The sequence below is a fragment of the Lycium barbarum genome, chromosome 9 (assembly GCF_019175385.1).
Source record: "Lycium barbarum isolate Lr01 chromosome 9, ASM1917538v2, whole genome shotgun sequence".
NCBI lineage: Eukaryota > Viridiplantae > Streptophyta > Magnoliopsida > Solanales > Solanaceae > Lycium > Lycium barbarum.
The window spans coordinates 109,905,744-109,977,832 of record NC_083345.1 but is presented as its reverse complement, the minus strand read 5'-3'; the positions used below and the strand labels follow the sequence as shown (position 1 = coordinate 109,977,832).

The 72,089-nt window shown below is 37.8% G+C and overlaps 3 protein-coding genes across 6 annotated transcripts; 2 read left to right on the top strand and 1 right to left on the bottom strand.

The window, feature by feature from the left end:
* Positions 1-7,269: 7,269 nt before the first annotated feature.
* On the top strand, positions 7,270-20,090 carry LOC132609381 (F-box protein SKIP19-like). The gene is made up of 2 exons (XM_060323353.1): positions 7,270-7,697; positions 19,191-20,090. Exons 1-2 carry the CDS (start codon positions 7,372-7,374, stop codon positions 19,792-19,794), a joined length of 930 nt encoding a protein of 309 aa, XP_060179336.1. The 5' UTR covers positions 7,270-7,371; the 3' UTR covers positions 19,795-20,090.
* Positions 20,091-23,413: 3,323 nt separating this feature from the next.
* Positions 23,414-25,967, top strand: LOC132609380 (photosystem I reaction center subunit psaK, chloroplastic). The gene is made up of 3 exons (XM_060323352.1): positions 23,414-23,580; positions 24,284-24,367; positions 25,665-25,967. Exons 1-3 carry the CDS (start codon positions 23,497-23,499, stop codon positions 25,890-25,892), a joined length of 396 nt encoding a protein of 131 aa, XP_060179335.1. The 5' UTR covers positions 23,414-23,496; the 3' UTR covers positions 25,893-25,967.
* Positions 25,968-32,361: 6,394 nt separating this feature from the next.
* LOC132609378 (uncharacterized) lies at positions 32,362-39,470 on the bottom strand. Of its 4 annotated transcripts, none has more exons than XM_060323350.1 (10): positions 39,256-39,470; positions 38,479-38,622; positions 38,236-38,330; positions 35,853-38,143; positions 35,453-35,776; positions 35,269-35,374; positions 34,913-35,183; positions 34,142-34,197; positions 33,948-34,050; positions 32,362-33,008 (listed from the first exon to the last, which is right to left on the bottom strand). In XM_060323350.1, the coding sequence occupies exons 4-9, from the start codon at positions 37,835-37,837 to the stop codon at positions 34,045-34,047; spliced, it is 2,748 nt and encodes a 915-aa protein (XP_060179333.1). In that variant the 5' UTR covers positions 37,838-38,143; positions 38,236-38,330; positions 38,479-38,622; positions 39,256-39,470; the 3' UTR covers positions 32,362-33,008; positions 33,948-34,044. The 4 variants fall into 4 exon arrangements, with proteins under 4 accessions (XP_060179333.1, XP_060179331.1, XP_060179332.1 ...); XM_060323348.1 differs by having other exon boundaries at positions 32,367-33,008; positions 34,411-35,183; positions 39,256-39,468; XM_060323349.1 differs by lacking the exon at positions 38,479-38,622 and having other exon boundaries at positions 32,367-33,008; positions 34,411-35,183; positions 39,256-39,468.
* Between the last annotated feature and the right edge of the window lie 32,619 nt (positions 39,471-72,089).

Here is a 72,089-nt window from a genome sequence, read left to right as displayed (position 1 = left end):
TAATAAACTATCCTTCAAATATTAATTTGACCAAACATTTTAAAGACTTCAAAATATGGTCTCAAAAACTCCTATATGCGTGTAGGCCTTTTAATAATAGCTATTAGGAGTTAACCAATTAACTAATCATCCTTCATAATTTTAAAAAGTAACATAGTTAAAGAGAAAACATTGAAGCAAGTATTGGCCAATTGAGAGGGTTCACGAACATTAGAATGTGACCACTGGTTATCTTAGGAAAGAAACGGGTGTAAATTTAATAGTAATAAGTATTTGGATTTAACTTTCATTGGTTCTGAAAGGACATAACTCTCAGACTTGTAACATAAATTGAAACGAAGATTTATTTTTCATAAATTATCAATTCATTAGTATCAGAACCTTTCTGCTAAGTTATTCATACATTTAGCTTAAGGCATTTTTCACTACTAAAAAATGATAACTCTTACCACATATGAACATTAAATGGAAATAACATAATAATTTGTATTATTGATAAGTTAAAGTCATTAATTCACAGGATGAAAGGAGAAATTAAGAAGAAAAAGAAAAAGAAAAATTAGAGGGAGATGGAAGCAAATTAAATCACGTAGAACCCTCACTGAGAGCATAGACCCAAAATAAAAAACATAAAAAGACATAAATTTGCAGAATAAAAAGGAGAAAATTAAATAATAACAAATTAAAATCATGTAGTTATTGCCTCAAACCTCTCACTGAGAGTATAGACCTGAAACAAAAAACATAAGAGATCAAAATTCCAAACAGTTAGAAAGTTACAATCTTTTAGATACAAAATAAACATATTTACGAACATAAAAAATTGGAGTAATAATTGAGATTTGAGGGATTCTTCTCCGCGTTGATAAAAAATAGAAAGTTGGAATAGCAAATACTGGCCAATAACGAATATAACGTCAATATGAAAATAGTGTAAAGCATAATTCAAATGTTAAATAAGTATTACGATCCTTTTATAAAGTTAACACTGTAATATGATGTGGTAAATATTCGAATGAAAAAGAAGAAATACCAAGCATGCTATTCATATTTACACTGCATACAACATATCCATTTTGGATACCACAGTACACCAATTACAAATGATGAAAGAATGATACTTACTGGCAAACCCGAAAAACAAATGTTCACTTTCAACCCATGTTCTTATCCTCCTTTTTTTCTTGGAGGAAGGCACCTTCATCCTTGTAACAATGTTTACTGTGAAAATTTATGGACAAAACATTTATAAATATCCATGTTTTTGCCTTTTGAAATTCACAACGCATTCTGGCAAATTTATGTGAATGAATTGTTTGCATCAATTGTAATCATAATTGCTAACCTTATTACTATTGTAACTGTTCATTTGTTAAAGATTTATTAATTGCAACCATTATTACAGCCATCACATTTTAAAAAGAAGGAAAACAAACATTTTTTAAATAAAAAAATAAGAGAAAAAGCTCAAAAAAAAAGAAGATAAATGATATTCTAATCGTGTCACGTCACCTTATTTATGTCTAGCTTTATTTTATACATAGATCGGCCACGAACGCTGCCTAGCTGCTCATGTTGAAATACATCCTATACAATCAAATGATGATCTACTCAGAAGTGATGAATTTGTTAAGGAAGAAGACAACAAGAAGACAAAGGCACCAATGGTATGAAGAACAAAAAGGGAAAGTCATCTGTTATGTCCAACTCTCACATTGGGCCTTCTAAACCAGACTTGGACCACAAATCAACTGGGCCTTTTATTAGAATTGGGCCTCAGATGACTTTCCCATGGAAAGCCTTCATGAACAAATTCTACAAAACCTAAAGCATAGTGCAATATACACATGGCATACGTATAAGAAATAGTACAAGATATTTATTTAGATCATTCTAGAAATGTATATAGGTGTATAAGATTCCAAATTACATTCTGAAAATTTTGTACAGAATTTTTGTACAGCTCATAGGTTTGTTAGGAGCATTTTTTATTATTGTATTTTAGTCCTTTATAGCTAGTATAAGTAGAGGATGTTTATACAAGAAATATACACAGAAAAATTTCCCAATCATTGTCTTCTTTACTTTCTAACATGGTATCAGAGTAGTGACAAAAAATCTGAATTAGTAAAGCTTTCTTGACTCATTTTCTTCAAATCTTTCTCTGTCTCATACTTCACTTTGCTGCATTTGTCTCATTCTTCCTTCAAGCTTGAAACATGACTGAAAACACCTCAGGTTCAGTTTCACAAACAATGATAACACCAAATGTAGCTTCTTTTGATTTTAGCAACCCTCTTTTTCTTCACTCTTCAGATGCACCAGGAATGAGCTTGGTGAATAACATCTTCAATGGAAAAGGATACCAAGGTTGGAAGAGTTCTGTACTCATTGCATTATCTGCAAAAAACAAACTCAGCTTTATCAATGGAACTCTTGCACGACCAGGACTTGAGGACCAGGAATATCAAGCATGGAATAGGTGCAATGATATGGTCACTTCTTGATTGCTTAACTCTTTGTCAAAAGACATTGCAGATTCAGTCATTTATTCAAGAACTGCAAAGGAACTATGGACAGATCTGGAACAAAGATTTGGCCAGTCTAATGGGGCCAAGTTGTACCATTTACAAAAGGAAATTAATGTTTGGCACAAGGTTCTACTGATATGGCTGGTTATTTCACTAAACTGAAAAGGCTTTGGGATGAACTAGATTCCCTCAACTCACACATAAACTGTATGTGTGTGTGCACTTGTGAGGGAAAACAAAAGATAACTAAGTCAATGGAGGATCAGAGACTCATGCAGTACCTCATGGGACTCAATGATGTCTATTCTCAGGCAAGAGGAAATATCCTCATGATGAATCCTTTGCCAGGAATCAATCAGGCCTATTCTCTTCTTCTTCAAGATGAGAATCAGAGGGAAGTGTATATAAACCCTCAAGTTTCTAACTATTCATCCTTTATGGCAGGAAACTACAACTCTAATCCTCAGAAATTCATAAAGCAAAACCCAAGGTTAGGTAATAACACACAAAAGTTCAAGACTAGAAATCAAATGCAAGGAAATAAATATGGATATGGAGTACTAAAGAACTCAAACTAGTCACAGAAATTTGGTTTCAAACCAAGGAAAACAAAGTTCAATCCCAACCTGAGTTGCACACACTGTCTCAAGACAGGGCATGTGGTAGATAATTGCTTTAGGTTGATTGGGTTCCCAGATGACTTTCAGTTCACAAATCAGAGGGAATACAACAATGGAGTGAAAGGAAATGCAACAGTATCAGGGGAAGAAAATGAGACCATTGACAATAATTATAGTGAATTTGATATGAACAGTCTCAGTCAGCAACTAAGCAAGGAACAAATGTCACAAATCTTCAACATTTTCAAACAGAGCCAAGCAGGACCATCAGGAACCAAAAATTCAAAGATCAATGCCAATGCTGTGGCTGGTACTATGATAAAGTATTCTGGTTCTTGTTTTGCTGTTTTAACACTGATGCATGGATAATAGATTCTGGTGCATCTGAGCACATGTGTTTTGATCAAAATTCTTTTCAAAAATTAATTCCTCTTCCTAATCCTATACACATAAATCTTCCTAACTCTAATAGAGTCATTGTTACACATTTAGGTAGTGTTAAGATAAAGCCTACTCTCACATTAAACAATGTGCTTCTTGTTCCTTCTTTTAGGTATAACCTCTTATCTGTTCAGAAATTGTGTGTACAAATTCATTGTACTCTCTCTTTTAACTCAACTAAGTGTATGATGCAGGACCACCTGAGGAGGGTACAAGTTTTTGGCGAATCAAGGGATGGACTTTATCTATTGAAGCCTAGTAATCTTAGGTCTAAGCAAAAATGTCATAGCAATTTATCTGTTTTTCCAGCTAATAATTTCAATTCAATTTCTGTTTTTCCTTTTTCAACAAATGCTACATCTGATGTAACTCTTTGGCATGTAAGATTGGGGCATTTGCCTTTTCCAGCAATGAAATATCTCAATTTAGTCAATTTTCCTCCTTCTTTTAACTGTTCTTGTGACATTTGTCCTCTTGCAAGACAAACTAGAAGTCCTTTGCTTTTAAGTCACATCAAAACGAAAAGAATTTTCGAACAAATTCATGTGGATACTTGGGGACCATACAAAGTTGCAACACATGATGGTTACAAATACTTTTTAACAATAGTTGATGATTTTAGCAGGGGAACCTGGACTTTTTTGCTAACAGTTAAGAGTAATGCATTCCCATTTTTAAAGGATTTTTTTGCCATGGTTGAAAGGCAATTCAATGTCAAAGTTCAAAGGATGAGATCAGATAATGCACTAGAGTTAGGAAAGGGATTACAAGAGGCATCTTTTCTTAAATCACAAGGGATAATTCATGAGACATCCTGTGTTGCTACCCCTCAACAAAATGGAATTGTTGAGAGGAAGCATAGGCATTTGTTGGAAATTGCAAGGGCACTATTGTTTCAATCTAAGTTGCCTACATCCTTTTGGGGTGAATGTGTGTTAACAGCAACATATTTGATTAACAGAATACCATCTAGAGTTCTCAGAGGAAAATCTCCTTTTCAAGTTCTATATGGGAAGCTGCCTGATTACAAGCTATTGAGGAGTTTTGGTTCCTTATGTTATGCTTCTGTTTTTGCACATAATAGAAGTAAATTTGAGCCTAGAGCTAAGCCTTGTGTATTTATAGGCTATCCACAGGGACAAAAAGGATACAAATTACTTGATTTAGAAACCAAAAAGATTATAGTTTCTAGAGATGTTAAATTCCATGAGACTATTTTTCCTTATTCATCTACTACCAACACATCATAACCTATTTTTCCCATTCTTGATATAACCTCTTCCTTTCCTGATCAAACCCCTGAATCTTCTCCTTCTGCCTATCCTTCTCACCCTTCAAATCCTGATTCTGATACTTTTTCTGAACCATCTAACACCACTAACACCAACATATCACCTGAACCATCTAACACCACTAACACCAACATATCACCTGATTTTTCTCCTCTAAATCCTGATTTTTCTCCTCCACATTCATCTACACCAGTTATACCCACTAGAAAGTCAGAAAGAGTGAAAAACAGACCTGGATATTTGGAAGATTTTTATTGCAACAACATTTTCCTATCACAAATCACTGATAATTGTTTATCTCATCCTTTACAACCTTCCACCTTCTCTTTTGCTGCCTTATCTATGCAGAATCAACAATTACTAGGTTCTCTCAGTGCAATTACTGAACTTAGAAGCTACTCTCAAGCTAATTCGCATCCTGGATGGAGAGAAGAAATGGATAAGGAAATTAAGGCACTAAAGGACAATCATACATAGGAGGAAGTTCCATTACCACTTGGTATGAAAGCTTTACCTTGTAAATGGGTATACAAGGTAAAGCAACACTCTGATGGAACAATTGAAAGATTAAAGGCAAGGCTTGTCATTCGAGGTGATATACAGAGAGAAGGCATTGACTACAATGAAACCTTCTCTCCGGTGGTCAAAATGACCACTATCAGGTGTCTTCTAGCCATCGCAGCCAAAAGAGGATGGTCAATATTTCAACTTGATGTAAATAATGCATTTTTACATGGGGATTTACAAGAGGAGGTGTACATGAAGTATCCCTCAGGTTTAACTCCTCCATACCCCAATTTTGTGTGCAAATTGCAGAAATCTATCTATGGATTAAAGCAAGCATCAAGAGCATGGTATGCTAAGTTAGCAGGGGCATCACAATTCAAAGGATACACTACTTCATTGAATGACTACTCATTATTTTTCAAAAAATCAGGTGATTCTATCTCCATTATAGCAGTCTATGTTGACGATATTCTACTCACAGGGAATGATCCTTTTGAATTCATCCAAATTAAATCTTTCTTGGATTCATAATTTTGTATTAAGGATCTAGGTGAACTACATTACTTCCTAGGCATGGAAGTGCTCAGAGAAAAACAAGGAATTATCCTTAATCAAAGAAAGTTTACCTTAGAACTCTTGGATGAGTTCAATTGCTCCAATTTGCCATCTGTTTCTTCTCCCATTAATCCTTCTACAGATATATCTAATCAAGCTGGTGCACTCCTTACTGATCCTACAATTTATCGATGACTTATTGGTAAACTTAATTACCTCACCAACACTCGACCAGATCTCTCTTATGCTGTTCTTTATTTGAGTCAATACATGCAAACACCTCGGATGCATCATTTCACTGCTGGACTACGAGTACTTAGATATTTGAGAACGAATCCTAGTCAAGGTATACTGTTGAATTCTGACCCATCTATGTCACTTATTGCCTTTTGCGATGCCGATTGGGCATCTTGCAAGGAAACTCGAAGATTCGTGAGTGGATTTTTCATAAGTCTTGGAGGATCTCCAATTTCTTGGAAATCCAAGAAACAACCATCAATATCACTTTCCTCCGCTGAATCGGAGTACCGCTCTATGCGAAGAGTCACGGCAGAGCTCACTTGGCTAACTCGACTTCTTAAAGATCTCACTCTAAAGCCCAAATTACCAGTTCCGGTGTTCTCCGATAGCAAAGCGGCAATTTATATAGCTCGCAATCCAGTTTTCCACGAAAGAACCAAGCACGTGGAACTGGATTGCCGGCCATTTTGTCCGGCAACAATTTCTTTCCGGGCTGATTTCTCTCTCATTCGTCCCTTCAAGTGCTCAACTTGCCGATCTATTTACAAAGCCATTATCTGGACCATCGCATCATTTAATTCTCTCCAAGTTGGGAGCCAGTTCCCTCCCCTCCAACTTGAGGGGGTGTTGAAATACATCCTATACAATCAAATGATGATCTACTCAGAAGTGATGAATTTGTTAAGGAAGAAGACAACAAGAAGACAAAGGCATCAATGGTATGAAGAACAAAAAGGGAAAGTCATCTGTTATGTCCAACTCTCACATTGGGCCTTCTAAACCAGACTTGGACCACAAACCAACTGGGCCTTTTATTAGAATTGGGCCTCAGATGACTTTCCCATGGAAAGCCTTCATGAACAAATTCTACAAAACCTACAGCATAGTACAATATACACATGGCATACGTATAAGAAATAGTACAAGATATTTATTTAGATCATTCTAGAAATGTATATAGGTGTATAAGATTCCAAATTACATTGTGGAAATTTTGTACAGCTCATAGGTTTGTTAGGAGCAATTTTGATTATTGCATTTTAGTCCTTTATAGCTAGTATAAGTAGAGGATGTTTATACAAGAAATATACACAGAAAAATTTCCCAATCATTGTCTTCTTTACTTTCTAACAGCTCATTTAGTCTCCACCTAACATTTCATCAACAAAACTAAAACCTCAAAAAATGGAAGAAGAGGATATGGAAAATCCAATTACTCCACCGTGGCTAGAATTACCATCTGAAATTACATCAACGATACTACAAAAGTTAGGGACAATAGAGATGCTGAGAAATGCAGATAAAGTGTGTACAACTTGGAGGCGATTGTGTCAAGAACCAGCCATGTGGCGAGTTATTAAAATAAAAAGTGCTGGTGCTGATTTCTGGGATAGTGAAGATGATTTGGAGAAGATTTGTCGTCAAGCTGTTGATCGTAGTCAGGGCCAATTAATTGATATCAGTCTTGAGTACTTTGGTACTGATGATTTGCTCAATTATATCGCTGAAAGGTTCCATTTTTAAACCCTAATTTCCTTTTTTTTTTTGTGCAATCTTGCTTGTGCTTACTTTGAAGTCAGTTTTTAGGTACCTATCCAGTACAGGTATGTGTAAGCACTCACTCCGTTCCAATTTAAGTGTCTTAGTTTAACTGAGCACGGAGTTTTAAGAAATAAAGGCAAACTTTTGAATCTTGTGCTCTTAAATTAAATATATGTGTAGTCCGTTAAATCTTGTGGTCTTAAACTTGCCACGTAGAATATTGAAATTGGAAAACTTACTAAATATAGAAAGAGCCTTTCTACCTTTCAAGGTAGGAGTAAGGTTTGCGTACATTTTAGCCTCCCTAGACTCCACATTGTGGGATTGAATTGAGTATGTTGTTGTTGTTGTACTAAATATAGAAAGAGATACTCTTTTTTGGACAGACCAAAAAGGAAAGTAAGACACTTATTTGGGACAGAGGAAGTATCTGTTATTTTTGCTAATTTTTAGGATCTTTTGGTGGATCATAGCCAGGGTCAATTAATTGATATTAGTCTTGAGTATTTTGGTAGTGATAATTTGCTCAATTATAGCTGAAAGGTTCCATTTTTTAACCCTAATTTCGTGTTTTTCTGTACACTCTTGCTTGTTTTTGCTTTGGACTCAGTTTTTTGGTACCTATCCAGTAGGGGTGTGTGTAAGTATCTGTTATTTTTGCTAATTTTTAGCCAGGGTCAATTAATTGATATCTGTCTTGAGTACTTTGGCAGTGATAATTTGCTCAATTATATCGCTGAAAGGTTCCGTTTTTAAACCCTAATTTCCTCTTTTTCTGTGCAATCTTTGCTTGCTTTTACTTTGGAGTTAGTTTATAGGTACTTATCCAATATGGGTGTGTATAAGTATCTGTTCTTATTGCTAATTTTTAGGGGTCTTTTGGTACTCTTTAGGTTTTAACAACAATAACCTCAGCATAAAATCCCGTATAAGATATACAACTGTCAGAAAAATTAATAAGCTGAAAATGAAATCGACAAAGGCTTTAGGCTTACCTTAAAGAAGATATTGCCCGTATACTGATTTGGGGAAAAACATAGATAATTTTCTTCAGTCTCGAGTACTTTGGCAGAGACAATTTGCTCAATTATATCGCTGAAAGGTTCAGTTTTTTTAACCCTGATTTCCTGTTTTTCTGTACACTCTGTCTTGTGTTTACTTTGAAGTCAGTTTTAGGAGTCTATTCAATACGGGTGTGTTTAAATATCTGTTATTTTTGCTAATTTTAGGGGTCTTTTGGTGGTATCGTTTAGCAACAATAATCTCAGTGTGAAATACCGCATAAGTTATACTCCCTCCGTTTCAATTTATGTGAACCCATTTGACTGGGCATGATATTTAAGAAAGAGTGAAGACTTTTGAAACTTGTGGTTCAAAATAAGTATTTTATATTTGTGTGGCTGTAAATCATTTCATAAAGTGAATTTGTTTCCAAATTAGGAAAGAGGTCATTCATTTTGGCACGGACTAAAAAGGAAATAGGTTCACATAAATTGAAACAGAGGGAGTATAATGTTTGGTTGGCCAAACAAGAAAAAAATAATTGCTGCATAATTGCTTGACCTCAATAAACTCCGCACTGCTAATACCCGGAAATCTGTGTGTCTGTGAGAATACATGTACTAGCAATAGATGGATTATGGATAAGAGTAAGCAAAGACAAAAGCAATACCAGTAGAGCAATCCTTACATTAATCAATGAAAATCAGAAGGGTTTTTTCAAATCTCAAAGGGGTCTTAGACAATACCTGTTGACTCCTTATCTATTTGTTCTGGTCATGGAAGTGTTTAGTAAGACATTGCAAAAAGCCTTAAGTAGTGGTTGGTTGAAAGATTGAGGGTTTGATGGAAATATTCTGGAAATCAATGACATACTTTATGCAGATGATACTTTGGTACCATGTGAAGCTGATAAAATGCAACTTTTACACCTGAGAGTTATACTGTTAGCTGTTGAAGCAGTCTCTGGACTGAAAATAAACTTGAACAAAGCTCCAACTTGTCTGTAAATGTGGTAGTCTCATTGAGTAGTTTGCTGAAATATTGGGATGTAACACTGAGAAGTTCCCTGCTACTTACTTGGGATTGCCTTTGGGTGCAAAAACACATGACACTGGCGTATGGCCAGGTGTTATAGACAAGTTTGAGAAAAAGTTATCTTGATTCAAGAAGCAATATCTTTCTATTGGCGGAAGATTCATATCGTTTAATAGTGTTTTGAATGGGATCCCAACTTATTTAGTGTCCTTGGCACCAATTCTAACAAAACTGGAGAAGCATATTAATAAGTTGAGAAGGGATTTTATTTGGGATGGCAATGTCGTTAACAGAAAATTTCATTTGGTTAAATGGTATAAGCTTATAAGGAGTATAAAAGTGTTGGGGTTGGCGGGTTCTTGGAGTAGTCGGGGATCTTAAAATGCACAATAAGAGTCCCTTTTTATGTGGTAATGGAGGTGGAATGACAACAGGATGCTGTTTGGAAAACTGTAACACATTTGAAGTATGGTAGAGAGGGTTTTTGGGATCCTAAGCCGGTAATCTGTTCTTATGGGGTGGCCTGGAAACAAATAGTAAACTTATGGGGAGAATTTAGTAATAACATTAAATTATGGTCTGACAGATGGTCTGATGAGGGACTGCTAATGGGTCAATTTCTACTATTTATAGCTTGGTGCTAAATCAAGAGTGCCTGGCAGTGTTGTCAAAGGCGCACTTAAGCCCTGAAGCGAGGCTCAAAACATGTTGAGTGCTTCCTCGCTTTATGTGCTCTTCAATGTCATAATCAATGCCCTAAGACATATTTTTCCTTGCCAATGAGCCTCTCTTGCAGAGGTGACGCTAGATAATTGATATTTCACTTTATCGTAATGTTTTTACAATTTCTTTGTCCATATATTTGTTATTCATGCTTATTATTATTAGTCTTGGACTAAAGATATCTATATATATATATATATATATATATTTACTTTTACACCATTGAGCCTTTTTTCCTTAAAGTCCACGCCAGTGCTGTCAAAGGCGCGCTTAAGCCCTGAAGCGAGGCTCAAAACATGTTGAGCGCTTCGCCTCGCTTTATTTGCGCTTCAGTGTGATCAACAAGGCTCTAAGACATACTTTTCCTTGACAATGAGGCTCTCTTGAAGAGGTGACACTAGATAATTGATATTTCACTTTACTGTAATGTTTTTACAATTTCTTTGTCAATATATTTGTTGTTCATGCTTATTATTATTAGTCTTGGACTAAACATATATATATTTGTGTTTTTTCACCATTGTGCCTTTTTTCATTATAGCCCACACTTTACTTGTGCTTTGCGCTTAAAGCCCCAGCTAACCTTAGAGCTTTTTTGCGCTTTTTGCTTTTAATAACACTGGTCCACGCTTTATTTGCGCTTTGCACTTAAAGCCCCAACTGACCTTAGAGCTTTTTTGCGCTTTTCGCTTTTGATAACACTGGTGGCTGGTGGTTGGGATTTTCAGTTTATGAGAAAATTTAATTACTTGGAGCTGGAAGAAGTTGCTTCATTTTTGTAGAAATGCACACGGTAAGAAGATACGCAGTTCCAGCTTGCAAACAATTCAGGAGTTTTCAAGTGAAGTCTAGCTATGAACTTCTTACGAACACAGACTCAAAATTCAGAGTTAATTTTGCCTGGAAAATTTTGTGAAAAACTAAAGCTCCAACTAAAGTAAGCATGATTTGGGTGGATTGCTGGATATGATGCTTGCTTGACTCAACATAATTACAGAAAAGGGGTTTTAACCTATGCAACAGGTGTTTAGAGTGTGAATGCTTTGCTGAAACTGCCAAACATTTGTTACTGCGTTGTGATCAGACATGGTTGATCTGGTCCTTATTCCTAATCTTTATTTTTTGGACAACTGTGGTGTCTTGATCAGCTTGCGCTAATTCCGACGATACCTGCTACCTCCCACCAACACAGGTACAGGTACAGGGTGTCTCTGACCATCAAGGTTGGACAGATGAAAAGAAATCTTAGAACATTTTCCTTCGCTGGGATTGGAACCTGAGATCTCATGGTTCTCAACCCATTTCATTGACGACTAGGCCACACCCTTGGGTGCAAGTCCTTATTAGTTATTCCTGATCTTTTTTGATGTTCATTGGGTGATGCCACAAAGCTATAAGGATTTATTAAATGCTGCAACTGTGATCATGCATGGTTGACCTGGTCCTTATTTCTGATCTTCTTTGGTGTTCATTGGGTGTTGCCACAAACCTTTAAGGATTTATTAACTACCGCAAGGACAACGAATGGACAGAAGACTGAAGAAGATCTGGAGATTAGTCCCGCTATGCATTATATGGACGCTATGGCATGAGAGAAATGAAGGAATAAAGGAGATGATAGCCTTTGCACAAGTTAGATGTTCTCGGTATTTGTTTTGCTGGCATAGAGAAATAATGTGATTAGTACATCTGTCTTTATGGACTTACTAGATTCTGCTTTTGTTAGCAGCTAATGTGGTACTAAATGTTTTGCAACTATTGCAGTACTCTCCTGGTACTGCTTTATCAATAAAGTACTTTACCAGTTTACCTTATCAAAAATAAATAATGGTCCTTAAATTATTATTCACCGTGTAAACAATCACGGCATTATAATCCCTCATAACTAGTATGTGAACCAAATGACCACATAGTGTATTCTGCAGATTATGAAGTATCTAGACCCATACTGCACTGCACCATTTGAGGCAGGCCTATTTGATGCGGTTTCCCTAAGACAAATGAAGTATCCATGTAACATAGCCCGTGAATTATATAGCAGTACCACTTTCATGTATGTTGAACGGCAATGTTGCTGACGCTATAATGTGGAGAGTGCAATCTGATGTATATATTCTCTGTGTTCCGTCCATAGCCAATGGTTATGGATTTGAATAAAAATGCTGAAAGTTTTCTCTTGTTTGCTTAAAGATTAGAGAGGAGAGGAAGGTACAAAGAGCATGAATTGTAGCATTGCCTTCCAGCCTCCAGGTGCGCTCTCAGGATGCAAGGATATGTATTAGGACAGATTGTGCCTTCGAAATCCTTTGCTAATGGGAATATAGGTTATCATCAAGATACAACAACAACAACAACAACAACAACAACATACCCAGTTGAATCTCACAATGTGGGGTATGGGGAGGGTAAAGTGTACGCAGACCTTACCCCCACCTTGAAAGATAGAGGCTGTTTCCGAAAGACCCTCGGCTCAAAAGAAAACAAGGGAAACAAGGGAAAAGAGTCAGATACGGACAAGCAAATCAAAGCAATGCGAAAATGAGAAATAACAAGAGCAAGGAAGCCATGATAAAATAGCAAAGATAGACAAGACCCCATACATACCCCACACATAGAAGCAGGATAATAATACTCCTAATACGGGAAAGAAAACCTCGCGGCCCTCCACTAGCCCTCTACCCTGATACTCGACCTCCACCCCCTCCTATCACCTGTCATGTCCTCGGTAAGTTGAAGTAGCGCCATGTCCTGCCGAATCACCTCTCCCTAGGCCTTCTTTGGCCTACTCCTCCCTCTCTTCAGGCCCACCACTGCTATCCTCTCACACCTCCTCACTGGCGCATCAACGCGTCTCCGCTGCACATGGCCGAACCATCTCAACCTCCCTTCTCGCAACTTATCCATCATAGGAGCCACACCCACCTTGTCCCGAATCAATTCATTCCAAATCCTATCTCTCCTGGTATGCCCGCACATCCATCTCAGCATCTGCATCTCTGCTATCTTCATCTTCTGGACATGAGCTTTCTTAACTGGCCAGCATTCCGTCCCATATAACATAGTCGGTCTAACCACCGCTTTGTAGAACTTTCTCTTTAGTATAGGCGGCACCTTTTTATCGCACACCACCCCCGATGCGAGCTTCCATTTCATCCATCCCACTCCAATACGATGTGTGACATCGTCGTCAATCTCGCCAGTCCCTTGGATGATCGACCCCAGGTACTTGAAACTTTCTTTCTTCGGGATGACCTGAGTATCCAACTGCACGTCCTCATCCTCTACCTAACTCACATCACTGAACTTGCACTCTAAGTACTTTGTCTTAGTCCTGCTCAACTTGAAATCCTTCAACTCCAGAGTCTGTTGCCAAACCTCCAGTCTCGCGTTAACACCGCTCTGCGACTCGTCAATAAGTACAATGTCATCTGTAAACAACATGCACCACGGCACCTCTCCTTGAATATGGCTTGTCACTGCGTCCATTGCCAAAGCAAACAAAAACGGGCTAAGCGCGGACCCCTGGTGCAGGCCCATCGTGACTGGGAAGTGTTTTGAGTCACCTCCAACCGTTCTCACCCAGGTCTTGGCTCCATCATACATGTCCTTAATCGCTCTAATGTATGCTACAGGAACACCTCTAGCTTCCAGACATCTCCACATCACCTCTCCTGGAACTTTGTCGTAAGCCTTCTCAAGGTCAACAAACACCTTGTGCAAATCAGTACTGCTCCAGCAACCTCCTCACAAGGTGAATGGCTTCTGTAGTCGAACGCCCCGGCATGAATCCGAACTGGTTCGTTGATATAGATACTATCTTCCTCATCCTCGCTTCCACCACTCTCTCCCAAACTTTCATCGTATGACTCAACAGCTTGATACCCCTATAGTTGTTGCAGTTCTGGATATCCCCCTTGTTTTTATACAACGGGATCATGGTGCTCCATCTCCACTCTTCAGGCATCTCCGCCGTCCTAACAATAACATTCAACAACCGCGTAAGCCACTCCAAGCCTCCCCTACCCGCATCCTTCCAAAATTCCACCGGTATTTCATCTGGCCCGGTCGCTCTCCCCCTGCTCATCTTCCGCATAACCCCCTCGACCTCTTCAACCTTGACTCGCCTGCAGTACCCAAAATCGCGGCGGCTCTCTGAGAGCTCCAATTCACCTAATATGATGTTCCGGTCCCCCTCTTCGTTCAAGAGTTTATGAAAGTAGGTCTGCCATCTTCGTCTAATAAGGGCATCCTCCACCATAATTTCCCCTCCCTCGTCTTTGATACACTTCACTTGATCCAGGTCCCGAGCCTTCCTCTCCCTCGCTTTGGTTAGCCTGTACAACTTCTTGTACCCGCCTTTCCCCCCAATTCTTCATACAAGCGTCCAAAAGCAGCAGTTTTAGCCGCCGTAACCGCTAACTTCGCCTCCTTTCTCGCCTTCTTATATTGCTCCCTGTTAGTCCTCTTCTCCTCCTCGTTTGTGCTCTCTACTAGCTTTAGATACGCTGCTTTCTTAGCTTCCACTTTACCTTGTACCTCTCCGTTCCACCACCAGTCCTCTTTGTGTCTGCCAGAGTAACCCTTCAAGACTCCTAGCACCTCTCTTGCTACTTCCCTGATGTTAGCAACCGTCGTAGTCCACATACTACTTGCATCCCTGCTACTCCTCCAGGCTCCGAACGTCCTCAACCGCTCCCCCAACTCCTGGGCATTGTCCTTGTTCAAAGCGTCCCACCTAATCTTTGGCTGACCCGATACATCCCTCTTTCTCCTCTTTCTTTTTATCTCCAGATCTATAACCAAGAGCCTATGTTGGGTTGTGAGGTTCTCGCTTGGGATAACCTTGCAATCCGTGCATAAACGTCTATTGCACTTTCGGGAGAGTAGGTAATCAATTTGTGTCTTGGCCCTCGTAATCCGAAAGGTGACCAAGTGCTCTTCCCTCTTCTGAAAATTAGAGTTTGCTATCACCAAATCGAAAGCTCTCGCGAAATCCAACAGCGCCGTACCTCCTCATTCCTATCCCCAAACCCAAAGCCTCCATGCACATCATTGTATCCCCTAGCCGATGTGCCGATGTGGCCATTGAAATCACCACCAAGAAAAAGCTTCTCTGAGTGCGGAAAACCCCGCACAACCTCGTCCAAATCCTCCTAGAATCGCCTTTTGATCTCCTCATCCTGGCCCGCTTGCGGTGCGTAAGCACTAACCACGTTTAAAGTATGCCCTCCAACTACTATCTTAATAGTCATCAGCCTATTGCTCACCCTCCTGACCCCTACCACTAGATCACAGAGCTTTTTGTCAACCAGAATGCCAACTCCGTTCTTACCCTTCGGGCCTCCTGAGAACCACAACTTAAACCCATCTACATCCCGAGCCCTATCTCCCACCCATCTAGACTCCTGGACACATGTTATGTCGATCTTCCTCTTCTCAAGAATCTTCACCAACTCTATAGACTTTCCCGTCAGGGTGCCAATGTTCCAGGACCCAATTCTCAGCCTAGCGGCTCCCTTTCCGCCCTGAGCCCTCTTCCTACCTCCCACCCCTCGTCCCCCCTGAGGACATGACCTTACTCTACCATCATCCACCGCAACCACTATAATAAAGGTTGAGCTAAGGTGGCACTAACACTATACAAGCAGAAAATAGAACGACAGGGAGTAGACATACAGGAATAACTTCGCTAAAATGACGGAACACCAGAAAAATTAACTAAGTGTAGCCGGAGGTACCAACTCCAGGCTGGACAGAACCTGAATTAGCTGCTAAGTAGTGCTTCTGCTGCTGCCGAAACACTGTCGCTGGTCGCCCGTGCCGGAAAGTACTGTTCACCGGAAAGTGCTGTTCAGCTGAAGTACTTTTCACCGGCGAATGTCTGCTGCTCAGTTTCCACCTGTATTGCGGGACCACAAGAAAACCAAAAAAAAAGGGGAAAAGAAAAGAGAAGGCTAGGGGGGAAGAGAAATACCACACAAACCCTACAGTGGTGGTACGGGTCTGCAGTGGTTGTGGAAAGAAGTAGAGGAAGAGAGAAAGAAGAGGAGAAGTAGTGCAGCGGGAGAAAAGGAGAGGGGGAGAGAGAGAGAGAGAGAGAGAGAGAGAGAGAGAGGAGAGGAGAGGAGAGAGAGGTGCCGCTGACTTACCTGGGGCAACCTCCGGTGGTCGCTGGCCGGAAATACTTTCAGGTCAGGTCAGAATAGTCTTATTACTGTTGTGGGAAGAGAGAGAGAGAGAGAGAGGAGCGAGAGACCTGGACAAATAAAGCAAGCATGGTTATCATCAAGATAAAGAAAAAAAAAAAAGGATCTAATTTGACTTTGTGTAGTAGTTTTAGACAAGTCCAAAAGTGATCATGTTTATTAGTGATTGACTGTTAGCAGTGCATAAATTTCCTTAACTTTATGGTAGTTATAGAGATACTGGTTTCAGCTAAAAAGTAGCTCCCTTATCTTCTTGTTTTACCTAACTGTGAAAAGAATCAAAATAAAGAACAGTAGGTTGAAAGATGAATCTTGATATCTCTTTAGTAACACGGGCAAGAAAACAATGCATGTTTAAGTATAGATCTTCCTAATATCTGATAGACTGGGTTATCTTTCAATGAAGGCCTCAATATTATATTATTTACCAGATTTCTTTTGTGCTTGTGGTTCTGTTACGAGTGATATGCATTTGTATGCTTATGGTGCTTAAACAAGTTTGTGACAAGAGTAACAAATATCTTATTGAAGCGAGGTATTTTCTAAACTAGTTTCTTTTTTCTTAGGTCAAGCGATTTTCTGTCTTGTTTTTTCTTTTGGTAAGTGTTTAAGTTGTCATTGTACATGCTGCAAGTCAACTAAGTAGAAAGAATGTTTTGGTAAAGTCTCTCAGATCGGTTGCCCAGATCACCCTTATCTAGCAACCCTTTTCCTACCCTCTTATCTCCTAGGTGGGAGCTGGATTGATCTTTTCTCTCTAATCAAATATAAGAGGTTTTGTGTTTGCACTCAGAAAGAATCAAATTAATCAAGAAGGCTCCAGATGTGATAGTACCGTTGTATAAGTTTTCCAGATTGCGTAGCTGATTTTGAGAAAAGTGAACAACATTTAGATGTCATTTAATATTGTCTTAAGCTTGAATAAGAGGGAAGTGAACAACCTCACGACCTTTTATGGCTGTAACATGATCCTTCCCGTTTTTTATATACTCATGGTAATTTAATTGGGATATTCAGTTGATAAATCTTTTTTCTCATACCTTATTATTGAGCTTCTTTAAATTGGACGGCACAGGTTCGACTGAGTATTGGAGAATTTTGGTGATCCTTTTCACGGTAGATTTAACAGTAGTGATTGTGTTACACTTGAGAAGAGATCATAATCCCTGGATCCTATTGGTGCATCATGACTGATACTAGGTGACTAACACTCATTTGTTTCAGTGTCGTCCTTCGAAATTCTTCAGTGCTTCGAGGAATCTTTTATACTTCATTTCATGATATTTTAAATGTTAAACAATGGAGATTTGGTCGTAACAAGAACAGTATTATTTAGTAAAGCAAAAGACTGGCAAAGCGCTAAAGCTTGGTTTGTTTAGATTTGAATTGATTGTGAACATTGAAGACAGCTAAGATAACGTGTGGAATTTGGGAATGGACTTTGAATTAAGCTGGATTGTTTTTTAGGAGCTTCATTAAGTATAAGAACTTAATAATGATCAGCAAATTCTATTCAAGTGGGGCATGAGCTGATTGTTCCTGCTTTTGAGAATGGACCACTGGATAACATACGTAAGTGTAAATGTGTATTTCTCTTTCTTTGGGGACTCTTTACTGCTAAATGTGAAATTGAAATCTAGAACTTGAGGAATTTTCATTTAAGGCAACTTCGAGAAAAGCTTGTCTCCCTTTTTCCGTCATGACGGGGCAAAAAGAAAGAGGTTTTGAGGCTCAGTTGAGCAGATTCATTTCGTTCATACTAGATCTGTAGCCAACTCAATATCAACTTTGTTCTACAGGAAGTCACAAGTTTTGCACATTTTGATAACGAGACATTAATTGCAAAATGATGAAAATTAGGGCTATAATTACCCGCCCTTAAGAGCTAGGGTCAGCTGCCTTTTTAAAAAAAAAAGATTGAATAGTAGATGTGCGATCCATTCCTCCACTTGTTTCTACACTTAGGCCCCAAAATTTTGGGGGCCTCATTTTTTTTCATCTGGTGTTCAGTGTTCAGTACCTGTATTGGATTTCCTGATTAATTCTATTTCGAGACCCGCAAGGCCGGTTAAAGAGGGAAGCACTCCCTAGCAAGATTGTATTGTTGTGAGGCTAGAACCCAAGATCTCTAGTTAAGGGAGGATGAGGCCTAATTTTTAGCTACAATAGATTTATAGGTTAATTTTTCTTTTAAAAAATATTGAGCAGAAAAAAATAAGGCCTCCCGTTAAAGTTGGCTTTAGGCCACCGATCTTATTGAGCCGCTCCTGCACAAGCCTGTACTCATAAATGATTACTACATTATGCATCTGAATTATGCACAAAAAACGGTCATGTAAATTTGCTTGACTGATGTAACTGTGCGGCTGTGCGCTACTGCTCAATATAGACTGCTTCTTTCCTTGCAAGATTGACGCTTGTGTATGTTCATATCCCGCTGATCTTTTAAATGTTGCATCCCTCTCTCTTGTGATTAACTCTGAAACCTTTCAACAGGTCAGCTCAGCTCAAGCGTCTTAGACTCGTATGTTCCTATAATGTCTCAGGTGAGGGGTTGAGTGCAGCAGTGAAGAAGTTCCCATTATTGGAGGAGCTGCACCTGTACTACATCTCAATCACCAAAGAAGCCATTGAAACTATAGGCCGTTCTTGTCGTGCTTTAAAGTCTTTTAAGTTGAACAACCAGATCTGTAGACACCCCTACATTGAATACGATGAAGAGGCAATAGCAATTGCAGAGAACATGCCTGAACTGCACCACCTTCAACTCTTTGGAAATAAGATGACAAATGAGGGATTGGAAGCTATTCTTAACGGTTGCCCTCACCTTGAATCACTTGATCTTCGACGATGTCTTAATGTCCATCTAGGAGGGGATGTAGGGAAGCGATGTTCTCGACAGATCAAATATCTAAGACACCCTCAGGACCCCACCGAAGATTATGGGCTTGATACTGAAATGTACGATTATGAATCATTTGATGAAGATTACCCATCTGGATTCTCTGACATCGACCTCATCTCGGATGACAATGATTATTATGAATTTTCTGATGCCAGCAACTATTCTGATGATGAAGAGATGTTCTTTGAATATTAACGGGCCTTCTATTCTGTTGATGGTGTACTGCATTAAATCTCTTAGTTTTCATATCATTTGCACACCTATATTTTTATTCTTGTATCCTCTAGATTTTTTTTTTTTTTTTTTTTTTTTGAAACTGGTGACTTAATTTTCTCCTTATCATATTGTGAAAATATAGGGAATAGGAAGAGTATAACTAGTTGACTGGTTTGTTCAGCCCCAATAATATAAAGGCATCTTTTCTCGGCGCTTACCAGGTTACTGTAGCTGGTTAAGTTGCCCAGTGCAAGTGTAGATTTGTAGTTGTTAAATTATATATCCTTTGAGCCCGTTTGGATTGGCTTATAAGTTGCTTATAAGCTGTTTTCAGTTTTTTTGAGTGTTTGACTGGCCAGCTTAAAGTTATTTTGTGCTTAAAATAAGCTCAAAAAAATAATTGGGCCCATTTGACTTAACTTATCTAAAGCAGCTTATAAGCTGAAAACAGCTTATAAGCAAAAAAAAATAAGTTAGACTACCCAACTTATTTTTTTTAGCTTATAAGCTGTTTGCAGCGTATACGCATAAGTCCATCCAAACAGGCTCTTTACCTCTCTCATTGTTCAACTATGGACACAGTTTGACCATTGACCTTGCATCTTTTTTTTTTTTAATACCAAGAAACCTATCTGGAGACAACCCTTAGGACGGACTTGTTGGTTTTTTTAAAAGATGGTACAGCAAAAAGGCTGAAAGTAATGATTGAAAAATGTCTTCCAATGTTTTTATTAAGCATAGGACGGCTTTAAATAGCCAACTTAAAGAAAGAAAATCTGCATTGATGGGTTTGTGGTTTGTCCCTTTATCCTTCTCCACTTAAATACTAGACTCGGCACAGGCTCAATCCTATGGCCTACGCCACAAAGTACCTCAACCTTTGCTCTTCAGCTTTCTTGTTGATACCACTGATCTCTTAGATGTTTGCCTTTTATTTGTCGAAGTTATCAGCATTCTTCTTCGGAGTTGTTTTTATTTTTCAAGTTTGAGATGAAGCGAAAATGGGAACTTTCTACCTGTTGGAAACTTCATTATATTTTAAGCAGAGTGTCTATATGACATAAGCAAACATGATAGATGATGAATCAAAAGCCTTATTGTGATACACACCCACCTCTTCAACCAAAAACTCAACCATTCTATAAGGAATAAATCTGGCCTGTTGGGTGAAATTTTTGTAGCGGAATTGTGATATACTCCTTGATCCTTTAGAGCGAGAGTTACCTAGCAATATCTAGATTGCAGCATGTTCTTTTTATCGTTAACTTCTGTATTGTTGCCTCGTTTCTAAAACTTATAGATCTGTCACTTGTACAAACACCTGAGTAACTAGAGTATGAACGTTGTATCACCATGCCCTTGCTTAAACGCACTCTTTTGTATAGGATGGTTTTTGAATGATTAAACTTGAGGATCTAATTATAGAAAAATTGACAAAGTGACTATTCTTTCTCTGTCCTTGCTGGAATCTTTTGGTAATACCATGACAAGCTGACCCAATTTAAGATATTTTGTTCTACTTCTGCTGAGATTATTGTTTTACAAAAGGAAAAGAGCTGGCATGTTAGGTGAAACTATTATAGAAAAATTGTGATATACTGCCTGATCCTCTAGAGCGAAAATTGCCTTGCGATATCTAGGTTGCTGCATGTTTAGTCACTAGCCTCTCTGTTGCTGCTTTGTTTCTAGGATCAATAGATGCCTCATGTGCACAAGCATTTGAGCAACTGGTGTATGAACATTATTGTATCACCATGTCCTTGCTTAACCGCGCTCTTTCATATAGGATGGTTTTGGATGGACTAAACTTGAGGATCTCATCATATTTGAGGGGGGGGAATTGTCAAGATGATTTATTTCTTTGCTCCTGCTGGAATATTTTGTAACAGCATGATGACCTGAGCCAACAAAAGATGTTGTGTTCTACTTCTGCCAAGATTGTTGTACGCTAATTAAAAATAAATTGGCTGAGATGTCAAGTGATGAATTCCACAATTACATAAAACAATTGAGGTTCGTCCCATTTGTTTTTGAAGCTCACATATAAGCGAGATATATTTTTTTCGGTGGGCAAATTTTAACTGCAATGTGAACCAATTATCATAAATGTTGTAATTTTAAGATTGAATATATATACTTGAACGAATATCTTGAGAATAATTGAACTGGCAATATCATGTACTAAAAATAGATTTTTCTATTTTACTTGTCCATTTTAACAAATCAAGAGTCATTTATTATTTTCCTTCAATATTGTCCTAGTACTAACTACTAAGTACCCCTACTCCCCAAATTTATTGGAGTTCTAACCATTAACAAGGATAATTTATTTAAAAAAGTGCCTGGTCAATAGAGGGCTAGTAAAAACGAATGGACAGAGTAAAGTATTTATATTCAAGATTTTTTTAAATTCATATTTGATGTCTTACTTGATTTGACAATATCATTTGTTCACAGTCAAAGTAGGGAGGAGGACGAGAAAAATAAAACATCACGGTTACTCCTACGGTTCACTTTACATGTTGTCTTTATTAAAATAGATGATCCAAAATAGTTATCATTTTAGAAAATAAAGACCTAATTAACTATTAGTTTTCACTTTTATCCTTACTCAATAAATGTGAGGAGATATTAATGGGGTGAAAAAATAGAGTAGTATTAATTGAAATTAAAGAATAAATAAAAATAATTTAGTCAAATTATCATTTTAGTTAATATTTTCTTCAAAGACATAGGAAAAAAAACATGGTAATTAAAACGGAAAAGGCTCAAATATGTCATCGAATTATCGGAAATGACTCATTTATGCCATTCGTCAATAGTTCGGCTCATTTATGCCATCGAACTATCGGAAATGACTCATTTATGCCACTCATCAATACTTTGGCTCATTTATGCCATCGCCGCCAAAATGACTCATTCATGCCAATTTTTCATTAACGCCGGTTTTACAATACTAGAAATGACACGTGGCCTCCAATTAGATTATGGTTGTGGGTGGATCGGGTGTATAGCTCGGATTTTTTTATTAATTTGGGGTTTAAAATTTGGCTGGGGCTGGTTTAATATTAGAGGTCTACGTCGTTTATTTAAATCAGCCCAATTTTAAATCACAAATTAATAAAAATCCGAGCCATACACCCGACCCACTCACAACCATAATCGAGTTGGAGGCTACATGTCATATATGGTATTGTAAAACCGGCGTTAATGAAAAATTGGCATGGATGAGTCATTTTGGTAACTGCGATGGCATAAATGAGCCAAACTATTAATAAGTGGCATAAATGAGCTGTTTCCAATAGTTCGATGGCATAACTGAGTCATTTTCGATAGTTCGATGACATAAATGAGCCATTTCCGATAATTTAATGGCATATTTGAGCCTTTTCTGTAATTAAAATAAACCGGAGGGAGTATAACAATCGAATTCCAACAAAATTTTGGAGACAGCCATAAAATCTTATCCATTTTGAGTAAGCCAATATATGAATGACACCTCAGCAAACAAGTATCCAAGTGTATCCGAAATAGCCCTTTCTGTGGCCACAAACTCTTCATGTGGCCATGCCACATAAACTTCTCCACAATAGATGTATAACAATTTAAACAAACAAACGCAAAGAATATTACTCCAAACAAAGAGCTTCCATTCTCTGAAAATCTTGAGCTTGTGCAACAATGGCTGCTACCATGATGACATCTCTCCCACAATTCAATGGACTCAAACCCAAAACTTTCTCAACTTCTCCAGTTCAGGGCTTGGTCAGTTCCCCTTTTTTATTTTTGTAGCTATCATTATTTGTTTGTAAATTTAGCCAGTAATTGTGAACTCATTAACTAAGACGAGTTATGAATTTGATCATCTTGGTTTCTGAGTTCGCAATTACATACTTATATACATTTAATAGATTGTTTAATCCAAATACAGATTGTAGCTAATGATCTAGCTCCGCCTGTGTTACTATGTTTCGTATGTGGTAGAGTAAGCCAGAAATTTATACAAAAAGATTTAGAGAAATACTACAATGTCACACTTACGATGTAAGTTTATGATCCAAAGCAATTTCTGAACCCTTTTTTATCACTATACTATAATTTTTCCTAAGGAGATTCTACGGCTAATATATAACCTAGAATCTCATTTTTTCTCGATTTGCAAAGTACATTTTTTTTAATCAAGGAAGGGGATTTAATTGAACTCAATTACTTCCTATCTAGCTCCGCCCCTAAACAATATTAGGCTTGTTACTCATACTCTATGTTTAACTTAACATGCTCAGTGATGATTGATTTGCTTTAACCACACTGAAAGAGGAAAAAGAAAAAAGAAAAAAAGTAAAAAATGAAAATAAAAAACTTAACATAATAATATAAAAATAATGTACTCAAAACTTAAGCTTTACACAAATTTTTATAAAACTTTATGTTCTACAATTTTTTTTTTCTTCCTTGTATGTCTGCGCAGGTATCAGTTCAACCAATGAGGCGCAACAATGGGCAAGGCGCTTTGGGAGCTCGCTGTGATTTCATTGGCTCGTCCACAAATTTGGTAAATAACCAATTACCTAGTGCCAGCTTATTTTAAAAAGTACTTTTTTTAAAAGTACTTTTCAAAAAAACACTTTTGGCGAAAAACAGTTTGTGTTTGGCCAATTAATTAAAAAAGTACTTTTGAGCAGTTATTAGTGTTTGACCAAGCTTTTAAAAAGTGCTTCTATTTGTATTTTTCTCAAAAGTACTTTTCAAAAAAGTGCTTTTGGGCAAAAGCTATTTTTTTTTAGCTTCTGAAAAACTGCTTCTGCTACTCCCTAGAAACACTTATTTTCTCCCAAAAGCTTGGCCAAACACCTCACTTTTTTTCAAATAAGCACTTATTGAAAAAATAAGTACTTTTGGGGGAAAAATAAGCTTGGCCAAACAGGCTATTAGCATTAAAGAAAATCAGAAAATCTTAATTTTCAAAATATTAAAATGGGCTCCATTATTCAGTAAAACTCTTGTGTGTCAGTGGATTTGTAGTTTCTATTTTTTTTTAAGAAAAAACACAAACGTTATATATGGAATTTAAAACATTCCGAGAATAAGCAAATTTTCAAAATTGAAATAGAATTGTAGAAGAAATTCTACCTTTTCTTTTTTGGTTGAGAAAGCTGAATGCGGAGCTTGGTCAAAAGAAAATAATAACTTGGTCAAAATACTGCCTTCTGTCAATGGTATGATTTCTAATTACTAGTTAGACGTAGTTGGCTCAAATTCTTGACTTAATTAAACTAGTTTTTTTAATGTTAAGTTAACTCAGTCACATGTTCAATTAATAAACTTAATGGAGTTTTAAGTTTTAAGACCTTTACGCTACAAGTGTAATTTTACCTATTATACAAATTATTAAATTTATTTTCATGGTTACCAAATCATGGTAGTTATAATGATATGTAACTTGTATAGACTATGCTCATAGAGTAATAGCGCAAACAATTTTTACACTATCATTGTAATTTAACATGTTATTTGTGTATTTTGTAGATAACTACTTCCATTAATTGTGGACGGTTTTTGTAATTATTTTTTTTGCTTTAAGTTTTATGCGCTGACGGTACAAAAGATATTGATTGCAATCTGGTTACCTATTAGTTAATTACTTTTAAATCGCCTCATAAAATTTAATCGACAATATGGTACAATGGTATAACACATGTTAAAATTTGCTAAGTGTAAAGATCCTTTAATTCCGACTCTTGTTAACTTAACAATGGCATAATAGTATTGTACATTATCAGCTTACAAAACTTAAACTCTGTTCAATTTTTTTAGAGCATTATAACAATTATTATCATGTTTTGGGACAGATAATGGTGACTTCAACAAGCCTAATGCTGTTTGCTGGTAGATTTGGGTTGGCACCATCAGCAAATAGGAAGGCGACAGCTGGACTAAAGCTTGAGGTGAGGGACTCAGGTCTACAAACTGGTGACCCTGCTGGATTTACACTTGCTGATACTTTGGCTTGTGGCACTGTTGGTCACATTATTGGTGTTGGTGTTGTTCTTGGCCTTAAGAACATTGGTGCTATTTAATTTAAAATTGTATCTCTGTTTATAAACCAAATCTTTTGTGGATTATTCATATTTCTATCACCTTTCTAGCTTGAACGCTTCTTTTTTCCTTTTGAAACTTGATATGTTTGCAAAGTAAGTGAAAGAAAGATAAATGGATGGAAGTTTTGAGAGAACATCGATGGAAATAGGGGCGTCAAATTTACCACATGATAATATATTATGCCAACCAGTCAAAATTCATTCGCAGCTTATTTTAGGTATAGTCTTGTCACGCCTCAAATTTGAACATATAGTTAATTAATCACGTGACTAAAAAAAATTTCTTCTCTTTTTTTCATTTATAAATATTGTGCACTCCCTCCTGCTCAATTTATGTGACACAATTTAAATTTTAAGAATCCTTTTTGCTTTTTGAATGTTGGATTTGTTTGCAAGGAAGGAATGTAAGTGAAAGAAAGATAAATAGAAGGAAATCTCGAGGAGAACGTTAATAATTCTAGGTGTGTCAAATTTACGTAAAGAAAATATTTTGGATATAATCTTGTCACGCTACAAATTTGGAGGAACACATGACTAGCACCCAATGTCTTAAACTGTGCATCGAGTGAACCAACTGAACGATAAACATACTGCATACATGTATATTCATTTCACGTTATTGGGGACATCTATCTCTGTTTATAGTTAAATCTTTTGTGAATTATTCCTATTTCTAGAATCTTTCAAGCTAGCTCGATCACTTCTTTTATTTTTGAATCTTGAATTTGTTTCTAAAGGAAAGAAAGAAAGTGAAAGAGAGATAAATGGAAGGAAAATTTTGACAAGAACATCGACAAAATTAGGAGTGACAAATTTCGGATACAACATATAAAGTTCAACCTGAATCCACCAATTTCACCTCTTCTCCAACCCCAACTCCAAGAATTATCCCCAAAATTGAACCAAAACATGAACCCCTAATATACACAAGCCGATCATCAAAACACACCTTTTTTACCAACCCTAGTCCTAATTTCAACTCCAGTTCTAGTTCAACTTTTACCCATACATCACAATTACCCACACAGGAGATTCCACCTGGGTGTGAAGAAACTAATGTTTATTCTGAATATAATTGAATTTCTGAGCTATTTAAAGAAGTTTTTGCTAGAAGAATGCATCATTTTGGAGATGTTGAGGTTGTGGAACACTAGGGTTCTCGTGTTGAGGTTGTGAAACGCCCTGATTCTCGTGCCATTGTAACAGAGAAAATACACCATTAAAAAATGTCTTATGACTAATCTTTATATAAAATGTATTGTCTTATGTACCTTCATATAGAAAATACTTTTCAAAAAGGGGATGTTTTGTTTTGAAATGTTTGTGTTCATTAATTTCTATACTTGATATAAAAAAATTAGAATAATTGACGTAAGATATACATGGGCAACACACGTCTATAATGACTAGCCTTATATAAGAAATTTGGTTCTTTTACATTTTATGTTGTTAATTTTCACTAAGAACTCAGAAGTCAAGTTTCATTCAAATTAGTTAACAATTAATCGTTTTGACTGAATATTTTTACGTAAACGATAAATAGTAAAGTGTTAAGAACTAGAATAAATAGCGCAGTAGCAACAAATGCAGGCATATTTACTTCCATAGCTCCATCGATTTTTTACTTCACAATAACTCGAGAAGTAGCCTCTTCTAGCAAATATTTTGTCACAAAGGGGAGGTTATATTCTTTTGAACTTTTTGTTCTTCAATTTTTGTTCCTAATATATATTTATAATAGCTGACGTGCGAAAAAAATGCAAGGCCCGTGTTTAGTGACTGACTAGTATGTAATGTACTAAAAAAACCTTTGAATCTTGAATTGTAATTACCATAAAAAAAATTAAAATTGGAAGCTGCCACATGGCATTTACATTTAAAAAACCCTCCCATTTAACCCACCCCCTCCAATACCTGGCCCCAGTCAGCCCTTTTTTTGCATTTCCATTAACAAGACCTCTCTCAACATCTCTGCAAACCCCTAAGCTTTAATTTCTTTATCCTTTCATGTCCTAACAACCAAAAACTTCACATTTATCCACAAAATTCTTCTTCTTCTCTACTGTTAAAAAAAAGTGGGTTCTCTTTTCCCATTTCAAGACCTTGATCTTCAACCTGAATCAATCAATTTCACCTCTTCTCCAACCCCAACTCCAAGAATTATCTCCAAAATTGAACAAAAACTTGAACCACTTGATGAATATTCTAGCCGTTTTAGTGCTCTCTCTTGCCACATCAGCGTTTAGGGGGGTAATAGAACCCAAGAAAAGGTAAGGTGTGTTGTAACAACTTCAGGTATAGTTCAAGTGGGTAATGATGTCTTATCCCAATTTTTTAATAAAAATTCAGTTTTTTTTCACATTTTGACAAGAAAAAAAAAATACTTTGTTCCACATTTTTTTTTAAAAAATAATCCAGAATTTATTTGAAAAATAAAGTGCCCTAAAAAAAAATGAAATAATGAAAATCTAGTTTTTTTAAGATGTTTTTTTTTTTTAAAAAATATCTAGTTTTCCATATTTTAAAAAAAATCATTTTTACATATTAAAAAAAAAAATCAGATTTTTTAAATATCCATTTGTCATTTTTTTTAAAAGAAATTCTGTTTTTCAAAATTTTTAAAAATTTGCCATGTAAGCGAAAAGAATTAAAAAGAAATAGAAAACAAATAAATATACATGTGGCAAGGAGAGTGCATGCCACTCTCCCATAAGATAGTAGATATCCAGTTTCAGGGTGGTAACTATTTCGTTTTAAAAAAGTTCAGAGGGGTAATAGGACCCCTGAAAAGGTAAGGTGTTTCTTAGCAACTGCAGCCAAACTTCAGGAGGGTAATAGTAGGTGCCTTATCCCTTTAAAAAAAAAACTAATGGTAATTACAATTCTAGCAAAGCAACTAATGTCCTTGAGGCTATAAATGGGCCAAAAGTTGAACAGCAGGGGCACAGATGAACCAAACTTATAACTGAGGATATATGTAGACATTTTGCAAAGTTCAAGGGTATATTTGGCCCTTTCCCCTAAATAGAATCATAAGGGGAGAGCAACAATCAATCTGCAGAATGTCTTGCAAAGTACTCATGATGAGAAGCTTGGATAGATAATCTCTAAAATATGTCTGTCAAATACAAGAAACACAAACTTACAATAATGTTGTCTAAAAATCGAGAAATGTCTTTGTTCCTTTTCTTTTTGGGAGAAACGTTGCTCTCAAAACACAAGAGCACAAACTTACAATAATGTTGCGGTGAACTAACGGTAAAATATAGATTTGATACGTAAAAGAGAAAATACACGATAAAAATAATGTCTTATGACTAGTCTGTATATAAAATATATTGTCTTCCATACCCCAAATGATAAGATTTGAATGGGGAAAAACACCAATTCAACACTAAAACGCGGAATTAAAGGATAATAAGAAATTGAGATGAGAATTGAAGAAAAAGGGGATAAGAAATAGAGGATAAAAGCAAGACCCAGTGAATAATAAATCTATGAGCAAACCTAAGTATATGAAACCTAGACTCTCTCAATGTGATTTAATTCAAAGAACCTATAATATTTGAAATCAAGGCAAGGGAAATTCAATTGAATCCACAAATGAACAACCCTTCATGAAATCAATAGAAATCGGTTCAAAACCAACAATGGAATCCACCATTAACTAAGTCTAAACCTAAAAGGTATTAAGCCAAACAAACTATCACTCCTTAGAGTATTCAATACATAATTCATCCAATCTTTTATCTATCTTTCCTATCACCACCGATAGCCTCTCAAGGATCAAATTTGCGCCCTCCACGGACAAGCTCTCCTTCTTTTGAATCCGACTTCCTTGATTAGTCGTTACGACCTTTCGACTAGGATAAGACGTCGGACTTGAGTAGTTACCACAAGAACTTCCATAACCAACAAGTTGGTCACCTCCCGTCAACACTTCTCTCCTCCTACCCTCCACACCATAATCATATTGAGAACATGGCACCTCCGGATTAGGATAAGAATCATAGTTCATTGTGTTTCTTGGATTAGGAAATGTATAATCTCTTTTCCTCTTCGGACTAATCCTACTCGGACCAATCCACACACTTATACAATTTTGCTTGGAATAGGAAGTATTACAAGGCGATGTACGTTAATATCTACTAAAAGACCCCTCACAAGAATTATATGCAATCCCATTATCTTCACAAGCATACTCACCATAAAGTGCATAGTCACTAGGCTCATCATCACCGCATTCTTCCCATTCTTGCAAGTTCTCACCAAGTGGTTCATATCGAAATTGTGAGGAAGGAGCATACCTTAATTCAACCCCATGTCCATGGTGTGTAGGATGAGGTTCTTCATGTTCGTATCCAGTATAGGACTCTTCTTCATACTCATCTACACCTTCTTCTTCTTCTTCTTCATAAGTTCCATAAGGTGTTGCCTCGCAATTGCTCTTGGAGTAGTATTCTTCACCCTCGTACGAGTTATGATCATATCGATCATGTTCCTCATACGGCTTATGAGCACCATCACCATCATATTCATTGTAAGAATAGTGATTCTCATATCCCATGTCATCTCCCTCATAGCCCCCATATTCATCATAGTCATACCCTCCATTGCTAGAGGCATAACATTCATAATCGTCTCCACAAGATCCCGAGGCTACGGAAGACATCCTTATATCTTCTTCTACTTATGTCTCCTCTTTGTGTACCTACAAAATGAGCAAATAATGTTAGTAGAAAAAGCTCCTCACGTCACTCGTATTTGCACTCAAGCTTACCTTTCAGCCTAAAGCTTCTTCCACGGTTGGTGAAGAACCCTTTAATCCAACTCAATTCACAAGGTTGCTAACCTTTATGGAGGAATAGATTCTTGTTAATCGAAAGACGGAAGACTCGATAAAGCAAAAGGACTTGAGCCAAGAAAATTCAACGATATCAAAATGAGAAAAGCTTGAAACTATTGTCACGAAATGAAATTCGGACTCAAGAACTAGTTAACAACTAGTAAGATCGATTACGAGTTGTTAATTAGTTAGGAGAATTAAAGAAATGAGATGAAGTTGAAAGGAATCGAATCCAAGTATATGATGGACTTACCTTAACTATACGGATTGTGGGGCAGTTGTACGGTGGCTCTCAAAATTATACGGCCCGTTTATAATTTCACGGTGGAAATCTACGGTGGAAGTTGACATTTTACGGTGGGACTTGCATTTTATACAGTCCGTTAATCATTGACGGACCGTAAAAAAGGACCGTATATTGGTAACACTATCTTGTGAATGGCAGCCCCAATTTACGGTGGAATTGGACTGGCCGTATATTTTATACGGTCCGTATATACCCAACGTATATCAAAAACAGTGAACCAAGTTTTGGTGGTCTAATTTTACCGTGCAAATATATGGGATGTGAAAATTATACGGTCCGTATACAAGGACCGTATATTGCTTCAATTGCACACGTCTTGTACTTGTTTCCTCGAACCTTGAGTTGTATTTTTTTGATTTGCTGACTTGAATGGGCCCACACAACCTAATATTTTTCCTTTTTGGGGTGGAAAAACACTTTTTCTCACTTTGGGAAAATTCTTTTGGATCAAACCCACCTTTTGGTCACCTTTTTCCTTATGAATATGAAGATATGAATATCTTCAAGAACACCAAGAACACTAAGAACAATTCAAGATCCAACGTATGCCCAAATCAACTATGTTTCCTCCCAAATTTGGCTATGAGCTCCCTTTCACTTGTAGAACAAAGCCTACTATCAATTACGCTTTAATTTCCACCCTATCATCAAGACCCACTTTCAAGTTTTTCAAGTCCTTCAAACCTTCAAGACCCAAAAATGGAAGATCCTTCAAATTAGCTCCAAATTAACTCAAATTTCAGATCTAAGTTCTCTATGATGTGGAGAACAAAGCCCAATAGGTTTCAACCTCTAATTTTACTTCCTTCAACAAAACCCAAACTTGAAGCTCCAACAATGGTGAAATTCTCAAAACACCTTCAAACACCACCAAACTTTGTACCCAACTAGATTTGACCCTTGTGAACTCAATTCTACACTCAAATCAACACAAATCCAACAACAAAAGTATTTTTTTTTTTTTTGAAATTTCAGATTTTTGATTTTTTTTGGAATTTTTAGATTTTGAGCCTAGGTTTATAAATTGTAGGAACAAATCTTAGCCTATGCTTTGGTACTAAATGATAACGAATCGATTTCGGGATGAAGCCAAATCAATTCAAATGAAAAAAATTAAAGGATACAAAGAAAAGGGATGAGAAATAGAGGGATAAATATTTGACCTGAATGGGGGAAATCCTATAGACAAATCTAGGTATATTAAACCTAAACCTTTCTACTTTGAATTCAAACATCCAAAAGAACCAAAACAATATGAATCAAGGCAAGAAGTTCACTTAAAATCCACAAACACTACAAAAAATGCGGGATTTAGCCACGCGCAAAACCGTGGCTAAAGGGTACCAAAACCGTGGCTAAAACTACTTTGCCACGGTAAGTTAGCCACGGTTAAGGCCGTGCCCATACGGGGCGTCGCCAGTGAATTTGCCACGGTTTTACCGTCCGTGGAAACCCTAAGTTAGCCACGGTTTAATATAGCTATAGCCACGATCAAACCGTGGTTAAATTTGACTGCAAGAAAAAGGCATTATATTTTGGAATTTCAGATTACCCATGCTACAACCGTGGCTAATCTAAGGCATAGGAAATTTGTTCACATCATATAAATTAGCCACGGTTTAGCCGTGGCAAACATGCATTGTTATCATATTACTTAGCCACGGTTCAACCGTGGCTAATGTTCACAGTTTTTTTTTTTTTTAAATTACAATTATTTTTCTGGTGCCAATACATAACTAATCTGCATTCACTAATACAATGACCATAATATACAGCTCCAAGTCATTCCCATTCAGCCTTGGAAGCAATAAAACGAAATAGATCATCCAAAATTGCCTATCAGATATTTCATGGCAAAGCTTCTGCCTCAAGGACTCAAGTCCAGGCACAAACTGCACAATGGATGCCACATGTTCTTTCTGACTATCAGACATGGAAAAATCTGCAAAAAAAATTGATAACCATCAACCAAAAGCCACAAGAAACATGAACAACTTCCTTTAATATTTCCAAGTATTCAAAAGGTAACCCTTAAGAAGTACTGTGCCAGAAAAAAGAATCATAGGCTGAACAAAAGTGATTTTTTTTAAGTACAACATCATGGCTGGAATTAACTTAAAACTATAAACTAGAATTTGGCTGGTGCATGATTATTTATTCCAAGTCAAGTAAAGCAGTACTGCTGATTACTACTAATATTTCTTTCTTATTAAACAAAAATAAGAAGCATAGGCCCAACGCTTATATGAGTCACAGTTCTAGAAAAAGAAAGATGGGGTTTTTCTAAAGCACATGCAAAAGCAATTAAAGAAATCAATACCAAATTCACAACATAAACGATTTTGGGAAATTCAGATCTGTATGGCCAACTGTGGCCTCAAATCGCAATATTATGTAATACCTTTCATGAACTCCTTTCATAGCATATTCATGGTAGAAGATCACCACAAATGCAGAAGATGACACTACCACTATCAGAATACAAAGACAGAAGAGTATAATGTTGTTCATTTATCGTGTCAGTTTCTTAGAGATGAATTTTGCTCAGGTAAAATTGTAATTCAATGTTGTACAAAAAAAATCACCCTGGCTGAAGAGAATTACATAACAACTCCTGTTATACTCACTATCTTCATCATCATTCTCATTTTACCCGGACCAAAGTTCTTGACGAATTATTTCATGATATATCTGTGTTTCTAAATTCTAAATCCTTAGAAAACCATCAAAACATGACATAGAACAACCAATATCAATCTGGAATAGAAGGAAGTCAGGAAATTTACACATAACTTACATCCGTGCGTAGTCTTTCAGTAATATGCACAAAAGACCACATAAAAGAACCAATGTCCTTATAATAGCTGAATATGGAACTCACCTTCAAAGTTTGCAAATGGTTTGTCAAGTCCACAACTTGCAATCCAGTGCTGTTTGCTACACTTGGTATGAAAAATATATACTGCCCATCTTTGATCTCAGAGCTAATATTCATAAAGTGTATAGCATTAGATACAATATAAATTTGTGAGAGCATATGATTGTTCTCATAGGAAACAAAAATCAGTTGCTCACTTCTTTAGAATAGTAGCAATCATGGCATCTTTCATAGCTAGCAATGCGGGAGAAGTCTGCAATCAGTTGTTAAGGTCATGACATATTGTAAAAATTTGAAGCCACAATAAAAACATCAAAAAGAGGTAGCTAACCATTTTATGTGTCTTTCTAGTTCTTAATATTAGCAAAATTCTAGTCTTGCAGGTTTAATCCTCACCAAAGAATGCTCACAATAAATGTAACTACTAAAACAGAAATTTGAAAACGAACAAGTGTTTGGAGCTTACAGGGATATTAAATGCATCTTAAAAGGTCTTCAATTCCATAACAGGGGTATTAACTAGTCTACCATTCCTTCACCATATCCATCATCACCATCTCCATCACTACCACTTTCATAATCACCATGAGTTGGTTCATCTTGTTCTTGTTCATAGCGATCATCCCGCACTAATTGTAAGTTTTCGATATTTTCCAAATGTTGCTCATGAAAAGGTATGTCTTCCATTGGTGGCTCCTCTAAATCCACATAATCCACATCTCCCATATCATATATGTCTCTAGGCTTCATATGACAAACAAAACACCAACCTTCATCAATTGGATCATCAACATAGTAAACCATTCTAGCATCAGTTGCAAGTATATATAGTTCATCTGTTTCTTTTGTACCGGTGTGTATCAAACGGGAAATATTTACACTTGTTATCCCAAATTGATCTATCTTGATTCCCTTGTTAAGTGTAGTGTCTACCCAAATACATTTGAATAACACAACCTTTAACTTACCGTAATAATTTAACTCTATGATGTCAACCAATTTACCATAGTACATATCATCACTTGACTGTTCAATAGATTCTCTGCCACTTGAAAATCTCTTAGTAACCGCAGACATAACAACACCACTATTTTGTGTTCTCAACCCTTGCTCCTTCCTCACAGTACGAAACTTAAATCCATGAACGTTATACTCCTTGAATCTCCTCACAACATTATTTGGCCCATTTGCAAGCCATTCAATTTCAGGTGTAATATCCGCACCATCCTTTCTTGCAACCTATTATTTTTAAATGTATTAGGACAATTATATATACTTTATGAGATCTTCAGTTTAAAAGAGAATGAAAAAATTGCAATCTTACATATCGCTTAAGCCACTCATGAAAATGTTTGTGCACATATTCCTCCACAACTTTTGCATAGTTTTTTTTGCTACGATGCATCCTAGTGACCTCAATTCTAAACTTCCTGAATAAGAAAATACATTAGAATAAGAAAACACATTAGAATAAGAAAACGAACAATATAAAAGATCATGTAACCTACTCTCGAAATGGATCAACTATTTCACAATTGGTTAGCACATATCGGTGAGCTTGTATGATTTCCAAGGGAGGTATGGGTAGAGTTTTAATAGCACCAACAGGTTTGCCTGATGCAGGAAACAAGTTTGACAAGATAGTTGATTCACTACTAGCATTGATCTCGTTGTCATCATCATTACGCCTTGGTCGATTAAACATTGTTTCAATATCACCCTCCAAATATCTAGAACAAAAAGTGAGACATTCCTCCATAATGTACCCTTCAGCTATACAACCTTCCGGTGCAAAATTGTTACGAACATAAGATTGCAAGTGGCCGAGTTCCCTAACAATATATTAAAACTAATTGTAAGATTAGAAAAAAAATTAAAAATACATCAATTTACACAGCAAAGATATACCTTTCAACAGGGTACATATAATGACCTTGTACTGGACCAGCAAGGATTGCTTCCTCTCCAAGATGAATTACCAGATGAACCATAATAGTGAAAAAGGATGGAGGGAATATCATTTCCATATTGGAATGATTCAACCAAATTCGTTGTTGGAGATTCTCTATATACTTCACATCTAAAACCTTGCTTGATACTTCTCTAAAGTAGTTACATAACTCAATCAACACTGAAGTAACTTCTTTAGGAAGAGATTTTCGAAAAGCAATTGGTAAAAGACGCTCCATCAGAATGTGGGAATCATGGCTTTTTAAATTAGAGATCTTGCGTTTCGTAAGATCAACACATCTAGAAATGTTTGATGCATAATTATCTGGAAAAACCATATTTTTTAAAACTTTTAGGAAGTTATCTTTCTGTTCTTTCTTCATGTTAAAGCATGATGGAGGAAACTTAGAAGAATTAGGATATGGATGAAGCTTTTCTCTAATTCCCATCGCTTGCAAGTCTTTACGAGCTTGCAAATTGTCTTTTGATCTTTTTTTGTCACCAAGTATGGTGAACAATACATTGTCACAAACATTCTTCTCTACGTGCATCAGGTCAAGGCAATGACGAATAAGATTGTTCTTCCAATAAGGTAAATTCCAAAAGATACTCTTTTTCTTCCATTGTTCTGGCCCAACCTCATTTGTAGCATCATCACGAGGCCTCTTCCGGCTCTCTTCAATTTGCCTTAACATGGTTGAACCTGATGGTGGGATAGGGGCAGGTCTATGCTCCTCAAAACCATTAAATGACTGCTTATTGTATCTATACTTGTGATCATGTGGCAAATACCGACGATGTCCCATAAAGCAATTTTTTCTACCAAACTTTAGCCTCATAGATTCTGTATCAAAATTACATGATGGACAAGCAAGTGATGTATGTGTATTCCACCCAGACAAGTTGTCAAGACCTGGAAAATCACTTATGGTCCACATCAATGCAGCACGCAACTGAAACATTTCCTTAGTTGAGGAATCATAAGCACGTACACCACCCCACAACTGTTTTAATTCAGCGATTAAAGGTTGCAAGTAAACATCAATGCTATTTCCAGGCATTTTAGGACTAGGAATTATCATCGACATGACAAGAGAAGTTTGCTTCATAAAACACCATGGAGGATAGTTATAAATATACAACATCACAGGCCAAATGCTAAAATTGGAACTTAAATTTCCAAACGGATTGAAACCATCTGTAGCTAAAGCAAGTCGCACATTACGAGTCTCTGAAGCAAAGTCAGGATAGAAAGAATCAAAATGTTTCCACGCTTTGCCATCTCTAGGATGTCGTAATAATCCATCTGGGTTAGCCTTTGTAGCATGCCATTTCAAAAGTTCTGTAGTTTTCGAGCACATGTATAGCCTTCTCAGCCTAGGTATAAGTGGGAAGTATCGCAATACTTTCGCTGCCTTTGGTTTCTTTTTCTGTTGGTCATCAATCACAACATTTGCACCAACATCATTTTCATTTGATACATACCTGGATGTATTGCACTTCTTGTATTTATCTCTCTTCTTATCCTCGGATAATCCCCAATATAACATGCAATGGTTTGGACATGCATCGATCTTATCATAGCTCAAACCTAACCTCTTAATCATCTTTTTTGACTCATAAAATGATGATGGTACTTTCGCATGAGGAAAAGCATCCTTTAAAAGGTCAAGAATCATTGAAAATGTTTTATCAGTTGCACCACATAAGACCTTAATATGATAAAGGTGAACAATAAATGACAATTTACTATATTTTGCATAACCATCATAAAGTTCTTGATTCCCGTCCTCTAACAACTCCTTAATTTTGTCTCTCTCTTCTTGACTTTTATCTTCAGCAACCCTAGGAAGGTCATTATTTGGTAAATTTGATGAACCAGAATCTTGAAAGTCGTTATTATCAAAGACGTTTCCAAAAGCATCATTCAACATATCATTCATCGGATATTGTCTAACCCACTCATCTTGTACTCGGGATAATTATTCTACATTGGATTGAATATGCTTTTCCCCATGCATGTACCAACATGTGTACTTTTCTGGAAACCCATGTTGAAGGAGATGCCTAAACACATCAGCTCTATTGCACATAACATTAAATCCACATATAGTGCAAGGACATAAGATTTTTCCATTTATGGATGCATTCGAAAAGGCGAAGTCCAAAAATTGGACTACACCATCCAAGAATTCATCTGATCTAATTGACTTTGCAATCCAACTCTTGTCGATCATGTTGGAATAAAGCTGTTTCAGATTTGAACAAACAATATACTTGAGAAATAGGGCTAAGTTCTTAATAAACTAAAGGAAGAAAATTACATCAATAAGATACTAACCAGTTGAGAAGAAGCAGATTAAGAACAAGTTAGCTGGCCTTTACTTGTTTTTTTTCGTTTTTTCTTCCCCAATCAGTTAGCTGGTTTTCCAACACCTACCAAATTAATGTGTACCCTTATAGAAAATTTGCAGATCGAGAAAACAAATGCAAGGGCAATACAGGAAGCCAGACATGAATACTCTAGCTACAAAGCAGAGCCCTATAAATCAGTATATGTAAGTAAATATGTCTATGCACTTACATATCAAAGTAGAATGAAGTTTCATCTTTTCCATGTACGAACAAAATTAAGCTTAATCCAAGATCATGAAAGGAAATGCACAAGCTACATCTATTCTCATCCAATCAGACATAGCTTAGATCTCGTTCAATCTTCTTCCTACTCCTGTTACCAAAGAAAAACTGAATCAATGGATAAGACAAGTTAACAGAGTACAAATCCTCTCTTGCCAATAATCATCACCTATAATTTTAAGCCAAAATAAGAGACAAATAAAGAAGTGCAAAATAGAAATCATATGGTACCTTGATAGGCTAAGAAATCAATAGCTATCTAGTTGCTTTGATGCTAAAAACAGTTGCAAGAAGAATTAGGGATTTTCACTTACATTTAGATGCATTCTAGGATGAAGCCTTTCCCAACTTAAGGATTGAAAAAAAAAAGGAACTTTAGCCTAAAGCTCATACAAGTTCAAATTTTTAATCTTCAAAGCTATAAGAATTGAACTGAACACATTTCAAAATTTCAGGACCCAAAAGAAAAGGAGAAATCACTGACCTATTTAACACAAAATTTCAGATAACCCATTTAACACAAAATTTCTTCATTCATGACTCTTATGAACAATAAGATAATAAAACATCAAATTTCTTCATGCACAGGGAATTTTTTGTTCCAAAATTGTTCCTTTCCCTAAATACTTCCAAGATTTTGCACAAACAGAAACCCTAAAAGGAACCCATTGAAGATTGAACAAAAACATTTACTTAAAAACCTTGAGTAGCAAAAATTTGTTACCTGAAAGAAGTGATTCTACCATTTTTTGCTACTATTTGAAGCTGTCGAATTTTTGGAATTGGGGTGAAGTAGTGGATTTTTGGAATTGGGGTGAAGGAGTGAACTTTTGGACAAATTTTGTGGAAAGAGGAAAACTAAAAACCAAAATAGGAAAATAAATGGGGGGAAAGAAAGAAAATAAAGGGAGGGAGTGAAATTGTATTACCCGCCTCATTTTCCCACAAAATTGTAGCCACGGTTGCTACATTGTAGGCAAGGTTATATTTTTTTGTTAGTTTTGGGCTAAAAAACCGTGGCTAAAGGCCGTGTTTTTGGTAGTGAAATAAACAATCTTCATGAATTCATTGGAAATAAAAAGTTCTACAACCAATAATGGAATCCACCATCATTATAACACTAAAATTAAGCTAATCCTAGCTAAACAATCTATCACTCAAAGAGTATCTCATATCATGATAATTCAAGCTTTTCTAAATGAGATAGATCCTCCTACTTATACTACTAGAAAATTAAAAGACAACTAGCTGTTACATATATGCCTTAATGAGGCAAGGGCCTTGTTTGGCTAGTTGGGATATTGACTTAGAATTTGAAATGTTTCTTCCTTGCACAAATAGCCAACTCCCGATCTTGTCCGAATTTGCAAGTGTAACCAATTTGCAGAAATGCCCCTGTTTGCACGTTTGGCCACTTTGCATTTATACCCTTCTTGCACTTCTAGCCACTTGCGCATGGTCCCCTTTCTAGTAGCTTCTTCTTCAATCAACTACCAATCCACCTTCCACACATCATAAGCCATCTTGTGTGTCTTGTAGGAGCCTCCAAAAGCCTTCAATGCCATCCTTATCATCCATGCCACTTGTAGAGCTTGAAGTTCCATAACTTGGCTTTGAATGTAAGTCTTTAGATTAAGTGTGCCATGTAGGATCATATCATTCACATAGAAAATACTTTCCAAAAAGGGAACGTTTTTTTTTCCAAATTTTTGTGTTCATTAATTTTTCTTCTTGATTAAAAAAATAGAGTCATTGAAGTAAGATATACGTGAAACACACGTGTATACTGACTAGCCTTATATAAGACATATTTTCTTAAACTAAAATCTTTTTCATTTTATTTCATCAATTTTGGCTAAGAAGTCAGAAGTCAATTTTCATTCAAAATAATTAATAATTAATTTGACTGACTATTTTTACGCAAATAATAAGTAGAAAAAAGGTAGGAACTAGAATAAATAGTGTAGTAGCAATAAATGCAAGCATATTTCATCTCATCGGATTTTTACTTCATAATAACTTGGGAAGTAACCTCTTCTAGCAAATATTTTTCACAAAGGGGAGGTTTTATTCTTTTGAACCTTTTATTCTTTGATTTGTGTTCCTAATGAATTAAAGTTGCGGAAATGATGATGTTGCCATGGATGTATGTGATGAAAACAACAATCCAAAATCACAAGTTAGATCTATAGACAATGCTGAACAACACTAACCTCGATCTATTGTGGAGTATCTTTTGTAGAAGTCAATCAACTATCTAAACTTGGATGATGATCTTCTAAGTCTAAGATATGTTCAGTTTGATTTTTCTCAGTGATAGATTAGAGAGGAAAGCAAAGCGTACCTAACTTAAGGACCAAACCGTGTATAAATAAGAATCTCCTCAAAAGGTACCTTTTCAGAAATACCTGTTAAGAAGAGCACCTCTTCAGTTATAGGCCCATCAAAATAACTGAAGGTTTAAATGAGGATCTATACATTTAAATCTCATACATTATTAAATAATATTTCTATATCTTATTTTATTAATACTTTATTAGATCAGAAAAATTGACTCCTTATTGATAGCAAACCTATGTATAATTATCCTAATATATGAGTCCATTAAAATTTTAAATAACTAACAGTGCGGATATACTAGGAGAGGTAGGAATCTCGGACAAGGTGGGAGTAGCCCTGGTGAATGATAAGATGCTAGAAGTGAGGCTGAGATGGTTCAGACAGGTGCAGAGGAGAGACACAGATGGCCCAATGCGGAGGTGAGAGAGGTTGGACATGGACGGTTTCAGGAGAGATAAAGGTAGGACGAAGAAATATCGGGGAGAGCTGATTAGACATTACATGATGAAGGTATAGCTTACCGAGGACATGTCGTCAGATAAGAGGCTTTAAAGGACACATATTAGGTTAGAAAGGTAGTCGGTAGTTTTGTGTTGTCCTACTGATTCGCTCATACTTTGATTGTCGTATTAATTTGTGGTAGCTATTGCCCTTTTTTCATACGGCTTTATCATGATTTTATAGTATTTTCCAAGACTTTTTATACTGCTATGAGTTGCTTGTCCTTGTGCCGAGGTTCTACCAGAACCAGTCTCACTACCTTCCAAGGTAGGGGTAAGGCCTGCGTACACTATACCTCCCTAAACCCCACTTTATTGGATCACACTGGGTATGTTGCTGTTGTTGTAATTTTTGTTCCTGATGTGGATTTGTAATAGTTGACGTGCGGAAACGTGCAAGGCCTGTATTTAGTCACTGGTCTTTATACAGTCAAACCTGTCTATAACAACATCGTTGGGTCTAAAATGTTTCGGCTGTTATAGAGAATGACTGTTATACACCTATAACAACATTAACATTTAAATAATATTTTGCTGTTATGGGCAAAAAAGATACATAAAATCTAATTTTTCATTTTTAGTTGTCAAATTCTAAGCTCAATCACACTTTGTATAGTGAAGGAAAATATCTAAATCATGAAAATTATATATTCATATAATAAACTTAGTCATAAATAGTGTACTAAAGGATCAGTTTCTATTGGTCCCTCTCTCTCTCTCTCTCTCTCTCTCTAAGAAGATAACCCAACAATCTTCTTCCCATCCCCCACCCTCACCCCTACCCTCCAACTCCGGCCAGCAACCTCCCGGAGGCTGCTCTAGGTCAGTTGTCTCTCTCCTAGAGTTTGTGATAGCCCTATACCCACCCCTCTTCTTCTCCTATCTTCTTTCTCTTTTTTTTTTTTTGTGTTCTCCGCTCCTTTTTTCCGCCTCTTGGGGGCCGCGAATTCGGGTCCGGCAGATTCGAGTTTTTCGGCGTGAATAGTGACTCCAGCATGAACAGTGAACCCGACGTAAACAGTGAACCAAACATGAGCAGCTTCTGTCTAACTGGAGTTGGTACCTCCGGTTGCCTCTCCCTTTTTTTTTTTTTTTTAAAAAATTCTTTGTCTTTTATCCTTGTAGCTAATTTACATTCTTGCATTACTTATATCGTTCTTGTCGTAGTATCTAGATAATTCCTAACTTGTGTTTTAGTATTAATTCCTGCTTGTTTGAGTAGTTTATATTTGCTTTACTGGCTTTGGTAGACGATGGTAGACAAGGGTCATATTCTCGGACAAGGGTGAGGGCTGGAGGGGCTAGGTGGGTTAAGGGAGTTTCTAGTCTGCGAGTAGGGTCTTGGAATATGGGGACTTTAATGGGGAAGTCCATCTAACTAGTTAAGATTCTTAAAAAGAGGAGGATTAATATAGCTTGTGTCCAGGAGACTAAATGTGTAGGATTTAGGGCTAAAGATGTGGACAAGTATGTTATGGTTCTCAGGTAGGTCGAAGGATAGGAAGGGGGGAGGCATTTTAGTAAATAGTGACTTAAAAGTCTAGGTGGTTCGGGTTAAAATGGTCAATGATAGGATGATGACGATTAAGCTGGTCGTTGGAGGGTTTATTTTGCACATTATTAGTGCTTACTTAGGCGAGGAGGAGAAGAGACGTTTTTGGGAGGATTTAGACGAGATGGTGGGAGGTATACCACCCACTGAGAAGCTATTCATAGAAGGAGATTTCAATGGACACATCGGGTCAATTTCGGGGGGATATGACGATGTGCATGGAGGTTGTGGTTTTGGGGATAGGAACGGGGGATGAGTTGCACTGTTGGATTTTACAAAAGCCTTTGGGCTGGTGGTAGCCAATTCGAGTTTCCTGAAAAAGGAGGAGCACTTGGTAACTTTTCTTAGTTCGGTGGCTAAGACGCAGATAGACTTTTTACTTCTTAGGAAGGACGATAAAGGTCTCTGTAATGACTGTAAAGTGATTCCGAGTGAGAGCCTAACGACCCAGCATAAGCTCTTGGTGATGGATTTAGAGATCAAGATGAGGAAAAGAAAGAGGGTCGTAGATGACAGGCCTAGGATCAAATGGGGGAATTTGACCATGACGGGTGCCCTGGAGATGAGGGAGAAGTGGAGGGCTATTGAAGTTTGGGAGAGTAGTGGGGAGGCGACCGACATGTGGGATAGGAAGGCTAGTTACATTCGGGAAGCAGCTAGAGAGGTGCTGGGGGTCTCGAAGGGTAGCCGTGGTCGGCATCGAGGGGACTGGTGGTGAAATGGAGAAGTTCAAGAGAAGGTGTAAGCAAAGAAAGTGGCATATGCGAAGCTGGTAGACAGTAAGGATGATGAGGAGAATCGGATAAATAGGGAATTGTATAAGATGGCGAGAAAGAAGGCAAAGTTAGCAGTTACGGCGGCAAAAACAGCAGCTTTTGAACACCTGTATCTAGAACTAGAGGACAAAGGCGGGGATAAAAAGTTGTTCCGACTAGCCAAGGCCATAGAGAGGAGGGCGCATGACTTAGATCAGGTAGAGTGCATCAAGGACAAGGATGGCAGGGTACTGTGGAGGACGCTCTCATTAGATGGAGATGGCAGTCATATTTCCACAAACTCTTGAATGCTGAAGGGGACAGAGACATTGTATTGAGAGATTTGGAGTACTCCGAGAGGTGTCGTGATTTTGGATATTGTAGGAGTATAAAGGTTGAGGAATTTAAGAGTGTTGTTAGTAGGATGAGTAGGGAAGAGCGACTGGGCCCGACAAGATTCCTTGGGAATTTTGGAAGACTGCAGGCAGGACAGGTTTGGAGTGATTGACTCGATTATTTAATGTCATCTTTAAGACGGCTAAGATGCCCGAAGAATGGCGATGCAGTACAATGATTCCATTGTACAAGAACAAGGGCGACATTCAAAGTTGCAACAACTACAGAGGGATCGAGCTGCTAAGCCATACTATGAAAGTGTGGGAAAGGGTGGTGGAGAAGAGTATAAGGAGAGACGTGTCTATTTCAGAGAACCAGTTCAGATTCATATCGGGGCACTCAACTACAGAAGCTATTCATCTTGTATGGAGACTGGCGGAGCAGTTTAGGGAGAGGAAGAGGGACTTATGCATGGTATTCATCGACCTAGAAAAGACATACGACAAAGTGCCGAGAGTGGTTATATGGAGATGCTTGGTGGCTAGAGGTATACCTATGGCGTACATTAGGGTGATCAAGGACATGTGTGATGGGGCCAAGACTAGGGTAAGGACTATGGGGGAAGACTCGGAGCACTTTCCAGATGTGATGGGGTTGCACCAGGGATCAGCTCTTAGCCTATTTTTATTTTCCTTGGTGATGGATGGATTGATGCAAAAAATTCAAGGTGAGGTGCCATGGTGTATGTTATTTGCGGATGACATAGTCCTGATTGACGAGACTCGTAACAGAGTTAATGTTAAGCTGAAGGTTTGGAGACAAACTCTGGAGTCTACAGGGTTCAAGTTGAGTCGGACCAAGACAGAGTACTTGGAGTGCAAGTTTAGTGATATAGTACATGAGGCTGACGTGGAAGTGACGCTTAGCACCCAGGTCATACAGAAGAAAGATAGTTTTAAGTATCTTGGCTCTATTATACAAGAAAATGAGGAGATTGATGATGACGTCACACATCGTATTGGTGCAGGGTGGACGAAATGGAGGCTTGCCTCCGGAGTGTTGTACGACAAGAAGGTGCCACCAAAACCTAAAGACAAGTTCTACAAAGTGGTGGTTAGACCAACTATGTTGTATGGGGTGGAGTGTTGGCCAGTCAAGAAATCTCATGTTCAGAATATGAAAGTGGCGGAAATGAAATTGCTGAGATGGATGTGTGGGCCCACTAGGAGCAATAGGATTTGAAATGAAGTTATTCGAGACAAGGTAGGAGTATCCTCAGTAGAGGACAAGATGCGGGAAGCGAGGCTGAGATGGTTTGGGCATGTAATGTGGAGAGACGCAAATGTCCCAGTGTAGAGGTATGAGAGGCTAGCTATGGACTAATTTAGAAGAGGCATAGGTAGGTCGAAGAAGTATTGGGGAGAGGTGATTATACAGGACATGACGCATTTCCAACTTACCGAGGACATGACCTTAGATAGGAGGGTATGGAGGACTCAGATTAGGATAGAAGGTTCGTAGGTGGTCGCGTTTATCCTTTCTTACGAGTAGTTGCATTACTCTATAGTTTCTTGTCCCTTTATTTCTACGAGTATCTATTTTCACAGAATGGTTTATCATGACTTATTCACTTTCGTTATTTTCATTTTCATAAGTGCTTTGAATTGTTTGCCCGTATCTGACCTTTCCTATGCTTTTTCTTGAGCTGAGGGTCTTCCGGAAACAGCCTCCCTACCTAAGGTAAGGGTAAGGTCTGCGTACACTCTACCCTCTCCAGACCCCACATTGTGGGATTCACTGGGTATGCTGTTGTTGTTGTTGTTGTTGTGTACTAAAGGGTCAAATATTTGGTCAAAATGTCTACATTTATTATTAGTAATCATAGATATTCTATTTTTCTAAAAATGATTAATTATTATGTTACTAAAAAAATGAAGATAGTTATTATATGGGGGGATAATTTTAAAAAGAATGTACTGCTGTAAAGTTGGTTGTTGCTGTTATAGGCAAAATGCTATTATAGAGAAGTAAAATATAACATAAAAAATCTGTTCCACAAAAACTTGATTGTTAAACAGAGGGTGTTGTTATATGCGGGTGATGTTATAGAGAGGTTTGACTATATATAAGATAATATATTTTTCTTTAACATCTTCTAAATATGTTTTTCTTTGGCCTCCAACTTCATTACGATGGTAATGGCTATGTGCTACATAAAAGCTCTTAGATTGATTGCACTATAAACTTTTTTAGTTAGGCTGATAGAGTTCTTTTGAACTTGCTATCAATCAGAAACATATACTATAGTTGCGCAAGAATAGGCGAAGAGGATAAGATTATAAATGTGAAATCATAGTTTAAATTAAAAAGTTTAATGGAGAATGTTTGGTCTTCGATACTTGTCGATGTACATGGAAAGTTCACTAATACTTGTCAAAATCAATCAAAGATAATGTTTATATTTGCGTAATAGAATTTTCATGCTATGTTGGTAGAGTTTTTCTAAACTGGCAGTCAAAAATACACACAACCATTGCCACGTGGTTATAAAATTTATTAAATTGATTGCACAATAGAATTTCTTCTACCGTCGATATCGTTTGTTTGAACTGTCAGTGAAAAATGAATACTCTATCCGTCCTAATTTAAATGTCTTAGTTTCACTAGGCACAAAATTTAAAGGAAAAAAGAAGAAGAAACTTTTTAATCTTGTGGTCCAAAATTAATTATGTATGTAATGTACTAAAAAAACCTTTAAATCTGGTGTTTTTAAACTTGTAATGTAGGATGTTTGAACAGTGAACTTCCTAAATATAGAAAGTGACGCTCTTTTTAAGACAGACCAAAAAGGAAAATAAGACACTTAAATTGAAATAGAAGGAGTAGTAACTTTTTGTCCTTCAATTCAAACAAATAGTTTTAGAATATATGCAAATAGATGTTTTTGGTAAAAATTTAGTAAGAATTAATTGGCGCCACATATGCGTGCAAAATACGTACCAAGCTACAAGTCTTTTTTGTGGAATTTCTATTTGCATTTTAGAAAGAAAAAAAAGTCTTTTTTATGAAGAGAATATGAATTTTGAGTTTTTGAATATGATTTACGACTAGCATTTTTAGTTGAGGATGCACAAAATGAGCTTTGATGGAGAAAATTTGTTTCTGATTTGTGTTTATTTATGTGACGGTTTACATGTAACATATTAGTCTAAACTAATTAATGATACATTTCCTTGTCTTTCTCGTTGATGATTCTTTGAGTGTTGTTTTCTTGTAAGGCGTTTACTTATAACTTTACGGATTCGAGGAGTAGAGGCTTCCACCTAGGTTATAACTTGAGATTATGAAGATTTATTGTGGTTCCTTATCTTGTTTGCTCCTTGGTTGTGTAATGCTCATTAAATGATTGTTAGGTTACTTGGTAGGGATCTTGGTGAGGAGGACACATATTGTGGTTCCCTTATCTTGTTTACTCCTTGGTTGTGTAATGCTCATTAAATGATTGCTAGGTTACTTGGTAGGGATCTTGGTGAGCAGGACAAATGTAACATCAATCTCAAGTAGTATCGGAATATGCTTATTTACTGTGGTTGATTTCCTATCATTCTTATCTATCAATTTCCATTTGATACATATGTTTTGCTAATCGTTTTCAGCCTATGATGTTTACCAGTACATGTGTTGTACTGATACTACACTTGCTACACCGTTCTTTGGTGTAGAGATTGTTACAAGTTGATATCCGAGATTCCATTAGCTCCCGAGGATCTACAAGATTTCTGTTATTTCTCATTCCAACAGATGTTGTATCTAGTTTAAGGTTGGATGTCATTTTTAGTTGTGATTTAGTATGCTCTTGTACGAGTCTAGACCCGTTTTTGGGATTGGTGGATTTATGAAAGTATTTTCTTGTTATTTTTCATTCTTTTAAATTCAAGTGTTGAAATGGATAGCTTATTGCTTCTTTAATAGTGCGTATTTCAACGGTTTGGTTTGGGAAGGGTTCGCCTACTAGGTGAGATTTTGTAGGTGCCCGCTCGGTCCACTTGTTGGGTCGTGGCAAGTTGGTATCAGAGCTTTAGGTTACCGATCTCACGAGTACAAGAACAGTGTCTAGTAGAGTCTCATGGAATGGTACATAGATGTCCGTACCCATCTGCGAGAGGCTATAGGGCATTTAGGAAACTTCCTTTCTTTCACTCCTATCATGCTACTTCGTTAAAATTGGTATCTGGCTGTATCCAATTGGTATCTAGTAATAATGTGTTTTTGGAGTGTTGTGTGTTCCTGGTTCGTGTGTAAAGAAAGATTAGACGGGTTTCGAGTGTCGCGTGAGTTCCTAAGGTTAGCAAAATTTTCCTCCGATTTCAGTTGTCTCGCTGGGGCGAGCATGGGTGTAACACCTCAGACCTTTAACTTAAGCTTTGACCATGATTCTAGACTTAGAAAACCGGATAAAGAATGTGGGAATTGGAAATTTCTCTTCAGTCGTCAGATGGGGATTTACCCCCCAGAATATGGATCGTATTTCAGTATACGACCGATATTTCAAATCGTAATTTGGCATCTAAATCACTGTGCATTCTGGAATTTAGCTTGAGGAATTTGTATTGTTAAATACGACTCGTAAATTATGGTCTTATTTGAGGAGGAAAATAAAGAAGTGTTTCTGTTTTTAAATATGTTAAATTACGGTTCAGGTTTACGGACCGTAATTTAGAATACGGACTATATTTCTCAGCCCGCACCAGAAACTATAAATACCTGGTTTCAGTTCTAACATTTATTTTTACAAGTCCCTAGACCCTAAACGACCTGTTCCTCTCCTCAATCACCAAGAACACCAAGCTAAGTCAATTCTAATTATCCCAAGTGAATTCTAACATAAAATTACGAACATTAAGCATGAATTCAATGTTCTTAACTCAGGGTTTTCAAGAAAACCCATTTAAGGGTTCAAGACTTAGGCTTTTGGGCTTCTTCTCAATTTTAGACCAGTAGTTACAAGACTTGGAGCGTATACAGGTATGTGACGCTAACTACCTACGTTAGGGATTGTTTATGATTCTCCCTATGCCTCATTCTTCATACTTGTCAGTAATTGGACTCAGAATACAGTTAAGCCCTAGTTTCATGATATGTTCTAGGGTTGCAATTACAGAATTCATTCATGGTTGTCAATTTGAATATTATGAACTCAGCACGTAATCTTTATAGACTTATGTATTGTTACCACTTGAGTCTCAATCTAGAAATTCAGTATGCTCAGAAATAGTCAATGTTTTCAGTTCAGTCCAGCATTTCTATTTTAGTTCAGTATTGTTCATTGTTGTTATGGTCTCAGTCTTTATTAATTAACCATAATTGAACATATGTGATTTTGCCCAAGGGCATAGTCTTATACATACGCATACTTGGCCGAGGCCATTGACTGACGCACTACTAAGCCGAGGCCAAAGCGTGTATTTATTATTGGGTCGAGGCTCCATATATACAAACACAGATAAAACAGATGATTCAGATACAGACCAGGGAGTATTCATATCTCTACTTCATTTGCTATCACAGTTTATAGTTATCAGTTATCAGTTATCAGTTTCAGTTTTAGTTCCAGTACTTTATTGCTTCAGTTCCTTTACATATCAGTACAATTCAAATGTGCTGATGTCCTTGGGGGCCTACATCGCGATGATATATAGGTTGGCGACTTAGCTGTTTAGGAGTGCACGTATCAGCTATTGGTGAGCCCTATATTCCTTCGGGGCGTTGTCAGCTATCCATTTATTTCAGTTTTTAGACAACTATATTACTTAGTATTCTTAGAGGCTTCATAGACACAGTCCAGACAGTCAGATATTTGTTATGTTAGCCTTGTTGGCAGTTATACTCAGTTGTTCAGTTGTTTTGGATTATCCATGTTGGCTACTTTAAGATATTTTCAGATTGTCTAAGTATTTCCGCATTATGATATTTCAGTCAGACTTCCAGTTAATCAGCATGTGTAGTTTTATTTTATAAATCAGTCATGTTTTGGGATCACATGTTGATTCAGCCAGCCAGTTGGTTCGCTCGGTCACATGTGGTCAGACATCGGGTGCTGTGTTACGTCCAGGCCCAGGTTCGGGGCGTGACAAAGCTTGGTATCAGAGCCTAGGTTCAAATGCCTTAGGGAGTATATGAAGCCGTGTCCAGTGGGGTCACTTTTATATATGTGAGGGCCCACAAATATAAACAGTTGACCACTAAAACATTCAGGATTTGTTGTTCTTTCATACTCTAGTTCATGCAGATAGAGCAATGCTTTTAGCAATTCTTCTAACTCGTGCGAATTACGTATTTCAGAAATGGCTCCGAAAAGAAAGTACAACAAGAGAAATACGACTACTAGCTAGAGGGCTACCATTGATGCAGCGACAAAAGGGGCCACTCGGGCCTAGACAGCCGCCACAGCTAATGCCGCAGCTACGTCTCCCAATGCTTTGGACGGGATGTTAGAGGAGCTATTCAGCTGCTCACTCAAATTTTTGCAAATCAGGCCCAGTGACAGGAAACGGCCCCTAGTTCAGGTGCTACTAGTGGGTTGAATAGTTCTAGGACTCAGGAGTTTATGCGGATGAAGCCGCCGGTGTTCACAGGGTCAAAGAAGGATGAAGACCCGCAAAATTTCATTGATGGACTTCAGAAGGTGTTTCGAGTGATGCATGCTAATGATATAGAGGCAACAGAGCTTGGAGCTTTCCAGCTGTAAGATGTGGCTCATATTTGGTATGAGACATGGGAGCAGTCCTGAGGGGAGGATGCATCTTCTGCTACTTAGGATGAATTTGCAGACGCTTTCATTGAGCACTTTATGCCAATTAAGGTCAGGGAAGCCAAGGCTATTGAGTTTGAGAATCTAAGGCCGAATGAAATGACGATTTAGGATTATTCTCTCAAGTTCGTGTCATTGTCCAGAAATGCTCTTCACATGGTTCCTGACATGAGGGCCATGGTTAGAAGGTTTGTACTTGGGCTTAAGCCCGAATTGCACAGGGATGCCAGCATAGTTGCTCAGAATGACAAGATGACTATTTCTAAGATACTAGCATTTGTGAAAGGTAACGAGACTAGGCTAAAGGAAGAAGAAGCCCTGCAGAAGCAGAAAGATAGGGAATTCGGCAAGAGGGCTAAGTCTACAGAAAATTTCAGTTAGGGAGGAACTCAGGGAGGCAAAAATCGCCAGTTTTTCAAGAATAGGTCTTTAGGACCTGCTCCGTCTACTGTCAGTGTCCCATCTCAGAGGTCCAAGTTTAGCTAGAAAAGCCAGAATTTTAAAGAAGCCACATATCTTACTTGCAGCAAGTGTGGGAGGAGACACCCAGAAGCATACTATTTGGGCACGGGTCGTTGCTTCGGATGCGGTCAGCAGGGCCATTATCTGAAGGATTGCCCATCCACAAGACAAAATTCTGGGGGAAATGTAGCTCAGTCTACCAATTCAGCAGCTCCTCGAAATTCCCAAGCCCAGTAGGGGCGCGGGGCAGCAAAGTCTGGCAATATTGGTGGTGGTCAGAACCGTCTGTATGCACTATCAGGTCATCAGGATAAAGAGACTCATGGAGATGTTATCACAGGTATGCTAACAGTCTTCACCTTTGATGTATTTGCTCTTTGGACCCAGGATCCACTCTATTTTATGTAACCCTTTACATTGCTAACAAATTTGGGAAAGAACTCGAACAATTGCATGAACCCTTCGAAGTATCCGCACTTGTTAGGGAATCAGTTCTAGCTAGATGTATCTATAGGGGTTGTCCAGTGTTAATATACCACCGCAGCACCATAGCAGACTTAATAGAATTAGAGATGGTAGACTTTAACGTAATCATGGGTATGGATTGGTTAGACTCCTGTTATGCCTCAGTGGGTTGTAAAACCAAAACAGTAACCTTTGATTTTCCCGATGAACTTATAGAATGGAAGGGTAATTCAGTAGCACTCAGGGGTAGATTTATTTCCTACCTTAGAGCCAGAAAGATGATTTTCAAGGGGTATATTTACTACTTAGTCCGAGTCAGGGATGCAGATGCCCAGACTCCGACTCTTCAATCAGTACCAGTTATCAGTGAGTTTTTAGAAGTCTTTCCAAATGACCTACCTGGAGTCCTTTCTGATAGGGAAATTGACTTTGGGATTGACCTACTTCTCGACACTAAGCCGATATCTATTCCGCCATATAGAATGGCCCTGATAGAGTTAAAAGAGTTGAAAGTTCAGTTGAAGGATCTTCTTAATAAGGGATTTATAAGGCCAAGTGTCTCACCTTGGGGCGCACAACTCTTATTTATCCGAAAGAAGGATGGATCCTTGCGTATGTGTGTAGACTACAGCCAGTTGAACAAGGTCGCCATTAAGAACAAGTACCCTCTTCCCAGAATCGACGACTTGTTTGATCAACTTCAGGATGCTCAGTGTTATTCCCAGATTTACCTCAGATTAGTCTACCATCAGTTAAAGGTTAAGGAAGTTGATATTTCAAAAATCGCTTTCAAAACCCGCTATGGCCATTTTGAATTTCTTGTCATGTCATTTGGGTTGACGAATGCACCAGCAGCTTTCTTGGATCTTATAAACAGACTCTTCAAGCCTTATCTTGATTTATTCGTCATTGTGTTTATTGATGACATATTGGTTTATTCCCTTAGTGAGGCTGATCATGCAGAGCATCTCAGAATAGTGTTGCAGACACTCTAGGATCGTGAGCTTTATGCGAAATTCTTAAAGTGTGAGTTTTGGCTAAATTCAGTGGCATTCTTAGGCCATGTGATTTCAGGTGAAGGTGTTAAAGTGGACTTTCAGAAAATTGACGCTGTCAAGAACTAGCCCAGACCCACCTCAGCATCAGATATTAGAAGTTTCTTGGGTCTGACAGGTTAGTACATGCGTTTTGTGGAGGGATTTTCCTCTATCTCAGCTCCGTTCGTGAAGTTGACCCAGAAAAAAGTCAAATTCCAACGGTCGAATGCATGTGAACATAGTTTCGAAGAGTTGAAGAAGAGATTGACTTCTACTCCCGTGTTGACGCAACTAGAAGGAACCGAAGGGTTCGTGGTTTATTGTGATGCTTCGGGAGTTGTTCTCGGATGTGTCTTAATACAGCATGGTAGGGTTGTCGCTTATAACTTAAGGCTCATGAAAAGAATTATCCGACTTATGATCTAGAATTGACTGCTGTAGTTTTTGCACTTAAGATATGGCGTCACTACTTGTATGGAGTGCATGCGGATATTTTCACCGATCACAAAGGCCTGCAGTATATTTTCAAGCAATGAGTGTTGAATCTTAGGCATAGAAGATGGCTCGAATTGCTAAAGAACTATGACGTGGATATTCTCTATCATCCAGGAAAGGAGAATGTTGTAGCCGATGCTCTCAGTCGGCGTTCCATGGGAAGTTTAGCTCATCTTGATGCAGATAAGAAAATTATGACTAAGGAAATTCACCATTTGGCTAGTCTTAGGGTTCGACTTTTGAACTCTGAGGATGGCGGTGTAGTTGTTTAGAATAAAACCCTTTCCTCCTCAGTCGTTGAAATTAAAGAGAAGCAGTATAAGGATCCCTACTTTTTGCAGCTGAAAGAAGGGATTCACAAGCATAAGACGATGGCTTTTGAACAAGGGAGAGATGATGGTACCTTGAGATATCAAGGCAGATTATGTGTTCCAGATGTAGATAGGCTTAGAAAGCGAATTATGTCAGAAGCTCACCATTCCAGGTATTCCATTCATCCAGGTCCCATAAAAATGTATCCTGATCTTCAGGAGATTTTTTGGTGGAATGATATGAAAAAGGATGTAGCAAATTTTGTAGCTATGTGTCCAAATTGCCAGCAGGTGAAAGCCGAACACTAGAGGCCTGGTGGCTTGGCTCAGCATATTGATATTCCTGTATGGAAATGAAAAATGATCAATATGGACATTGTATCATGTCTACCTCGTTCACCTAGGAAGCATAACTCTATTTGGGTGATCGTTGGCCGGCTTATTAAGTCGACACACGTTTTGCCAGTTAAGAACACAGATTCAGCAGAAGATTACGCCAAGTGGTATGTTAATGAAATTGTTAGATTGCATGGGACCCCAGTGTCTATTATTTCAGATCGTGGTACTCAGTTCACAATGAACTTCTGGAAATCCTTCCAGAAAGGATTGGGTACCTCAGTATAGCTTTTCACCCTTAGATAGATAGCCTGGCAGAGCGCACCATTCAGATCCTTGAGGATATGTTGAGGGCATGTGTCCTTGATTTCAAAGGTAATTGGGATGATCACTTACCTCTTATTTTGAGTTTTCTTACAATAACAGTTACCATGCTAGTCTTGGGATGACACTGTTTGAAGCTCTTTATGGGCAGATGTGTACATCACCGATCGGTTAGTTCGAAGTTGGTGAAGCAGAGTTGTTAGGACCAGATTTGGTCTATCAGGCTATGGAAAAGGTCAAGTTAATTCAAGAGCATTTAAAAATAGCTCAGAGTCGCCAATAGTCTTACACAGATGTGAGACGGAGAGATTTAGAGTTTGAAGTTAATGATTGGGCATTTCTTAAAGTCTCACCTGTGAAGGGTGTTATGAGATTTGGTAAGAAGGGGAAGCTTAGTCCCCGCTATATTGGACCATACAGAATTCTGGGAAAGGTTGGTCAATTGGCTTATGAGCTTGAGTTGCCACAAGACTTGGTTGTCGCACACCCAGTATTCCATATGTCTATGTTGAGAAAGTGTGTGGGAGACCCGTCATTGGTTATCCCGACTGATATCATAGCAGTTAAAGATGGTTTTAACTTTCGAGGAAGTCCCGGTAGCAATCCTTGATCACTAGGTTCGTAAGTTGAGAACTAAGAAGGTAGCATCAGTAGAGGTTTTGTGGAGAAGTCAGAAAGTTGAAGTGGCTACATGGGAAGCCGAATAAGATATGAAGTCTAAATATCCCTATCTCTTTGAAGAATCAGCAGAAATCGGTGAAGGTATTGTACTTTCCCCTCTCATATTTTTCCTTCTATAGTTTCCACATTATCAGTATTCATCCAGTTAGACAGTCAGCTTAGTAGTTACTCAGTTCAATGGATAATTCGGTTCAGCCCCTCTCAGTTCATTTTTCATGTGCTCATGTCAGTTAGTGTGCACATGTCTCAGCAGTCCCTTTTAACTAAAATCCAGCATTCGAGGACGAATGATCCCAAGGGCGAGCATGGGTGTAACACCTCAGACCTTTAACTTAAGCTTTGACCATGATTCTAGACTTAGAAAACCAGATAAAGAATGTGGGAATTGAAAATTTCTCTTCAGTTGTCAGATGGGAATTTAACCCCCAGAATACGGACCTTATTTCAGTATACGGCCCGTATTTCAAATCGTAATTTGGCATCTAAATCATTGTCCATTCTGGAATTTGTCTTGGGGAATTTATATTGTTAAATATGGACCGTATTTTGGAATACGACTCGTAAATTATGGTCTTATTTGAGGAGGAAAATAAAGAAGTGTTTCTATTTTGAAATATGTTAAATTACGGTCCAGGTTTACGAACCGTAATTCAGAATACGAACCATATTTCTCAGCCCGCACCAAAAACTATAAATACCTGGTTTCAGTTCTAACATTTATTTTTACAAGTCCCTAGACCGTAGAACGACCTGTTCCTCTCCTAAATCACCAAGAACACCAAGCTAAGTCAATTTTAATTATCCCAAGTGAATTCTAACTTAAGATTATGAACATTAAGCATTAATTCAATGTTCTTAACTTAGGGTTTTCAAGAAAACCCATTTAAGGGTTCAAGACTTAGGCTTTTGGGGTTCTTCTCAATTTCAGACCAGTAGTTACAAGACTTGGAGCGTATATAGGTATGTGAGGCTAACTACCTACGTTAGGGAATGTTCATAATTCTCCCTACGCCTCATTCTTCATACTTGTCAGTAATTGAACTTAGAATACAGTTTAGCCCAGGTTTCATGATATGTTGTAGAACTGTCATCTACTAGGGTTGCAGTTACAGAATTCGTTCATGGTTGTCAATTTGACTATCATGAACTCAACACGCAATCTTTATAGACTTATGTATTATTATCACATGAGCCTCCGTCTAGAAATTCAGTATGCTCAGAACAGTCAATGTTTTCAGTTTAGTCCAGCATGTCTATTTCAGTTCAATATTGTTCTCAGTTCAGTATTGTTCATTGTTGTTATGGTCTCAGTCTTTATTAATTAACCATAATTGAACATATGTGATTTTTCCCAAGGGTACAGTCTTATGTATACGTATACTTGGCTGAGGCTATTGACTGACGCACTACTAGGCCGATGAAATAACGTGCATTTATTATTGGGCCGAGGCCCCACATATACAAACACAAATAAAACAGATGATTCAGATATAAAGCAGGGAGTATTCATATCTCTACTTCATTTGCTATCACATTTTACAGTTATCAGTTATCAGTTTCAGTTCCAGTACTTTATTCCTTCAGTTACTTTACATACCAGTATAATTCAAATGTGTTGATATCCCTTTTTATTACATGGGGGCCTGCATCGCGACAATATACAGGGTGATAATTCAGCTGTTTAGGAGTACACGTATCAACTATTGGTGAGCCCCAGATTCCTTAGGGTCGTTGTCAGCTATCCAGTTATTTCAGTTTTTAGACAGCTATATTATTCAGCATTCTTAGAGGCTTTATAGACACAGTCCAGACCGTCAAATATTTGTTATGTTAGCCTTGTTGGCAGTTATACTCAATTGTTCAGTTGTTTTGGTTTATCCATGTTGGCTACTTTGAGATATTTTCAAATTGTCTAAGTATTTTCACATTATGATATTTCAGTCAGACTTCCAGTTAATCAGCATGTGTTAGTTTTATTTTATAAATTAGTTATGTTTTGAAATCACAGTGTTGATTCAGCCTGCCAGTTGGTTCGCTAGGTCACATGTAGTCAGGCACCGGGTGTCGTGTAACGTCCAGGTCTAGGTTCGGGGCGTGAGAATGGGTCTGCTTCATCAGTGCCGTATCCGCGAAGGATGGGCTACAGATGGGAAAAGCAATCTTTACGCTAGTGGCCGCTTCTGTGTGAGTTTGTCCGAAGAAGCGAGGTCACGTCGGTGAATTAGTTTCTGCCGATGCGAACTCTAGCAAATTTATTCTTATCCGCAACCACGCAGTTCCTCTCGTAGAAGCGCACCGGCCTCGGCGGATACCTATTCCACGTCAGCTAAAACCACTGGGTAGAAACCAGTAAGGTTCTATCCCAAGTCCAAAACCTGTCCAAAAAAAAAACTTTCAACAAAATTTCTACATTTGAAGTCAAACCCGGCAAGTGCATAACTCTATCATTCACATCCACCAAAAATACCAAACATCCTAACATTGAAATATCCAAACAATCCAAAAAAACAAAATAGCAAACAAGAAATCCAAATTGTTTAAATCATCCAACAAAAACATAAAGCCATAAAGTCTGAAATAAAAGCCCAACAACAGCTAAAAACTATGTGCTGAATAGGCTCATTTCGGCTGCCTCGAGATCAAAGCCTCACCCCCTCCATGTTGCTGCCACCACCATCACTCTCAGCTTAAGTCAGAAAAGAGTACTGCTCATCGTCATCCTTGTCCTCAATCGGAAGCGATGTCTTTGGGTACATCATCTTGAAGAATGCCTTAAAACCCATCCACATCTTAATTAATAATTTTCCTCCAGACTTAATCTTCTTTTTCTCATCATTGAAGTCCTGATGGGCCTTGGCTATAGTGGTATAGGTTGTAGTAAGTATGTTAATCGAAGGCACATATTCTTCTGAGCCTCTAAGTATTTCTCTATCTCTTCCTTGGTAAAGTAGTGTGCAATAATCCCTGAAGTATCGGCCCCGGTAGAACGCACGAAAATCCCGTCTATCAAGTCTCGCATCTGGGAACTCATGGACTTAAAGGGACTCTGCTGCTGAGAAGGTGAAACATCATCCTCGTCATCTCCATCCCATTCGTCATCACTGATATTTAACTTTTTGCTTCGAACCGTGCTACCCCCCCCCCCCCTTCATTTTCAAGGGATGGAGGACAGGATCTGGATCTATCCAGTCATCGCTATGGCGCCTCGAAACCTTTGCCCTCTCATATAAGGCAGTAATCAGTGAGGGAAACATCAAGCTCGAACCAGGCTTGTGCACGTAATCCCTTCACTCCCGAACCACATGATACCTAACATTCACTGGAACATCTTTCAAAATACAAGCAGCCATCAAAGTACGAATGTACGTGCAATCAGTAGTGTTACCCGAGGGACTGATCCTACGAGTGATAATATTCTGCCACCTCTTGGCCTCAGCAGTGAAGTAGGTGTTCTTGATTCCTGTTTTCTTGTGAACCCAAGTAATCTTACTCCTTTTGTCCATGGCGACCAGATTAGAAATCACCAAGGCCCATTACCACAAACGTTTTTCGCCTCCATAACACTCAGGGGTGGTTGGACAAATCATAGGAGACATTCATCACCTCGGCGCCAATCTTTATCATCGTTCCCAGAATTATAATTTCTGGATTCGGATCAGTCAATTTCACCCATGGAAGGTTAGCATAAAACTCCCTCACCCATTCCTCATTTTTCTCACATGGTTCTTCAATGAAACAATGCCATCCAATTTTGTACAGTCACCCATAGAATTTGGGGGCACGCTCCTCCACATTTCACATGTCAATTCCCCTTTCCGGCAAAAGCTTCCTATCCGCCATAGCTGTCATGTAGCGAGTTTCACAGTCAGCGAACATGAAACGGTACGTTTCATACCGAGCGCTACCGCTCCCTCCAATTTTTTCTTAGACCAGAGCGACATTCCCATCCTCATTTTGAGCCATTTCTACCAAAGTCGTACTTGCATTGATAAATCAAGTTAGTTCGGCAATGTAATCGCGTCCGGTCATTAATTAAGTGTCAAATAAGCCTAAGAAACCAGCGAAAATAGCCCCAGCCAAACCAGTTAAAGCTATTGGTTTCGTAAAATTTGTGTAATTTTCATCTCGGCGGAAAGCCGCTGAAGCGAGGCCACTTCTGCGAATATATGTCTACATAGGCAGATGGTGTAATCACTGCATGCATTGCATCTAAATAAATAAGGATGCAGAGTTGAGTCTTCGTTCCCAATTGAGCCTCCGCTTCCTGCTAAAATTTCTAACCCATGTTCTGTTCACATCAACGCAAGGTTGGCACTGAAGCGGAGTCGCGCCTGCAGAACTTATTCCGCAAAAGTGGACTCTTCTTCAACCTCGAACAAATCCAGAAAAATCCCCCTAGATTTCTCTTAATTATGGACCCAAAATCTGTGTATTACCCTTTGATCATCTAATATTCAAGCGTGCATCGCCATTAGACTTTCGTAAAACATGATTTCCAGCACCAAACAACCCAAAATTCTAGAGATTCTACCCACCAACTACCATGAACATCTACCTATTGTTCTTTAAGTTTTCAACCCCAATTTCGAACATTCTAATGCATTATACTGTGATAAATATCTTATGATGCTAAACTAACATCAAATCTATAGGATTTCTACCACCGCCCACCCAACCCCACATCACAAAATGTCAGAATTTTACCTAAAATTCTCAGTAATTAGGCATGTATAACTCAGATTGTAACCCAAAATTTGTTCTAGAGTAAAAGAAAAGCAAGTATGTACCTTGTATTGAAGATTCGGAGGAGATTGTATAGTTGATGAAGACCCTCTTTTGCCTCACAAATTTTTGCTAATTTTGAATGTTCTTGTGTTGGAGTTAGAGTAGAAGTGGGGGTAGAGAGGAGTTTTATGGGGAGGGAGAGAAAGATTAAGGGGTGCAACGCTTAGGATTTGGGGAGGAAAATTCGGGTGGTGAGAGTAGTGGTAATGGTGTGGGAAACGATGTCGTTTACCTTTCTATAACTTTTGAAACTCCCAATTCTCGCTTAAGCTAAGAGTCGGCCGCATCGGCGAGCACATGGACGCGGATACGCCCACCACCTTCGCGAGCTTTACCTCTTCTAAATGAGCCGCCTCAGCGGCAGACTTGATCGTGTTTGCGGAACATGCCCATGTGAAACATTTCCACCCATACGAGTAATGCCCTATTCAATTTCCGCTGACCATATGTATAGTCTCTCATATCAGCGTGCGCGCCACTACGTATGCTTCTCTCGAACAAGCGAATTCAACCTAATTTATTCCCTTTGGAGGAGTGATTGTTCCGTTTTGATCTGGTTCAAAATCCTACCCCCCCCGGCTTTCATATGACCTTTATAAGCTCATCAGTCCATTAAAATTCATCATCGTGTGTTCACTTAATCCTGCCGTAAGGAGGACTAGTATTATTACGAAGAGTACCAATTAGTGCCCCATGACGCCAGCAAATTCTGACGACCCAAGACAGGCGAACAAGGATACCTAGTGGATTTACGATCAACAGAGTTCCACCACCTCTATATTCCTCCATACTGGCATCTAAGTGACACACATACTTCCTAGTTTGATAGACGGCGTGCAACATTATCCCGTGCTGAAATTTTGACCTTTCGTTTCCAGAGATATGACATCGATATGGCTGAGGCTAGGCAACTGGAGTTAATCACGGCAAAGGCTATTCATCAGTAGAGAGGAATACTATTGATTCCTAGGCATGCGATAAGATATCATTCCGCAATACTCCATCTATACACTTAAATTCCTCATAAGGGCATGTGTTAACCCTTCACCGGTTTTGCATATCTCCCTTTCGCTATTCTCTGTTCGAAGATGAATAATTGTTTAATTGGTATCTGATGTAACGACTCATTTGATCGTTACGAAATTTCCTTATTCATTTCCTAAAACACCCTTGGATGAGTTTGCATCCATAGTTGTAACGTGTGGGGTTTTCATGCAAGGGTGGGTTATAGCCAAGTTGGAAAAGGAATTTAAATCAACTAAGGATTTTTGGGTTTATTTGTTCCGCTCCAGTGATCTTGGGCCGCGCCAGTGTGTGCGCACCCACGGTACTTCATCTGCTTCAGTGGAAAATGGTATTTTAGGTTAGTTTGCCTCAGCGGATCAATTCTCCGCAGAAGCGAGGTCGCCTCAGCGAGCCTCCTTCCGCCTCCGCAAAAATCGTTGAATCTGACCTAGTATTTATTTCTCAATTTTGGGATTGGACCTCATTTTACACTAATACTCTTCTAGAGCTAGTTGGAGAGAATTTCCAGAGCAAATCTATGGTCTATCTCACTTCTTCCATTCATATCCCTTATATCCATTGTTGTATTTCCATGCTTAGGATTGAGGGTTGTGGGAAACTTTGTGACTTGTAAAACCTTGGGTGGGTAAAAGATATCTAGAACTAATCTAATGGTGGATTAAGGTTAATGAGTTATGATTAGCTTGGGAAGAACATTTCTTACTTTTATCTCTAGCCTTATTTTGGATTTCTCAAATGGGTCAGTGTATGGTTCTTCTTGAAATTAAGGGTTTTGGTAATAAAAGGAATTTATAACTTATTTGGGGTTAGGTAACCATGAAAATTAAGTTATTAATCATTGTAAGACTTAGTGAGCTAGTTTAAAAGGGAAAGTTCCAATTTTTAATGTAGTGGGCTTAGGGTCGTTAGTTCTTGAGTTTCTTCGAACCCTTCTAGAGTTGTAGTGAATCGAATAATTCTCTATGTGTTACTTACGTGATTTAATTATCTTGTTAGACCTCTCTCGTCTTGGTAGTTTCCCGAAGAAGGAAGGTGGAGTTCGAGTAGATGTCTGTGGCACTTGTTCAGCTATGAGGTAGGTCACGACTTACTTGAGTTAGACTTCGATTAGAATTACATATGTAATTAGTAGAGATGGATGGATAAAGCATGCTTAGGTCTTCAGACATGGGGTTGGAATGAATACTTTAGGTTGGTATTGTTTATGTGCGGCTTGTCGCCATTTGTGATATTAGACTTGTTGTCTTGTTGTGTTATTTGGGCTTGCCGCCCTAGTTTCTATGTTATGATTGTGTGCTTTCATCTCTCAAATGGTATATGACATTTATGATCAGAAAAGGGGAAGGAAAATGAGATTTAAATAGTATTGTGATACTTGCTTAAAAAGGAACACGACGGAAGTCCAGATAACATTACTGTTGACTATGGATTGCGAAACAAATTCCTTAAAGAACTAATAGACTTGGAGATCAGAAGTTCCATATAGGTTTATGAATTGAACAGTGAGTACGTGTGATATTGTGTTCGAGGATTTACCACTCGTTGAACTATTCATTTTGGGTGATTCATGGTGGTTGTTATATTTTGTGATTATCCTTGTTGAGTTTGAAATTTATGCATGCATCTCATACTACACCTCTCATGGTTACTAGACATGGTCCTGACAAAACAATGGCAAAGATGATACGATTCTGATGATGAAAGGTTTATGGTAACATTAAAAGAAAGATGTGACACTTTGATGAGAAGTACTATGTGAATCTGTGATCCGAGGTTGTTACTGGAGCGGAAGATTATGTATAGGTTGATATGAAACTCATCTCTGGGATGTGTGCGGAGTGACTGGTACATAGACTTCGCGGGTCCCTCATGGGTCATGACTATCGAGACATGGAGGATTTTTTTAGCATGTGTGTACGGGTTGTGACATTGACCATTGCATTGCATATCATTCACTTGCATTGCATTTCTTATCATTTTATGTTGCATTTCCTTGTCTTTCTCATTGATGATTCTTTGGGTGTTGTTTTGCTTGTAAGGCTTTACTTATAACTTTACAGACTCGAGGAGTAGAGGCTTCCACCCAGGTTATAACTTGAGATTATGAAGATTATTGTGATTCCCTTATCTTGTCCGTTCCTTGGTTGTGTGATGCTCATTAAATGATTGCTAGGCTACTTGGTAGGGATCTTGGTAAGAAGGATACATATTTGAGGATTAGACACTTCTTTCGCGGCCCATGACCTGAGACTGATGTTACATTTTATTTCATTGTTGTGGACCAGTATCTGAATATGCTTATTTACTGTGGTTGATTTCCTATTATTCTTATCTGTCGATTTCTACCACATACATATGTTTTGCGAATTGTTGTCGACCTATGATGCTTATCAATACGTGTGTTATACTGATACTACTCTTGCTACACCCTTCTTGGGTGTAGAGTTTGTTACAGGTTGATATCCGAGATTCCATTAGCCCCCAAGGATCTCACCGAGTCATATCACAAGATTTATGTTATTTCTCATTCCAACAGATGTTGTATATAACTTAAGGTTGTACTTCATCTTAAGTTGTGATTTAGTATGCTCTTGTACGAGTCTAGACCGGGTTTTGGGATTGGTGGATTTATGAAAGTATTTTCTTGTTATTTTTCATTCTCTTAAATTCAAGTGTTGAAATGGCTAGCTTATTGCGTCTTTAATAGTGTGTATTTCGAGGGTTTGATTGATTATGTAGGTGCCCGCTCGGTCCACTAGTTGGGTCGTGACAGCAATAGATGCAGTTTGGTCTTCATTTGTGCATATTTGTTTTAAGTTTTTGCAATATTAAAATTTTATTTTGGTTTAAGTTATTACTCTTTATTTGACGTATTCTTTGAGATTAATATTTAAAGGGCTAACCAAAATAAATTTGAGGACAATTTAGTGTCGTAATTTTTTTCCAGATCTAATGAAGTTTCAGGAATAGCCAAAGCACTCTAAGACCATAAAGTACTAAGTTCGGAAGATTTCATATGGTGTATGAAATCAAATTTCTGTGCATGTTTTCGCACATTTGCTGTAATGTTGGTAGTTTTATCTACATTATTCTGCAGAACTTTGTGTAGGTTTTTTAATGTGCTTTTCGAATTTTTCTAAAGCAGACTTGCATAAAGCTAATACGGATAGCATTTTCCCAGTTGCATTTTGGAGATGTCTGTTTTTGTTATTTTTCCGCTGCTCATAAAAGAAATAGTTATTTGTGCTGGGAATGAAATTATACTATGTGCTTCTTGTTTCAAATGGAATAGATTAGTCTAATATGTTGCCAAAGTGACCTCTCTTAGATAAAATTTATTTATTTTGAACATTAAGCATGTTTTGTCTATGCATAATAATTATCCCAAAGGAAGATTATTTTTACCAGATTATGAATAGTCATGAATATGTGAAGAATTTAGTAATAATATGCTGGTAATGTGTCGGTCCAAAGAAAGACATATTACTAGGCCGATTTTGGTAGTCAATATTTATGAAGTATGTATCAAAGTGCCACTTACAGATTATTATTTATGTCCAAAGACTAAATAATAATGTTGTGTTAGGTATCTTAAGACGAGTCCTTTTTGGATATATATGTGTTCGGAATATGTATATCCGAAGTTCGTCGAAACTAAAGAATATACACATGAAGTTTCTAATTGTGTTAAGGAAAGAGTTCAGAGTCTTCTTTTGTCAATAGAGCATACTAGTACAAACTCCATCAATGCGGATCCTCTCATCCAAGGTTGCAATCTAAAGTTTTTTTTATGAGTCCGTAGCTTATATTGTTGTTGTTGTTGTACATTTTTTTTTTGAAATTTATGAATTTTGTGTGTTTATTGAAAACTTTGAAAATAAAGTTATTGACTTTCTATTGAGGCTTTGCATAAAGCGTAAGAAAGTGATTTTGGACTATATAAAGTCATAAAGTAGGACCAGTTGGAAATAGGCATGACTGAGATCAATTTTACATGCTATGCATTAAGGGTGTCAATTGTTTTATAAAACTGACTTAACATACCAAACCGAACCGATTATTAGAAATTTTTAATAAAAGCGACGGTTTTTATGTAAATTTCTAACAGTACCGAAAAATTGGATAGGTCTTTTATTTTATAAAAATAAACCCAAAAAAATACCGAACCATATCGAATACATTTATATGTGTAATATATATTTTATCTATTAAGTTTAAAATTAATAAACCATAAAAAATTTCACCTTGTGCCTTGGATGATGAAAATGACTACAAGTCGGCAACAAGTAATTAACACTAATCAAACTATGAAACCTGTTATGTTGTCCCTATTGAAACTAAATTAGTTCTAGCACCTCAAGTAGTAACTACTTATAAGGTATTCCAACAATCTTTAGTAGCAAGCTACAAGCATTAGATATTTTTCCTCTCTTATGATTTAAATTCTTTTATTGGATACCAAATCTTAGTAGACTCAGTTCGTGTGTCTCATCTTGATTGATTACTTCCCGTGATCTAAATTTTTTGTCTTCATTTAATATTATCGTACACTACTATAAAATAGTGGGATGGATCTCTATTCTTGTCGTGATTCATATTTTCTTAATTCTTCACATTTTAAACAATAAAATGTCTAGAGAGTTCATGCCAAAGCCATATACAAGTATGCATGGTATCGTGTACAACTTCTACTTGTGACTTTGTAACGACCCGTTCCGTCGTTACGGTGAACTTCAAAATATTTGTGTCACTGGCTCCTGAAGACATGCTTGAGCCTTCCCTTGCAACTTGAAAACTGTTAACTTGATCAGAAAATCGTATGAGTTGCGCCTGAAGAATTAGATCTGGGCCAGTGAGCCCAGTGTTGGCCGCTTCAGCGCCATCCAGGTCGCCCCAGCGGTACCGCAGTAGCGGCTTGTCTGCCGCAAAAGCGGCATTGCAGCAAATCCTTATTGACAGCCCCAGCGGTGATTCCACCTATTTAAGTGACATTTCCGGATTTGGCTTTATTTTTCCAAACCCTAAAGGGTCCAGCCGCCTTAGGATCAATTTTGGAGCCAAAAATGATACTTCCTTAGGAAAAGTTATCCCCATAACTTGTTCCATTCACTCCTCCTAACATTGATTCCCATGAAAGGTTCTTGTCTAGAATCACAAATGGGTAGCTTAAAATCTCTTAAGTTCCAAAAAGATGAACCCTTGTTCTTCTTGTTATAAAAGTCCTTGGGGTTATTTCCCTTGCTCATTATCCTAACGTAGTTCCCAAACCTAATCCTTCATTTACCCCATTAAAGTATATATGGGTCTCTACTATGGATCTTGAAAAATGGATTCCTTGGAAATAAGCCTAAAATGGCAATTTGACCAAACTAGTGACTTGAATATGGTCATGAATGTCCTAAATAAAGGTTGATTGATCAACTAGTGGAGTAGAAGCGAATCTAAAAACGGAATAGATTTCGTATCTACCTTAGCAATTTTGAAGACTTTGAGAAAGACCCTAATGGTGAATTCTACTCTTGGGTCTCATGGGTGTCTCCAAACTTCTTGTGTGGTTGCGCGGTGGTGGTCAAATTGAAAAATCAACGGATATTCATAGCACCCGCTCGGCCATGAGGTAGGTTATGGCTTCTTTTCGGTAGACTCTAGTTAGTTTCCTATATTGTTGTATAGAAGAAACGGAGAATGCATGCGTAGGAACTTGGAGATTTGGGATGGAATTCTAGGATGATATTGTGTGTGACTTGTTTGTTCAGGCTTGTGGCTTGTAGACTCCTTAAGTGTTGATGTAGTTTATTTCTCGATTATCGGTGGATTTATGTGACTTGGGAGTAGTGGATGAATTCTATTTGTGTTTAATGATGAAAAATTCCCGTAATACGTGACTACTTGTACTGAACTTACATACTTAGTGAACGAATAAATTGTGTTGTGGTCGTGAATGAGTCCTAATCAGTAGTGGAAAATAACTAAGGCGTGAGTGAGAAACTTGTTCTAAGACAATAGGCTGGGCTAGGAATGTGATAATAATGTATATAAATTGGAAGATCTTTTGGTGATCGGACCAGCCACCCCGTTAGGTGTGTCGATTGTTCCATTATGATGGATTGTCGTCATCAGTAGTGGTAGGTATCGGAATCTGTGTTACTGTCTTGACTGAGATATGATTGATATACCGTTGTTGTTATTTGCATTATGATGCATTGTTGACATACTCGTTGTCAGTACTAGTGATGTAGAATATATTGTTAGCATACCATTGTTGGAATTGTAATATGATACATTGTTGGCGTACCCCTTCGTGGTACTTATGATATTGAACTTGATTGTTGACACTTGATGTACGCATTGCACGCATTCTCACACATTCATGATACATGGCTGATATCCTGTGATGATCTAGTATCGTTGATGAGCGAAACTGATAATTTATAGACTCCTTATTTAAATGATTGTAAAAGACTGATGTCCGAAGATCCTTTCCGGAATCGTTGATTGTATGAAACTGATGTCTGATAAACTATTTTACTTGAGGGGTTGTGAGAAGCCGATGTCCGAGGTTCAATTCCGGAATAGTGGATATGTGCGTTGCATACATTCCCTCATATTCATGATGCATGGCCGATAGCCGGTAATTATCCGGTATCGTTGATTGAGCGACTCTTTTACTTGAGTGATTGTGAGAAGGTAGATGACCGATAATCTATTCTGACATCGTTATTGCATGGCCGATTCCGATGTTATTCCGGCATAGGTGTTAGTGCATGGGCTCCGCGGGTCCCCCAGAGTGGTGCCGATGAGACTCCTCCCGTGAACAATTAGCCAGGGATGATTGTATTGTGATGATTCTATTGTGTTGATTGGATTGTGATGAATCCGTTGTAATGATCGTAATGCAATGATCCTATCGTAGTGATTGGTTGGATTGGATATACTCAGACTTATCATATGGGGTTTAGATACTATACATAGGCAATGGCGAACATTTAAACTCGATTCTTGTGACTTATATTGTTGACTTGTGCCTGTTAAATAAATCTAAAACTAGTAGTGTAACGCGTTAAACGAGGTTGGACATGAAGGTGTCGTAACAATGAGTTCGCTCCTAAAACACGAATGAGCGACTTGGGAATGGTAAAGATGTTGACAATCTATACAAGTGTTTGGCCAACTTATAATTTATGGTAGATTAGTTGTGACTTAAGTTATATTGAAGTTGTGATCCACTGTTTCGGGATATGTGACTTGATTTTGTGATTATCATCATTATTCGTGAATTCTTACTAATATGTGTTACTAACCATTGTTGGCCTATGATACTTACTCAGTACGTGTGGTTGTATTGATATGGCACTTGCTACACCTCTTTTGGGTATAGATTGTTTCAAGTGATTGATCGAAGTATATGCGGAAGTTATGCGGTGCTTGTCTGGAAGGCTTCCTCCCATTTCATTCCGGGATTGGAGGTTGAGTCTTAGAATATGATGTCATTCTGAAATTTACTTAGTCGCTCTTGTATTAGTCTAGACCAAGTCATGGGAAAATTGTATCGAGTCTGTAAAAATGTATTGTTGGATTATGAAACATTCGAGTTAGTATTTATAAATGAAATTCCGTTGTATTTTCTTAATTTCCTAATGTTTTTGAAAGGAATATTGTGTGATTGAAACGTTATATAAATGAGAGGGTTCGCCTACCAAGGTAGAAAGGTAGGTGCCCCCATGAGCCTAAATTGGGTCGTGACAGACTTCTATATGACATTTTTTTTATAAAATACCGAAAAATTAACTGAACCATACCGATACTGAAGAAAAACCAAGATGATAGGACGGCTTCAAAAAGTCCAATTTTGGTTATACAAAATAAAATAACCGAAAAATTGGTATGGTATAAATTTTATAAAATAACCGCCTGAACCGTACCATTGACACCCCTACTATGCATCCATACTTGATCTATGTCATTAGTATTTCTGATATTGTGACCATTGATGGGTTAGATGACGAATATATGTTACGAAAACCGATTTGATCCCATATTAGTACGATTAATGGACCATATTGCTTAGAGATAGCAAATCATGCGCACTATAAAATTTTCGTTATGTCCAATTTTTCAGAAATATATGTGGTCCAAGTGGGAGATTGTTAGAAATTTTCTATTATGTGCACTCACATACAACAACAACAACAACAACAACAACCCAGTGAAATCCCACAACGTGGGGTCTGGGGAGGGTAGAGTGTACGCAGACCTTACTCCTACCAAGGTAGGACGACTGTTTCCGAAAGACCCTCGGCTCAATAAAAAGCATAAAAAGAGGTCAGATAAGGCTAAGAGATTCAAAGCGGTATGGAAATGAAATAACGCAAGCGACACAGATAACATAGGATAATCAAAGCACAGGAAATAACAGATAATAGCAAAAATCAGAGCACAAGAAATTATACTGCGATAATGCGACTACTAATAAAAAAAGATAACGAGACTATCTACTAGCCTTCTACCCTAATCTGGGTCCTCCAAACCCTCCTATCTAAGATCATGTCCTCGGTAAGCTGTAACTGCGCCATGTCGTGTCTAATTACCTCTCCCCAATACTTCTTCGGCCTACCCCTACCTCGTCTGAAACTGTCACGACCTAGCTAGGGGCTGCGACGGGTACCCGGGGCTAATCACCGAGCACCGCTCGTTCTATTACTCGTCTTACTCATTTAATGCTCTCCTATCCATTTCATATTTAAATTATAAGAAAATCATCTTCCATTTGAAAACATAAATACTTTCATATACATATGCCTATTGGCCACCAAAATAATATATATATATATATATATATACATGATAGCATCTCGTGAGACCATCTAACCCACACTGCGTATCTACGAGCCTCTACTGGAGTACTAGACATGTAGACGGGACAGGACCCCGTCGTGCCCAACATATACAAATGTACACAAAAGAATAATCAAGCACCTCCAGAACAAAGGAGTGCTTTCAATCGGCTAACAGCTCCTACTAGTCTGGCTCAAGCTCGCCTCCCTGTCTACCTGTGGGCATGAACACAGCGTCCAAAGAAAACGGACGTCAGTACGAATATTGTACTGAGTATGTAAGACAAGAATGAAATAAATATAATAGAAGGATCGTGAGCCATAAGAGAAAGATATAACCTGCAAGAGTGTCATAAGCAAATACATTTCGTACATATATCATATTTTACATAATCATCGTACATATGTCATCACATCACATATCTCGTCACATCACAATCCTCATCGTTAACCCGCGTCCGGGTAACCATCATATGCCGCCCACTAGTGGTGATCATGCCCGACCCTCTAGGCTCGGTGTAAACATAGCAGGCCGCCTTAGCGGTGACATGCCCGACCATCTAGGCACGGTGGAATCATATGCTCGCCTTAGCGGTGGCATGCCCGGCCATTCTGGCGCGGTGAAATCATATGTAGCCCGCCTTAGCGGTGACATGCCCAGCTATTCTGACACGGTGGAATCTTATCATCACCTAATCAATCATAACCCATCACTATTGCATATTTCATGAACGTATCATAATCTTATCATAGCTCGACAATTTTCATACATAACATAGACGTATTATAAGCTAGCATGATTAATTATCTTATAGACATATCATGACTTAGCATTATTTCACATTCATCGTTAGAAACATACATTAGGCTTTGAAGACAACCACAACTATGTCGGGGTGATGTAAGGTCGTGGACCCCCGATTATATTATGAGCATTTATGAGTATTCTATCTCACCTTGAAGGAAATAGTGCATAAGGTGAGTGTTAACAATAATGACATCATTAACGTTATAGCATCATCATATCATGAACTATTGGATCGCTATACTTTAATTCATCATTATCATCATCATGCTCGTATGTAGTTTAGTACATTTAAGGACTCATAAGCTTCATCATATGGGAGGATCATGGAGCTTGAAGGATTCATGTCTTTGAAGGAAGGGATAAGCCTTACATACCTTTGTCGTTTAATTAGCATAGCATTCGCTTGTTCTCCTTCAATGTCACGTTCGACCTTCAAGAGAATTCGTACCGTTATTAGCTAAGCAATTATAAGAACGGACTTACTAACGCTAGAGAAAATTGGACGGCATTTCCTTCGTTTATACTACTTTTCCCATGTTCTACATCGACTCCCAAACGTTCACAACAACAGTCACAATATTGCAAACAACAATCATCATTTGTATACATTTACCACCACTCACCATTTCCCTTCAAATTCCCCACATTTATGGTTATGGCTCATTATCGTGTTTTCCCACATATAATACTCATTCCATGGTCTAAATGTCATTCCTAACATTTTTATAGTCAAAAGTCATCAATGATCATGGCTCAATTTAAACCTTTACTCAACAATGCTACTATTCACACTTTCATGACCCATTTCTTATATCTTTTTATAATCCAAGTGTCCCAACTCTTCCATACTCTTACTCTAAGTAACATGTAAATACCATAAAACTTACCTTAGATGTTGTAGGAACAAGCCTTGAGTGGTATTACTCTTCTTGCACCAAAACCCTAGTTCACTCCTCTTGAAATTTCATGACTTGGATGAACTTGGATGAGTTTCATACACTTGATTCACTTGAATTCTTGATATTCATCTTTGATTTCCTTTGTTTTCTTGTAGATGAAGAGTGGAGAATATTCTAGAGGTTTCTAGAGAGAAGTAACGTGGAAATGGAATGAATTAATAAGCTTGGGTCTCCTTTTTAATGACTTAAAATCTGATTCGGAATGAACAGTAGTTGAAGTGCACAGTGGTCGTAAACTCAGTTTACGGGCCATATTCCAGTTTACGGTCCGTATTTCATGGGCGTATTTAAGCATAACAGAACCAGAAAGGTATGCTGGAGGTCATGGTGATTTACGATCACAGTTTACGAGCCGTATTTCAGTTTACGGTCCGTATTCCAAGTCGTATTTAACCATTTGAACATTGGCAGAAAGTTGAAGTTTTGGAAGTTGAAAGACGATAGGGAAATTTACGGTCCGTAAACTACTTTACGATCCGTATTTCATTTTACGATCGACTGGGCCGAAGTGCAAATTTGCAACTTTCACGTTTTCAGAACCTATAAATAGTCATTATGGAGCATAACCTATCTCTTATTGCAATTTCCTTTGAAACCTTACTTAAGGTCGTCAAACGTCACTCCCTTCTTATCAAAACATCGTATACTCGTATTCTTCGTTAGTCTATTCACTGTACGTTCACGAGGAAATTTTTCAAGGTGTAACAGAAACTATCCATGGCCAACCTCTCACACCTCCGC

What these genes read in the sequence shown, in the direction of transcription:
- LOC132609381 (XM_060323353.1), top strand. Translation starts at nt 7,372, where the DNA reads ATGGAAGAAGAGGATATGGAAAATCCAATTACTCCACCGTGGCTAGAA. An exon ending in CTCAATTATATCGCTGAAAG is followed by an intron (nt 7,698 to 19,190) that starts GTTCCATTTTTA and finishes ACCTTTCAACAG; the next exon opens with GTCAGCTCAGCTCAAGCGTC.
- LOC132609380 (XM_060323352.1), top strand. Translation starts at nt 23,497, where the DNA reads ATGGCTGCTACCATGATGACATCTCTCCCACAATTCAATGGACTCAAA. An exon ending in CTTCTCCAGTTCAGGGCTTG is followed by an intron (nt 23,581 to 24,283) that starts GTCAGTTCCCCT and finishes ATGTCTGCGCAG; the next exon opens with GTATCAGTTCAACCAATGAG. An exon ending in TTGGCTCGTCCACAAATTTG is followed by an intron (nt 24,368 to 25,664) that starts GTAAATAACCAA and finishes GTTTTGGGACAG; the next exon opens with ATAATGGTGACTTCAACAAG.
- LOC132609378 (XM_060323348.1), bottom strand. Translation starts at nt 37,837, where the DNA reads ATGAATGATATGTTGAATGATGCTTTTGGAAACGTCTTTGATAATAAC. An exon ending in TATATGTACCCTGTTGAAAG is followed by an intron (nt 35,777 to 35,852) that starts GTATATCTTTGC and finishes ATATATTGTTAG; the next exon opens with GGAACTCGGCCACTTGCAAT. An exon ending in ATAGTTGATCCATTTCGAGA is followed by an intron (nt 35,375 to 35,452) that starts GTAGGTTACATG and finishes TTTCTTATTCAG; the next exon opens with GAAGTTTAGAATTGAGGTCA.